General features: G+C 40.9%; 8 protein-coding genes across 9 annotated transcripts; 4 read left to right on the top strand and 4 right to left on the bottom strand.

Annotated features, from left to right (window-relative positions):
* Positions 1-215: 215 nt before the first annotated feature.
* LOC108112147 (RNA polymerase-associated protein CTR9 homolog) lies at positions 216-3,752 on the bottom strand. Its single transcript, XM_017221894.2, has 5 exons — positions 3,675-3,752; positions 2,058-3,616; positions 1,782-1,998; positions 1,272-1,729; positions 216-1,213 (listed from the first exon to the last, which is right to left on the bottom strand). Exons 1-5 carry the CDS (start codon positions 3,750-3,752, stop codon positions 364-366), a joined length of 3,162 nt encoding a protein of 1,053 aa, XP_017077383.2. The 3' UTR covers positions 216-363.
* A 1,548-nt stretch (positions 3,753-5,300) lies between these two features.
* LOC108112412 (cuticle protein 16.5) lies at positions 5,301-5,754 on the top strand. The gene is made up of 2 exons (XM_017222253.2): positions 5,301-5,363; positions 5,449-5,754. Exons 1-2 carry the CDS (start codon positions 5,358-5,360, stop codon positions 5,737-5,739), a joined length of 297 nt encoding a protein of 98 aa, XP_017077742.2. The 5' UTR covers positions 5,301-5,357; the 3' UTR covers positions 5,740-5,754.
* A 5,170-nt stretch (positions 5,755-10,924) lies between these two features.
* On the bottom strand, positions 10,925-11,380 carry LOC108112413. Its single transcript, XM_017222254.2, has 2 exons — positions 11,268-11,380; positions 10,925-11,202 (listed from the first exon to the last, which is right to left on the bottom strand). The coding sequence occupies exons 1-2, from the start codon at positions 11,365-11,367 to the stop codon at positions 11,093-11,095; spliced, it is 210 nt and encodes a 69-aa protein (XP_017077743.2). The 5' UTR covers positions 11,368-11,380; the 3' UTR covers positions 10,925-11,092.
* A 9,518-nt stretch (positions 11,381-20,898) lies between these two features.
* Positions 20,899-23,341, bottom strand: LOC108112240 (kinesin-like protein Klp59C). Its single transcript, XM_017222061.2, has one exon. The coding sequence runs from the start codon at positions 23,181-23,183 to the stop codon at positions 21,039-21,041; it is 2,145 nt and encodes a 714-aa protein (XP_017077550.2). The 5' UTR covers positions 23,184-23,341; the 3' UTR covers positions 20,899-21,038.
* A 1,525-nt stretch (positions 23,342-24,866) lies between these two features.
* Positions 24,867-26,448, top strand: LOC108112320 (abnormal spindle-like microcephaly-associated protein homolog). Of its 2 annotated transcripts, none has more exons than XM_017222150.2 (5): positions 24,867-25,020; positions 25,085-25,150; positions 25,283-25,681; positions 25,756-26,063; positions 26,130-26,448. In XM_017222150.2, exons 1-5 carry the CDS (start codon positions 24,950-24,952, stop codon positions 26,384-26,386), a joined length of 1,101 nt encoding a protein of 366 aa, XP_017077639.2. In that variant the 5' UTR covers positions 24,867-24,949; the 3' UTR covers positions 26,387-26,448. The 2 variants fall into 2 exon arrangements, with proteins under 2 accessions (XP_017077639.2, XP_017077638.2); XM_017222149.2 differs by having other exon boundaries at positions 25,082-25,150.
* On the bottom strand, positions 26,439-27,017 carry LOC108112321. The gene is made up of 3 exons (XM_017222151.2): positions 26,794-27,017; positions 26,642-26,722; positions 26,439-26,578 (listed from the first exon to the last, which is right to left on the bottom strand). Exons 1-3 carry the CDS (start codon positions 26,870-26,872, stop codon positions 26,550-26,552), a joined length of 189 nt encoding a protein of 62 aa, XP_017077640.1. The 5' UTR covers positions 26,873-27,017; the 3' UTR covers positions 26,439-26,549.
* Positions 27,018-37,230: 10,213 nt separating this feature from the next.
* LOC108112363 (glycerol-3-phosphate dehydrogenase [NAD(+)], cytoplasmic) lies at positions 37,231-38,797 on the top strand. Its single transcript, XM_017222193.2, has 7 exons — positions 37,231-37,496; positions 37,563-37,769; positions 37,843-38,031; positions 38,086-38,269; positions 38,351-38,504; positions 38,554-38,646; positions 38,708-38,797. The coding sequence occupies exons 1-7, from the start codon at positions 37,278-37,280 to the stop codon at positions 38,736-38,738; spliced, it is 1,077 nt and encodes a 358-aa protein (XP_017077682.1). The 5' UTR covers positions 37,231-37,277; the 3' UTR covers positions 38,739-38,797.
* Positions 38,798-41,987: 3,190 nt separating this feature from the next.
* LOC108112257 (kinesin-like protein Klp59C) lies at positions 41,988-44,108 on the top strand. Its single transcript, XM_017222079.2, has one exon. It carries the CDS (start codon positions 42,124-42,126, stop codon positions 43,981-43,983), a length of 1,860 nt encoding a protein of 619 aa, XP_017077568.2. The 5' UTR covers positions 41,988-42,123; the 3' UTR covers positions 43,984-44,108.
* The last annotated feature ends 9,712 nt before the right edge of the window (positions 44,109-53,820 follow it).

Genomic DNA, 53,820 nt, shown 5'->3' with positions numbered 1-53,820 from the left:
ACACCAATGTCCTGCGGCCACTTCGACATGAGTCGGCATTCAAATGAACATGTGTGGTGTTGCCTTCCATGGGAGCCAACTTTCTACTCAGCTCCCCAGAGGAAAACAGACACATTCCGTGTAGCAGCAAATTGAATGAATCATTTGTGTTTGCCACAGAAAAACTTGCTTGGAATTCCATGAAATGTGTAAGTTCATTAACAGCTTTTTGATTATTAATCAAACTGAAAAGGTAATAAGGCAACCAGGTAAGTTTAGATGGGTATATCAAACTTAAGCCCTGGTATGCTTAGTTTATTTATATTAAAGAGTAACTTCTTTCATTTTCTTATCTCTGAGGCTACCATTTTGGATGTTGTTCATCTACAAAGATAACTCAGAGTCCTCATCGGAACTGAGTTCCAAATCTGAGCCCAAATTCCCTGTCTTTTTCCCGGCGGCTGCAAGATCTCGTATCTTGTCATTTTCCTCATCGCTGTCATCACTGTCATCACTGTGATCACTGTCATCATCTGAATCTATAAAATCCTTTGCCTTGACATTTTTATACGAAGTATTCTCCACCGCTTTCTTGAGAGGATTTTGGGTCGTGCAGTCTGGCAGATCGCGCATCTTGTCATTTACCTCATCGCTGTCTGACGATTCTGTATCTATGAATTCCTTTGACGTGTACTTTTTAGACGTAACACTCTCGACCACCTTGGGCTCCGTTTTCTTGCGGGGTTTCTTGGGCTTCTTACGCTTTTTGCAGTCATCATCCGAGTCCGCAAAAGTAACTTTCTTACGCTTCAAGCCACGCTTTGGAACTTGAGCAGCTTCCTGGTCCGAATCATCATCAACGTCCTTCTGGTTCTTCTTACCACGTCCCTTGCCTTTACCCTTAGTTGGTGCCTTTTTGGATGGCTCAGACTTCAAGGGTTCCACTATGATTTTCTTAGTGCGTGCCAGGATTTCCTTCCGCTGGGCCATCTGGTTCTCGCGCATCACACGCTGCTGCTCCTGACTCTGCAAACGCTGCTCCTGGAGCTGGTGCTGGTGGGCCAGGAACTGCTGCTTCTGCAAACGGGCGCGGTCCTCGTTCGACAACATTAGATCCCGCACTAGGAGCAGCTGTTCTCCCAATTTGTTCGACAGTATTTTGCACTCATTGCCCCCCTTAAAAGCATAATGCGTTGGGATTGTAAGTTCTTCCTGAGGCAGCTGGTGAAAGATCCTGGAAAATGTAAACTTATAATCTGATTTCTTAATAGTACTGTCTTCATTAAACTCACTTGGCTGCCACCTTAAGTTCAAGATCGGCCTTAATGAGATCATTCAATTCGGGTCGGGGAAGAGCCAATACCCGCTTTGCATCCTCCTTAATAGCAAGTGCCAGATTGTAGACAACGAAAGGATCTTGGGGGGTCAAGTGACGGGCCTTAAGCAGCCACAGCTTCGCCTCATTGGTTTTTCCTTCGCCGTACAATGCCCTTGCTAAGTAATGCATGACGTCCACACTATTTTCCGGTAAGAACTCCTTCAGGCACTGCTTATAGGTCTGAATGGCCTGCTTGAATTGGCCCTGGGCCAGGGCTATGTGAGCCGAATTCAGAATAGCGGGTGGACACTCGTTACCCGCTTCGACGATTTGCCTAAAGATAGCTCCACCAGCTTCAAGATTACCGCAGCTGCTTAGGGCTGCTCCCAGTCCATTGGCTGCCCACAAGTTCCGCGGACTGCTAGCGAGAACCTGCAATTTTACGATCAAGTTTTAGTTTCGGAATTCATTATATTTACTTTACCTTCCCGTAGTAATTCATGGCTTTCTTCTGCTGGACTTTGACCAAAGTCTTCTCGCCTCTACTCAAGTAGTTATGTAATTTTTTCAGGCAGAAATTGCCCAAAGCCGTCAAGACGTAGTTATCCTGGCTTTTCTTAGACTCACGCAGAATCAAATTGTAGTTGGACAAAGTAAAGTTGTTGAGATTCATTTTCATATAGCAGTCGGCCAAGTAAGATCTGAAAAATTTGACAATTTGAAAGGCAAATCTTAAGCAATTAAGAAAGAAATCACTCACCTGACTGTCAAGTTATGTTCATCCGCCTTCAGGGCATTTTTGAAGTAATCGACGGCTAAATGCAGCTTATTCTGGCGCATGGCCATCACCCCCAGTCTCAGGAAGCAATCGCAATAGTCCGGAAACTCAATGAGTATTTTCTTGTAAAGAATCTCGGCCTGATCATACCTATGGAGATCTTCCATGATCCGACCATGGTTGAAACGTATGGTGAGCAAGTTTGTCAATTGGTGCTCGCCCGTCATGGCCCTACATTTTGAGTAGGCCAATTTAAGGGTTTCCAGGGCCTGGTCAGGCATTTTGGCTGACAATTCAGTGGCTGCCAGATTATTGAGCCACTCAATCGGGACCTCTTCTCCCAGACTCGAGTAAGCACTCATGGCCTGGCGGTATGCATTAACGGCCTCGGTCCATTCGCCCTTTTGCTCATAGGCAAAGGCCAGACTTAGCCTGCTATCGAAGTCCTGGCGACTTGAGGCTTTCTTTTTCACCACCTCGGACAGCATCTCAATGGCCTTATCGATTTGTCCCGGGGATCTTTCTATGAGATAAATTTTGGCCAACAGCCGCATTACACTCGGCTCGTTGGGCTGTACCTGGAGGAATTTTTCCAAAAGGTTCTTGGCTCTATCGAATTCTTCGTCTCTGACGAACAGTTGTGCCAGTCCCATCAGGGGCAGAACGTAGTCATCGGGGGCCAATTTGTTTGATATAATGTAGTAATTCATGGCCTGGCCGAGTTCGCCGGTTGCATGTAAAATCCTGGCCATATTGAAGGAATTCTGCGACATCACCAGCGGAATGTCGGAGAACCTATATGCATTTCCAGCCAACTCCATGACCTTATCGTGATTATTGGAAAAATAGCAATGGGTGGCCAGAATGCTCAGGACCACCGGATGGGATTGGTCTAATTCGTAGGCCGCATTCAACAGATTTATGCCATCCTGATAGGCCTGTTTATCGCCTTGGTTCAATTTCAATATGGCCATGTCGAGAATCGCATTTATGCACCGACTATTATTACCCAGAGCCATCTCAAACGAACGACGGGCACTGTCTAGTTCGCCCATCTTCAGGAAACAGTGGCCAATACCGACACGAACATCGGCGGGTCCTTGAGGCTGGGCCATCAAAACGCTCTTAAAGTAACCCAAGGCCGCAATGTAATCTCCTCGGTTGAAGGCCAAGCACCCGCGTCCAATCAGAGCCAAAATATTATTGGGCATCTGCCTGAGAACACTAACAAACTGGGCATCCGCGTCTTGTGCTCCGCCGCTGGATAACATCAAGGCGAATCCCTTCACTATCTGCAGTTGACGATCGCCAGACCGCTGATAGCCGTCCAGAGTTTTGAACAAGTTCATTACCTTGGCCTGTGCCGCCGCACGGCGTTTGCCCAATTCCCCGTAGGCCACTTTGGTGAAATACGCAGCCAGCAGGATATAAGCCCGGCCTATGTCATTTTCGTAGGCATTATACCTTCTTTGGCATTTTGTGATACCTGACTCCAGGAACCTGACGAATAAATCTTTGCGATTCTGCGAGTAGTAGCCCAGCTAAATATTAAAATTAATTAAATAAACCTTTGCATTACTTGTTACGGGAAAATCTTACAGCTCTTTCAATACAATCGCGTAATAGTAATCGCTCCAAAGCGGGAAAAGTCTCCGCCGATACACCAGCCACATCCATTTTTCTTTATGAACACCCGAAACTGTCGAAATAAAATAGTAATTCTCAGTGACAAGTAGGATTAGGATTGACTAACTCTAAGCAAATACTAAAAAAGAGTTGCCACGATAACGTTTTGGTTCTAAAAACTGCCAAGAAAAATGTACATTATCCCTGCAGGATAAAAATCAAATCGAAAAAGAACAAGAAGAAACGCTATAGTCGAGAGACAAATTATCTTTGGTAAATCGATAGATATTGACAAAAATATGTTATACAAGGTCAAACGAAGACATTCATTATAAAATTATGAACGGCACAGTTTTCAGCGGTTTGTCGGTGTTAGAGAGGGCGCACGGTGTTAGAGTAGAGCACAACTTTCTAGCTCTTATAGTTTCCGAGATTTTTGCATTTTTGATTTTCCGGGTTTTATGGGTTTTAGGGTGGGCGTGGATAGATAAAAACCTACATACTTAATCCGAACTTTCTATCACTTATAGTTACCGAGATTTCAGCTTTACAACAATATGCGAAAACCGTCTCTCGAGCTTGGTGGGCGTACGAGTGCGTGTGGCCGGATAATGGTACCACCATAAGATGCGCTGGCATCTCAAGATTATACAAAGATTTTTCTTCCGTTATTTGTGGGCGTTATACTGAGCTTGGCAGGATGCTGTAACAAACATGCGCTGCGTAGGGACCGAAAGAATCTGCCTGCTTAATCTCAACTTTTTATCTCTTATAGTTCCTGAGATCTCAGCGTTCAGACGGACGGACGGATGGACAGACGGACAGACGGGCATGGCTTATTCGACTTCGCTATTGATCCTGATCAAGAGTATATATACTTTCGGAACCACTTTCTTCTACCTTTTACATACTTTTTACTCTACGAGTAACGGGTATAAAAAGAAAGAATAAATCCAAAATTCCTTTTTGGAAATTTTGTTTTTTTAATTTTAAACATATTTATTAGAGCGCTGATACTGATACTAAATTAACAACAAATTTTATAAAAATAACAATATAAACTCACCAAAATTCGTTTATTAATCCACAAAGTTAAAAAATTACACCAATCACCTTTAATATTAACCTTACACCGTCAATAGCCTGTTTCAATGTCAATGGCAGGGCTTCGATATAAAATCACTTCGATGACGTAAATCACACTGATTGCTATCCACTTACGTTTTCAGTTTGAGCGCAATTATTTCATGACTCCGCTTCGACTCGATTATCAAAGGTTTTTACTCGCATTTTTTGCTTGTCACCAAACTTGACCCAAAAGGTGCAGGCAAACAATCGAGCTCTCATTACTGTCAGTCCGTCAGTTTGTCAGTTTGTCAGTCGACGTGTCCCTCTACTTTGGCCAATTGTCGGTTTGTTGACGGAGTGTAAAAATAAACAAACATTCTGCTGAACAATGCTAATCCATTCGATATGGTTTGCCCGGATTAGCTACCAATTCCACATCCGCATGTCGTTGTTTTGGCCAACTTGTTCTTCTCATCTGGTTCTCAGAGGGGTATAAATACTTGGCTTCGAGATGGGAATGGCATCAGTCAACGCACTTCCAGTCTCTGAGAACGTTCGTAGAACCCAAACACAAAACCAACAATCAACATGAAAGTAAGAGAACTTGGGACAAAAATATCCTGAAGTTTGTTTTGAAAAAAGTAATAATTTTCAAAATCATTTCTTGATTCCCCTCTAGTTCCTCATCTGCTTGGCTCTCTTCATCGCCGCTGCCCAGGCTCATGTTGTGGCACCCGCCGTGGCCACCTATGCCGCTGCTCCGGCCCTGACTTATGCCGCAGCCGCTCCTGTTGCCACTTACTCTGCTGCCATTCCTCGTTCCTACTCCGCTTACGCTGCTCCCTCCGTTTACGCCGCCCCGTCGGTCTACGCCGCCCCCTCCGTCTACTCCTCCTCCTATGTGGCCGCACCTTCCGTGTACTCCGCCTACGCCGCACCCGCCGTCGTCTCCACTCTGCTCAAGAAGTAAAGTGTTCAGATCGATCAAATGATATGTCTCTACTTTTGTCTACGATTTACCAAGAAATAAAGCTGTGAATTCATGAAAATCTATTTTGGGAATGTTTTGGGGAAACACAGGAAAAAGATAAGGAAATTTATTAAATATAAAAAGAATATAAGTTTAGTTTGCATTTAAAATAAGAAATGATGCGATTTAATAAGAAGAAATAATATTAAATCGATTTTAGGTACATTTTGTAAGAAAATAAATAACCGAAAATGAAACTGGAAAAGTGAAGAAGGCATTTAGAGAGGAAAGTAAGTAGTAAAGTAATTGTTACTCGTTTGGTTATTAATCAAAGAAAGAGGAATCATTTTCGCCTCACTTAACTTCGTACAAATATTCCCAAGTTCAGCCCCCAAACTTCCACTTAGTAATAGTTTAAACATACTAACTTAATGCAGAAAGGATAACGCCTGTTTTAGTGCCTAGATGAGCCAATGAAGTGGTCAGGACCTTCTGGATTCATGCTTCTGCTCAGCACCTGAATTCCCCCAAAGTGTTTAAGGTTAATTCGTCGGCATACATATTTTATTTAAACTTGCTTGCTGGCCCAGTTCGGAGCCTGGCATGTGGTTCATGTTATGGCATCCACCCGCCCGTTAATGTTATGCAAATGAATTACGACTTGACTCGGCTGGGATTGTGCCATGTTCAGGCACGTGGCTAACACACACACACACTCCTCAGGCAGTCAAGAATATATTTAGTTATAATCCCCAACATAGGCGACCCATAAACATGGACCACAGGCAGGACTTTGAGCCAACTCCTGGAGTTGAGTACTCCCATGTCCGGGCGGATTTATTGATTGTTTGGTAATGCACTTATAGCCCAGCGAAAACCTTATTTTTTGTCGGGAAAACTGCTCCCCTTTCTCGATACACTTCCGACAGACGATTATGCAGAACAACAAAAGTTTTCCCCGCTACATTTCCGGGGAAAAAGTTTAGCTTTAGCCTAAATCACTTAGACCTCAGACGAAAAACAAGTGTTGGCATGTCGAAAAATCAGAAGCCTGTGTGTGTGTGTGTGTGTGTGTGGTGGGTGGGAAAACTTTAGAAAGTTTTTGGCAAAAACAGCAACAAGCAGGAGTCGAAAGTTGCGAAATCTAGATACCATTTCATCTACGAACAGGGAAGCCGAGTGCTTTGACTTCCAGTTGAAAATTCTAAATAATTAATCAACAATTTACTACAGTTTGTCCTGGTAAATATTTAATTAACCATTTGCCAATGACATTTCGAAAATATACAAATACCCAGTATCTACCTCTTTAAACTGGATCTTTCAGCCATTGACTGGGCAAATAAATTATTTAAACGTCAACAGACAAATTAGAGATTTGTTTTGGATGGTCGGTGGACGGTGGGGAAAATGGGGAAAATATTGCATAAATTATGGATGGCAAGCATTGTCGGCAATTAAGTGACCAGGGTAAACGAGCTAAGGAGCGATTATTTGTTCTACTGTTATGGAAAACAAACAAACAAATTGCCTGGAATCAGTCGGATATAAAAGACGACGGATTTAATCTAGGTAATTTTGTGCATTGGCACTTCAGACGTCAGGCTCCGGCTTGTTTCTCTGTTGGCTGTTTTTATTTCCAGTTTTTTGTTCTTTTTACTTTAGACAAGGACGTGACAATCCTGGCACAAGTCGCCATTGTCAATGGCATTTTCAGCAAGACAAAGGGAAACCAGAAGCGCTCTCTCCCCGTCCAGATTCTCCCGTTTTCCTGCCACTTGAGACGCAGCCAAATGCCCCAGGACGTGTTTGATATGCACTCCATCCTGGCATGGGCTTAATTACAATGGGAAGGACAACAATACAACAATATTGTGAGCACACGAAATATATATAACAAACAACTTCCTTGCCGATGCAGAAAGGGGAAATGTATATCGGATTATAACCACTTGGTAAAAGCAGCTTTCTCCTTATTATTCTATTCGATTTCAGTTGCAGCATCCTCAAGTATCCTGCTGAATTCGAGGAAAAAACGAGGAAAGCGGAAAAGTGCTGAGAATATAACTCAGCTGCATTATTATTTTATATTTCTTGGCACGGAAATTATGTATATATTGCCACTGAAGAGGTATAAGTTGCCTTTTGATTCATAATTCCAGCAGCAGATTAGGTTACCTGCTGGAGTTATCGACTAATAAGTCAATTTTATATTAAATATTGAACATTATTATTCCCTACCCTAGAGGTAGTAAGTAACAAGGTTTAAAATTTCCAAGAAAATAAGAAAAGTGTGTAAAATCTCTAGAAATTTGTGCAGCTTCCTGATTATGAATGCTAATATAATACTCCACCCATGCACCTGTTTAAAATACTTACATATAAATTATTTCATAAGATGGCAAAAGTATTCCTTTTCATTCTAGTTTTCATCAACTCTTTAAACTTGCAATGCATAAAACATGCTTTGCAGTGACTTGGCATCCTTGTGCTCAAATGAACCGGAATTCCTATTTCATGTTAGAATCCATAAAATGAAAACTTTTGCTTTTCCGCCCAGCTTTGCGCTTAAATTAATAAAACATTTAGCCAACTTGAGTGTACGTACACTTTCCTGAGCAAACAAACTAAAATTAACTAAAAATGTTGAGAGTGGCTGAAAGCAGCAGTAGAAACATTAAGTAAACAGCCCAAAAGTATGCTTCAACTTTGGGCATTACATAAATTCCACACACACACACTACACTACAAGTTAAGGCAACAAAAGCACATTAAAGCTTAGATAGCGCGGGGAAAACGAGAAGGGGTGTCCGGAAAAGAAGCTAGCAAACAACCATAACATTTATCACGAACACTTAACTTGGCTAAAAGGGGGAAAACGCTGGTAAAGCGGGGGGAAATCGAGGCGAAAACAATGGTGCTGGTGGGCGGTTTGTTAAATCAATTTGATAAACTGTCAATAATGAGAAATAATTTAATGCGCAGCCTCCAAGTCAACCGGAGAGAAGGAAGGCTTGGGAAACAGATTTCCCTCGACTCATCGTCATAAGCAATTATGATGAACTTGAGCTGGATTTTGGCTCCTTTTCACCCGATTTTCCCCCATCATTCCGCTCCCTGTGTTTGCTATTAGCACTTGCTAAAGTTAAGACAAATTTTTGGTTACTTGGACAAGCAAAAGCCGAGATTTATCAAAGATATCACCGAGATGGACCAGTCAACAATAACGCAAAGTGTCAACTGAAGAGGCCAGAGAGAAGGGGAAGGAAACAAAGCCGGGAAGGGATTCGGAAAACTGGAGGAAAAGCGGATAGAGGAAAAGCAGATGAAGAAGCAACAGAACAGAAAGGCAGGCAGATAACAATGGCAAATATGGCAGCCGAAACACAGGGGAAAACTGTGCCCTCAAATAGGGGGTTACTTTAACAAAATATTTCAAATACCTTAGGAACTTTCGGAGGTATTTGCCTTGAAAAGGGTATGAAATGAAAAACTATTTAAGAGGATTCAGAACAATGCTTCCACTCAGCCTCTTTTACCCTCTTTGTACTCAAAAATATATTCTTAAACCAGATATTACAGACTGCTAGAGCCTTGAATGAATGAATATTTTACATTCATTTAGTAAGATAAAATCTTGAAATTTGTAATGCCTTCTCAACACTTCAAAGATATTTTTTTGAGTTTTTACCACGAATTGAAAACCTTTTTTTCTCAGTGAGCGTTGTCAGAAGCATTCAGAGATCTTTGGGTGCTGACGGCAGGTAGTCGGGGGAGGTAATAGAGCCGGGGACGGGTAGTGGGCCGAGGAATGGGGTGACGACACTGGCGATGTCTGTGCGTGCGTGGCCCGAATCCTTTTGTGCGGGCTGTTGGAAACGACCTTCATAAAACAAACACGCCGATAATGAGTGAACAGTCGTAGGTTTCCCGCAAAAGGAGAGGGTTGCCAAGCCAGGAGCAGGAGTGGCTGGGAGGGAACCACATTTGGTGCCAGGCCACGAATTGGAGCTACCATTCCGACTGTGACTACGGCTCTCAATTCAACGGATTCCCCGGTTTCCTTTGTGAGTGCAACTAACTGGGCGATAATCGGCATTTGATTTGGTGCCGGCAAAAACTTTTCTCAAGAGTCTACCTCTTCCCCACTCTCGCACATTTTCCGCATTTCCCCCTTGCGACAGCTGATTGTGAAGTCAACTCCAGTTCGGCTTTGGCCTGAGTTATGTGATAAAGGCTTTGTCGAGGCTCTCGGCAAATCGATTTCGGTCTGGCGAAATTTTAAAGGTTGAGACTTTGGGAAGAAGAAGGAGCTCTTTGGTGGTGAACGGTAATGATGTGTGCCACCGTAAACGGGTTACGGATAATTGTTGCGGTTTTCGTTTTCAGTTTTGTTGCCGGAAAATTGGTAGAACGCAGCGAACGGAAAAGTTTATAAATGAAGGCTTAACTTATTATCCCTTTTTAAATGGTGTTTTGAAGGCGAAGTTAGTTATTTATTAAATCGTAAGTAAGGATCAGAAAGACATAGGTGAAAGGCCTTTCATTAACTTTTTGTCTTTGTAAAAGTAAATTCTTTAACTCTTTAAGGTCATATCTGCTTTTTCCTGAAATTTAATAGCATTTCTCAACGTAAAATAAGATTTAAAGTACTTCAAAGGTATCTCATTACGTCTAACCCTCCTACGCTCTTGCTCAGCTTTAATCTAATAATTTTTTGCCATTTCTGAGTTTCCCTTTAGACTTTACCTTTTGTTGAACTCTTTTCTCTTTGCCGGAGCAACATTAAGCCAGTTAAGGAGCGGAAGTCATGTTAGCTCCGGCCTGCCATGCCTGCCACGCCCGTCAGCCAGAAACGCCCCCGCTTACTACCCACCTGCTAAAATTTGCATAAAAGATGCTTTTCACTTTTCCAGCCAAAGAAATGAAAACTCAGGCTGCAAATATCTCAGGACGGCTGCCTCCGCTCTTTGCTGGCCCGAGTTGCCTGGCAGCCAAGGGAAATAAAATATTTTTTGGCAAAGGAAAATGGCAGGAGCGAATAGAAACTAAACGGCAAGAAGCGCAGAAGGGAGATACGCGGATAAAAAAAGGGAGAAAGGAGGAGGAGGAAAATAGCAACACATGGAATTTTCCGTTTTTGTAGGGTTTCATTTTTGTTTTTCTGTTGTCGTGTGGAATTAACTTAGCGGAAACGGAAATGGGAAATGGGAAATGGAAAATGGAAATGAAAGCTGCTGCACAGAGGCATATGGCCAGTGTCAAGGCCCAAGGATGATCGCCGACAGCTGTTGGCCTTCGTCCTTCATCTCCTCCGGCTGCTTTGATATGAATTTTCCATGCATTTCCCCGGCTAATCATGCACTGTTAGCAGAACGCTCTCCTGCCGTTCGGACTCTTCTCTGTTTCTGTGGGAATGTGGTCTCAAAATTTGCCAGTAATTGCAGCAGTAAATCAAGAGAGCTGGCCAAGAATATTATTGGGGTTTTTTATATTTAAAAATATTTCCCTCTCATTGAATATCTCACTTAAACAGCTCAGCATCAGCCATGTCAAGGTGGCTATTACCATCATCAGATTGTTATGGGCCTGCTCCTCCTTGGACACTAAACGAGAATCACTTATCATCTATACCGCTGCAGTTTCTAGAGTGAATGCCCGTACCTCCTGGAGCTGTAAAGTTCTCACGGTCGGTCATTGTCTATAAAAACTTTACTGTTCCGTTGAATAGTTCGTCTGGCACTGGCTCCCATTCACTTTACTTTACTGTACCCAGCTCGAGTGGCTACTCTCAACAGCTGTTTTGCTATCCAAAGGGGTTTTATCACTAAGTGAATTGCTCATAGAACTTGCATTCAAAAAGCAGCTTGGCCATTTGGTAATGGACTGGACTTTACTTCTTTTATGGGATAGATATGGGGAATATTAAAATTTAAATGAAGAAAGCGTTTGCTGATAAGATTATTGACTTGGAATTAACTGGCAGTTGGAAAAATGATAAGAAGGCTTGTTGGGATTACAACTTTTTGATAGGAAATCTGATAGATATAGAAGTTTACATTCAGAATTTGTTTGTTTACTCTTTTATCAAGCCAATGTAGGAATCTTTAGTGTTAAGTTAAATTTTGTTAAGATACTAAATGTAGAAATTCAAAAAGGTTCTCTTTACTTTTTCACTCGGCCTACCTTGGGGTAATATAGATATCTCTAGAGCTATAACACAATGGAATCTTTATACGAGTATATCCTAAGAATTAATTTGAATTAATTTCTGAAAGAGTAATAGGTATCTGATAGTCGATAGACTCCACCATGCAGCTCCCGTCTTTCTTTTACCTCTTAACTCCTGTCTTAAATTTCACTTTCAATTTCATGAATCGATAGAATTTCATTGAGACATCTATTTATAGAAGCACTCACCTCATTCCCCCCCAAACTCCTAATTCCCATTCACCTGTCTTTCACCTGCCCCGCTGACACCCGCCCCTGTCTTTGGCAATTGTAACTGTTATTGAAGGCGTTGCTGTTTATCATTTGCCGCATTGCATGACTTTAGCTAGTATATCAATATCAGGGAAGCACCATTTCCCGATGCCCAAGACCCCTTCCTTTCCCTAATCCCTTAGCTGCCATTGACACGCCGGAATAAAGGAAACCGGCAGAGGCACTAATAAAAACCAAACTTGCATTTATGGCCAAAACAAACAAATATTATTGACAAAATTATTGCCGGCGCCCAAAGCAAAATACAAAGGATATAAAACGTTCGTTTTGTTGCACATTTCGTGACTTTTTTTAGGGTTAAAAGGGGAAAGGCTATGGGCAAATCAAGTGCAATCCTTGCCTTGAGCCCACGCAATCGATTTCCCCCAAAAAAACAGAGAGATGTATGCCACGACGGCGTATGAAATCCGCATTTTGGTGCAGTCCTCTGGATGTTTTTTTAGGTCTTCCGTTGACATGACAGCAATATCCGGCGGATACGATTTTTGGCTTCCTGTTGCGGCGAACTTAAACCTATTTATTCTAAAGGTAAAAATAGAAAACAGACTTATAAATCATAATTTAATATGTAGAAATATTTAGGAATTTCATTTTTAAGTCTCCAGTCAGTCATCTTATAAGATTGATTACGATATTCGGAATGTTATTCTTAGCCAACACGGTTTTTAATTACTTTTAAATCAAATTTGAACAGTGAGGAAACTCCCTCTCTTGAGAAACATCTAGAAAATAAGGCCAAATTAAAACAAGTGGCAGAAAACGACAGCCATTGAAAATGCTTACTCTATTACACATTAGATCAAATTTGTGTCACTCCTTTCAATGTCTGCAAGTCAGGAATCTCAAGAGCACGATGTCAAAGCATCATTCACTTGTTATTAGCAATTTCGTAATTGTAATTCAGGAATCTGCTCCCCTAGGAGCTTCCCACTGCTCTTCAGCTTGGCCAACAAGCTCTCAGGGCAAAATAAAGCGAAGCATTTCACGATGCAAAAGTCAAGTCAAAGGAGAAGGAGCAGAAGTGGGTTGCCATACTGCCATGTACTCGCATAAAGAAAGCCACATAAATGCTTCCTTTCTTCCAGTGCCTTCACATTTCCCGCTCCTTCAGCATTTTTCTTTCATTTTCAATGAATGATGAATGCTTGATATATCTCTCACTCTCCCGCCTCCGTTTCCACACATTTTCTTTGAGTGTGTGTGTGTGGGTGGGGTGGGGACGTAATGAAATTAAATATTTAAGCCCGCAATGCCTGAATGGGCAGGGGGAAATGAGTGGAAATGCGGAAAAGTACTGCAAAAAGGACACAAAGCTCGCCCATAACTTTGTGCCTTATGTTTCGAAACATTCTGAGGTTTTGGCCCCCTTTGAATTGCGTGGCTGGGGATTAGGATTTGGATTAGGGATGCGGACCACTTCAGACACTGCGAATGCAACTGCAACATTTGCAGCTGCCACTGCCGGATTAAGCCAACTACTGCGGCATTACAAAACGCTGCCAACGTCATCATAATCAACTTTTCCCTAGACTCATGGTTTTTTGTTTTTTGCTTTAAACCCTTTGGAACGTGCTGACACCTCGCAGAAGTTGCCAACTTTCCACTGTCGATTATTTGCTGTCAAATCAGAATTTATTTTGGCAATGCATTCGATTTGGCCGTTTCTAGCAGACCATTTCAAGGTGTTTGGCTGTAAAGTGGCGCCAACACGTCCAGGAATACAGTCGAAACGGGAAAGAAGTTTGTTCTACGGGAAGTTGAAAGTGTTTTATTGGAGGTAGCTAAGTTTTTCAAAATAAGTTTAGTGAAATAAGTGCAAAACTCCAAGAGAACTTAGGAATACTGCAGTACACTATATTTTATTTAGGTTTTTGACTGTGATTTTAAGGCTAAAACACTTTGTCACGCAGTAAGAATGAGATATAAAACACTTCATGATAGAGTGGCTAAGAAGACCTTAAAGACTAACTTACATTCCATGCAGAAACAAGAAAATCTTTAGAAGAGACTGTAAATTCTAAGTCATGCAAGGTCTTACTTCACCTTAAAGTCAAACTATGAAAGAAGCATTTCCCAAACCTACACAAACCAATCCACAAAAACAAGCACAAGGAAACACAGCCATAATATTTTAATCCATTGAACCTTAAATTCTGTGAAAGTCGGCGAGAAATTACGAAATGCCCCAAACTACATAAATAGCAGACGCATTCGAGCGGCAATGCAACAATTTTTAATTACCATTTAGGCGCTTCAACGAGCATTACAGAGAGGCGAAAAAATAAAGATAGATAGAGGAAATTGCCGGCAGCACTTTGGTCTCGACTTTTCCACCATTTTTTCCATTTGCCAGGCGTTTAACAAAAAATTAAAAGCAAAAAAGAAGCAAAAGATAAATACGGGGAAAAGCGAGGAAGAAGAAAAACAAACGCCTGGGAAATTAAGTCAATGTCCTGCGGGGTCAGTTGCGTTCTGGATGAATGTAATTAACCTTCAGGATAGCGGGCATTGAGTTGGGTCTTTCAGCCAAACGATGGGGGACAGCTGGAGCAAAAGGACAGCAGATGCGAAAAGCCAGATTATTTGGTGTAAATGATGGGTTAACATATTAGAGCCATATTCCAGAAATCGCTTGGCATGCAAAACGATGTGCTGGGAGATGAGAGGCTGAGGTGTACTCGCTAGTCGGAGACATTCATCACTTTAAATAGACCACCAACCACATCATTAGGGCAGTCGCCTTGCAAATTAATTACAATCGAAGCGAAAGGTGGAAAACTCGGGGTGGATGGGTGGTTCAGTGCTACACACATACACCCTCCAAGTATCGGTGGAGAGCAAACTGAGAGCCAAGAAAACCCCGAAATCCACAGGCGAAGTTCCCTGCCATTTCGGCCAACAATGGAGCCTTGCTGTAATTACCTTCTCGCACACAAACACACAGTGGAACACGGATAAAGACGGTCACACACACATAATTAACTCGATAATGAGGACAAAACCCGTAGCCACACGTACAATCAAAGCCAGAAAACCCAATCCCACCCAAGTTGTCGCAAATGTATGTAATGGCATGTCACAGTTGTTGTTCCTGCGGTTGGCCAGGGGGCAACAGGAGGGCTAAGAAACGGGGATATTGGCGAGAAGGGGGGTTAACCCCCTATCCCCTTTGCCCGCTATTTGGTTTTGTTTGCCACGATAATGACTTCCGCTTCGACAGAGCCGAGGATGACAGAACCGGAATTTGTAATTGCTCCTAAGCGTTTGCCATTCTCGATCTCAATTTCCAGCGTTTGCCTTTGATTTTGCTGCCCCAAAGGAAAAACTCTCCCCCTGTTGTTAGCACCCAGCCCCCTGCTTATTCACCATTTAGCCCCACACATCCAGGAATGTGCCAGTGTGTTTTCGGTTTGGAAATTTATACGCATTTGACCCGAATGTCGTTGTGCACGAGGAAAAGCCTCCGGAAAGCGCAAAAAAACAGGTGTGAAAAACTATGCAGGAAAATTGCTGCACCGAAGATTGGTTAGATGGGGATGGGGACACTACAAAGTGTTTGCTATGCTAATTCCTGCAAGGGCGGTATTATATTTAGTAGTTGCAGCAATTGTCGGAACCACTTGAAATTGCAAATTAGAAATGGGTTTGCTAAATATTTGTTAAGTTGTAATGCAAATTGAATTCGTTAAAAGGACAAGAAAAACAGAGCTAAAGAAGGAATTTGAATTTCAGATAAAACTTAACTTTGATTATCGTGTATTTTTAAGAAGGTATGCTAAATATAAGAAAAGTCCTTAAAAATGCTGCCTTGGCCTTAAAATGGCAAGTAAAACTTAACCATTTAATCTCTCTTAATTTATTTCCATTGAAAACCCAAAATAATAAGCAAAATCCCTTAGGTTGGACGGGAATATTTCATGATTAGAGGCAATTGAATTACACATTTGCATAGTCGAGTTAATTCCTCTGGAGATGGCCAAGATACTGAATGGCAAAACCCCTGGCATTTATCGCAGTTTACATTCCAATTGCCATTTCCCATTTGCCAGTGGTGGCCAAAAAGGGAAAGGCAGCGCTTTCCCCCCCATTTGATTGCGGTAAAATGCTAATTAACGGAGCAATGCTCCAGTTTGGTGAAAACTTTAACCCGCTGACAAATGACTAGCAGTCTGGGTTGCGGCAAGGAGTTAAGGCTCGAAACGAGTTAAGCCAACATTTCTTTAAAGTTTTTAACAGACTCTTTAACGTGGCCTAAATATTAATGGGCGCATTACGTATACGCCGCGAGTGGCCGCGATCTGAGCTGACCTGCCCAGGGAATTGTCGGTCTTAAATTCATATCAAAATATATATATTAAATATTCTCTTGCACTGGATTTGGTTCTGCTTTGCTTTAATATTTATAGCAAAGTCCCTCGAGGACCAAATGGCTTTTGTGCGCTCTCTCCTTCTCTATTTGTGAAATTTAAGCACGAAAAAGGTTCGCATATTAAATGCCATGGTCTGAGCATCGAGTTATCTGTCCGTCTGCCTTTCGAGGGGGGCGCCCGGCTATATGGCTCTAAACTTGTTGGTTCCACTGGGGGATTCGGGTTTTGTTTGGTAATTTGTGGAGTGCCGTTCTGCGGGGGAGAAACAAAACTGAACTGGGGAGCGATTTCAATTGGCTGCGGATGGATTTAATAAAAGGTTACGTGGGGGCAGATAAGGTGGCTTACCCTTCTCGATAAAGTTACCACTGTGCTAATGCAGAAAGCTTAGCTTGAACTTCATTGGATTTGGTTTAAATGCTTTGAGCTCTTACGCCATCGCTTATCGTTCATTAGTCAGGCGAATTTTGTATTATTGCCTTAATAATCCTTAAAGAATATTATTTAACTTTGGCTTTTAATATATATAGTGGAGTTATTCGATGTGAAAACTGGGTTTGGGCTAACAAAACCAATTAATCAAGTCATATTTACAGATATGCCTAAAACTATGCTACGATGTTTTAATATTCTTTCAGTCCACGTTAATATTTTCAAAGCATAGTTTTAGGCACTTGCGAAACTCAAACCTCTTGAATTTTCTGTAGCTTTTCTCAATAGCACTTCCTTTTATAAATGTTCAATAACTTTTTATGAATGTCAAGAAAAACATTTTTCGTTTACGTCAAACCCTCGAAAAAATGTTATATGTATTACGTTAAACTATGCTATTCCACCTCCCAATGTTTATTTGATAGTTCGTTCAAATTGCCATTGCCAAAGTCCTTCGGTGCAAATTAATTACATCCTTTTTCCAGGTCTCTATCCCTCTACCCCTCTCTCTCTCTCTCTCTCTCTTTCCCTCTGTCGGTGTGAATGTACGTGAGTGTGTGTGTCAGCACTCGATAAAGGCATTGATCACAGCACAGCTATATATATAGCTCATCCGCCCCGTATGTCCACCCCTTTTGCATTTGGCTCGATTGCAATTACAGCGCGTGGTAGAGAGGGGAATATAAAGGGAAAAGGGGGCTTGCATATTTCATAGTAGCTACGCATAAGTGACACTTGTCAAAACACATTTTCCACACCTCCCACCTCCCGCTTTTCCTTTTGGCCAGAGGCAAAAAAGCATATTTCAAGTGCGGCACTTCATGTGCGTCAAACAGAATGTCGGAGGGAGATGGCATGTGCATGTGCAAGGGAGAGAGAGCAGCACACACTAACACACTTACACACACACACACATCAAAAGCGAACCGAACAGTGAACACCGAACAGTGAACAGAACTGAAAAAGTGCTCAAGTCGAAAGCCCTCGAGTTGTTTTGCAACATTTGAACACGTCAAGTTTTTTAAGGTCAACATGTCGCTGGCAGGCAGGCCAGACATTAGACATCAGACATGGCTAACACCCCGCGGGGGCTTGCAAAGGGGTTTCTGGAGAAGGGGGCGTGTAAAGGGTTGACTAAAGGTGGCTAGCGGAAAATATTGGTTGGTCCAATGTGCGAAACGCCGTTTGCATTCGCAACGATTGTCAAAGGACTGGACTTGGTGGACCATTACTGACATCGCACAGTCCCCTGGTCCGAAGTCCTTTACAAAGCTTCAAATTAGATTATTCCCAACACTTTAACTTTTATTAAATATCCCAATCTATAAATTCCATGGAAATAAAAGGAGAATAAGTAATGCCTAAATGCTAAATACTTCTTCCATGATATGTTTCACTTTTCGGCAACAGAAATATAACCCTAAAATATTTTCGGTTCTTGGCCAAATAAAAGACAGTCCAAATCCCACGTAAGAACTGTTTCCTTCATTGATATCCCTAAAGTCCGCCCACTCTTTGAACAGCACTAGCTTTCGCCTCAAGAAAATCTTAAGAAAACCCCGCCATTTCCTCTTGGAAACCCCTCGCCTAAACAACGTTTATTGTTACTTAGCTTTGGGGGCAGATCCAAGGCTGGTCCTTAGCTCTTCGGATGCCTTGTTTACTCTTTGGATGTTCACGGCTTTATATGCGAAGACGTACGTGAAAACACATACGGGTGTGTGTTGTGTGCGTCTCGGTCTTGTTGGAAAACACTTTTTCACAAAATTTTCTCAAAAAGAATGTTAGACAAACCGCTTTGTTGGCAACAATTTGGGTTAAAACTTAAGTGTTTTGCTTCGAGTTGAAACCAAGCCACTGCCCCTACCCTCTTACCTCTTGCCAGCCGCAGTCCCCTTAAATTCTTTGGCATTGCAGTGCTTTTGGCCTGGCTTAAAACGAAACCCACAAGAAAAGGCGAGCAAGAAGGGCAACTAAGAAAAACCAACAAAGTTGAGGGAAAACGTGGAAATGTTTTTGTGCTTTTCCCTTTCATGCATTCCAAGCCAAGAAGCAGCACAGAAGCAAAGCACAAAATAAGGGAATGAGATTGCCACAAGGAGGAGGTAAATTGTCCTTTTAACTTCTTTCCCAGCTGCTGCTGTTCCATATAAATTTCGTTAAAATTCAGCGCTGCACTTTCGCTTTTCCCCTTAAAAAAACCGCTTAAACAGACAATGAGCAGAAAGTATCTCGGGGAGATGCTCCCGCGGAGGCTTCCTCATTAGACCAACTCAAAATAATTAACAGTCATTACCCAAATGGAAACTGCAAGAGATGCACTGGTGACTACATAACTTAACCAAGGGACCATTTACAAAAGTTAAAAATAAAGATTAAATTTCAATTCAGTATGTGTAATGAGCAATATTTGAATTTATTGATTTAATATTTTGTAAAACTGATCAATTCCCATTACGTAGACCAAATATAAATGAAATTTTTATTGATAGAGCTTAACCCTAGACCGCCTTACCAAACCCCAGGCAATGTGCGTTGCATTGGGCTAATTTGATTGAAAGTTTTCGGATCAAGTTTGTGAGGGTAGTCTTACATATGCCGCAAATTTGAGGCCACATCAAAGGAAAAGTTGATGCAAATATATGTGCGAGTATATGCCCCGAACTGAAACCGAAAAACCCCAAACCAGACCAGAGCCAAACTCCCAGGCCCAACCAATCCATTCAAATGTAAGCAAAGTGGAAAAGAGAGAGACTGCCGCCGGAGTCGCAGATGAATTTGTTTGTTCACATTTTGGGGCTGCATTATTGGATATCTCAGCTCGAACTTAACTAATTTTAAAGTTTTCCAAATGAGAGATCTCTCTCTATCTCTGTGTGTGTGGCAAGTTGTGTAAAAGTTTCCACAGCTCGTGGAATTAGTTGCAATTTTCAGCATCTGGGGGAAAATTTTACATTTTCCTGGGTAGAAGAAATCGGGCTGCTTGGCGGAGGGCAAAGGAAATTGTCTACAGCTGGTTGTGGTTGGCTTCATCATCGTTCCTCATCATCGTGTTTGTCGTCATCCACGTTGACACTTTAAAGTTTAACAAGAATTTAGCCAGCAAGTTCACGGCTCGGTAAACAATTTGCAAGCAATTTTTAATGAAATTTACCGTTGTTGTTATTTATTTACAATTTTATTTCAATAATTCATTCAATTCCTTTTGACATGACTAAACCTTAAACGTATGGGAAAAACTAAAACTAAGTACTTAGATGACTGAATTTATTACTCACCATAACGCTTTTATGTCTTTTTCTGGTAATAAAACTAGTAAATGAAATGAAGAAAAGTTCTTCGAAGCTTTAAAAGGTTAAACCATAATAAACTTAACATATATAACTCCTATTTAATCACTGGAAACCCTAACAAAAACTCAAAAAGAGCAATATAACTTCTTTTAACCAAAAAAACTGATACCTGATAACTCACTTGATACCTTTACTTTTTGCTTTATTGCAGTGAAAAGTTTAGCACTGTTTTTTTCTCACTTTTCTTGCGGAAACTTCTCTTCGACCTGTTACACATGATCCCCGGAATATTGCCAGTTAACCAAGTTAACAAATCCACCCCAAAGGTTCAGTTTCTTTTGTTCGCCACCGACTCGCTTGCCTCATGTTGTTGATTACACTTTGGACGGTCATAAATTTGTATCAGCGAGCAGTGGAAACTCATACAGCAAGTTGGGAAGCGCCATGGAAAAAGAAAAGTCCGCCGTGGGAGAGGGGAAAAGTTTTTATTTTACCTCGGCGAGTTCAAGTGAAACTTGAGAGCAGTGTGGGGCTGTGAAAAAGAAAAACTAGAATCGTGGTTGAATTTTCATTAACTGCTTGTTTATCGAATTGCAATTTGAACCGTTCGAGGGTCCCCCAAAACGCAAATGAAAAGATACAGAGAGGTACAAAATAAATGCAGATACTTTAGCTTTAGTGGATGATAGGACATTCAGATCTATGGATCGTCCTCATCTATACCATCAGTCTCGTTTCTTTTCATTATGTTCCCAATGGGTTCCTGAGTGTTGAAATGGTCAATGAGGCCCCTTAAGTCGTTCACCAAGTGGAAAGCTTCCTCCAATAAATTATCTGATGTCGGGAGGTATCTCAGGAATTCTTCTTCCGTTTTTATTTCCCGGAAACTGCGCGAAAAGTTCTCAAAGAAATCTACTAACGTTTCGTGTAGATCAATCACTTCTTTGACTTCCACAGGGCCCAATAAGCTTTGGACATATTCCGGATTATTGAGGTCTGGTTCGAGTAATGAGTTGTCCGGAACATATGAACTGGTTTCCGCAGAGGATATAGAATTCTGATTATTTTGTGCCTCCTCATCTGGCTCATCCCCGGCTAACATTTCTGGCTCGGATTCATTGTTGAGATCGATTGACTTGTCTTCAAACCCGCCTGCAGCCTGTCCAACATCACCCTCCTTGGCAACTAGCTCCTTAACCCTATCTGCATACCGCAGAGTGTTGAGGGTGTTCTCCACACAGCTCATGGTTGGCGATATCATGGCAATCATGCAGGTCTTGTTTTTCTTACTACCAACGAAAGAGTCCCTCAGCACTTGGGTTAGCTTGGAGCCACGGAAGGGAAGGTGACTTGACTGGAAGCTCAGCGCTCGAATGCACTCCTTGAGGGCCAGTAGGGATTTGTTGATCTCGGCTCCCTCGATGCGAGTTTGGCGATCGGCGGACTGAGTATCTGCTCCACGTTCATTACCCGCCAAATCCACAAAGGAGCACTTGCCATAGGGACCGAAGGTGTCGGGCATGTGGAGTGCTATTTGGAAGACAGCATGTGAACGCGATGACTTGGCGTTTGCTGAAGTCTGCCCAGAAATGCGCTCCTTGCTACCCTGCTCAATCAGTCTGAGAACGTCCTCCACTTTGGTCACCGGCATCTCTGTCAAACCGACCACCACAACCTGCTGTCTGCCATCCTCCAGGACACGTAGGAGTGCTTTTTTCGGAACAAGGAGATCGTATACCTTGGTGCCGTATATCTCAAAGAAGCTGCACTTGATCTCGACCCCCAATTCCTTGTAATCCGGATGCGAAATCTCGTTGAAGACATCCCGCGCTGCCATGGCATAGATGCCAGTTCCGCAATCTTGAATCTTCCCGAAGAACTCTCCGCCCATAGTGTGGGTCTTACCGCTGCCAGTTTGTCCGTAAGCAAAGCAAGTGGCATTACCGCCCTCGAACATGGTCCTGATCAGCGGACGAGCTGTATGGTCATAGACCAGAGTATTTGAGCACTTCTCATCGAAGGTGTAATCGAAACGGAAGGTGTGGTGTTCCAAGTACTTGGTGAGGTCCACCTTGAATCGCTGCTCATGGACTATCAAGGTATCGGGAGTGGGAACTGTGATGATGTCCATGTTCTTCTGGCTCTCTTCCTTCCGACTCAAGGGTCGTTTTCGCACACAAACTGTTATTTGCTGAACATCACCTAAGTTTGGATCCAAAGATCGCAGAGGAGCAAGTTTCAAAGTTTTTTGATACTGACGCAGCATCATCGCCACCTCCCAGTTGGGATTATTGGGGTCCTTGCGACGACATGCATCCTTTTCCTGCTGCTGCACCACTTGGCGAGCCCTTCTCTTCTCCCTTTCCTCCTTCATGCGATTCACCTCTTTCACGACATTGGAGCAGCTTTGATTCGTGCTGGCGATTAGGGACTTGCGAGCTTGGAGGAGACTAGATTTGCATGACAGTCTAGATGTACTTGATCCAGCCTGTTCACGATTTCCCGCCGTAGGAATGTCAGTCTTCCCCACAGCGGCTTGACTGATGGCTTTCATGCGCTCTATAAATGGATTTCCGGCACCGGATCTGCGGTTGGCAATTAATGATCCATCGGAGGGACTCGGAATCATCGAGGCCTTTGTAATCGGTTGATCCTCTGCAAATAAATGATGATTAATCCCCATTAGAACACTAAGGGGCACCTCTTTGCCCTTGACCACTGCGCCCTCGTGCCATTCGCAAGTTACGGATTCCTGTTCCGGATGCTTGGCTACGCAAGTCGCCGGATGGATACGTCCGTCACTTCTCTGGAAAAACAACTGCTCTCCAATCTTGAGTCGATCCATATTTCGGTGGCTTCGGCTGAGGCCTGCACTTCGAAGAATGTGTGTATAAAGTTTATAAAAATATTCCGGTTTAGGACTTCTTCTTGAGAAAACTTAACGAAATTTCCTGGCCACAAACGATTGATTATACAAAATTTCTCCGGCCGATGTAGCCTCCGTACTTTAATGTCGAGTGTGATGTTTGATAATCTAATAAATTCTGACTCTTATGCTTAACACACAGCCTCCTTGTTAGGATTTTCGGGTTTTATAAAAATAAAAGGGTAAGCCGAACCTTGAAGTACTTCGGGAAAGCTACTTTTCCGAGAACGGGTTGACAATCGGGGCAACAGAAAGTTAAAGGTCTTCCTTAAAGTAAATCTAGGTGGGTCTGCAGGCACTTCCCTTTCCATTCAGAGAACAATTTTATGGTTAACATGTTTGGGGTGTTGGCTCGTAAATTCCTTGCCTTGCCTGGTTTTGGGTTAGCAGCTTCTTTTGATATATGGCCCTTGCTCCGTTACGGGTTAGTACTTTTCAAATTAGATTTGCCCACCCTTCCCTATATATATATATATATATGTGTGTCATAAACCGAAAAGAGGACCTTTCTGTATTTACACAAGCGTGCACATTCCACAAATAAATAGCTCGGCTGAGGCAGCTCTCGTTTTGTTGTCTAGACTCGTGATTGGAGGACAATTAAAATACGAGCACTCAAGGGGAAACCCTTCGAGGGATCAAACAACATGCTGTTCCCCACTCAGTCAGGTGTAAAAACTAATTTACGGCAATGCCACTTGAATGGCCGCCCCAAAAACCGCAAACGAAACCTCAAGGTGAACAATTTTTTGGGACATGAGATGGGGGAAAGTATACTATCTGGTCTAGTTTCGTATCAGTTACTGGGTCAGCATGGGGTATATGGACCATAAATCTCATGGCTGCTGCAATCAGGCCCTGCAATAGCAATCTGCATCAGAAATCAGCGAACAGTGCCAACTTGTCAGGGCCATATAGATAGAGACCAAACTGGAAATGGCGTCAAGGGCGCCATAAATGAGAATTTCCGTTTCATTTCCGTCCGTTTGTTTGCGTTTGCCGGTGTGTGTGAGTGTACCGATGTGCTTGTGTGTGCTTGTGCGGTTCATTTGTGGCCCATAATGAGCAGGGAAAACGCCGTGGCTCTGTATCGATTTTCATTTAAAGTGCCAGCCGGACCACCTAATGGCATTTGGTGTCCCGAATTTATGGCAACTTGACCTCGGCCATTTGTCAGCATTAGAACACAATTGGATAACATGGCCTGGTTGGATGCAGTCAAGGACATCATAAATGCGAATATCCGCTGAAGTAAACCTAAACCCACACGGCAACCATACAATTCAATTAAATACAGCCTTAGAAAATTCCAAGCAGTCTTCGGGGAATATTTATGGGAACTCCGAGGTGGAGCCACAGAGACACATAAATTTGTTTGCTCCGGACGCGATAAGCGGCCAACATGTTGATACACAGGCGAAATAAAATATGTCGCCTGAATGGAGACCAGGATGCGAACCCCAAAGATTTATGCGGAAATAATCGCTGGCGGCCATAAATTATAGCCAGCAGCTAGAAGAAAATCTCCGATTCATCGATTTTCCATCGAGATGTCAGTCACAAACAATACTTTGTTTTATATCTACAATATGTTATAGAACACACACACACTCGGATCAGCCAACACTAACACACACACACGTTTAAATTGGGAACACAGGAAATAGCGCGGTAGATTCAGGAAAATGTTCATAGGCAATTTCCATATGATGCAGCACACTCGAAGGGGCACAGCTCCTGAGGGAGATGATCAACGGTAAGCTTGATTGTTCAGTTGGTAAATGCTATATGGGGTATATAACTCAAAGCCTACCCAGAAGTCTGAGATCCGGTTCATATAAAGGATCAATGAGGTGTTACGACTGCAGGATGCATTTCATGTCCCGGTGAGCACAAATTTTCTATACTAGCACGAACCCTTCTTCGATTGCTTAGTTCTGTTTTTTCTTTATAAATTTGAATATTATTATACCTTAATATCTTTCTAAACTCTGAATACATTCTGCTTTAACTTTCAGCACCAACATGCTCATCTTGGACTACAAACAGTACAAGGCAGCTCGACGTATTCAAAAAATATGGCGTCGATTCTACACCCGGAAAAACTTTGAGGACAGAAGGAAGGCGGCCATAACCATTCAGCGCTGGTGGCGCGGCTTCTCGGTTAGAAACAAGTACTATAGCTTTGTGGAAAATACTTTGCAGAAGCGGGTTGTGGAACACTACCACAAGTCAGCCACCAAGATCCAGGCCCTGTTCCGAGGATGGTGGAGCCGGCGCACGATTCACGACCACAGCAAGTTGCTCAGGATGCAGGTGTGCGCCGCCGAGGATCTTCTCAACTGTGTCGCCTTCAAGTTGCATCACCTACTTCGAACCTACTCGATTCCAGGAGTCTATTCGCTAAAGAACTCCAAGTGAGTTTGGTTTAGTTCCATAGATACACCTTGCTTAAAGAATTTTCCACATAAATATCGAATTTCACCCACAGCTGCTTATCGCGAATAGAGAAACTCTTGGCCAGCTTGCACTTTCGATTTCACAATGGTAAGGAGAAACAGCAAATCGCGAAAAATATCGCCGACAGAAATGGGGAACGTAAAAATTTTCAAAAAAGTGATAAGTACAGTAAAGTTCCCTTTGAGGGGGCACGCTATTGGAGCCAATGCAGGCCAAAGTGCGACTTGGCCTTGAAAATGTCCAAGGACATTGACAAACGCATGTACAGGATCATTGACATGTACGATGCTTCTCAGAGGGAGGCCCATAAGGCATTGGTAGAGAAGAATTTAAAGCATAGTAAGCTGAAAATATATATATTTATACTTATTATTTCGAATTAAAAACTTTAATTTTAATTTCCAGAAAAACAAAATAAGCTTTTGCGTAATATACAGAAGTCAGCAGAGCATAATAAACGAGACTTTTGCGGCGATGTGATTGCCAGTATGCGTCGTTGGAAAATTCTGGTGGATAACAATCTCCATGTAGACAAAAACATCTTTAGGAACCCGGAAAATCTGGAAAGATTCTTATCGGAAATATCACAGCTTGTGACGGAGTTTGAAAGCTGTACCTGCTATTGCCGTATTCCCGTGCTAACAGAAATCTATTGCGGCTAAGAACGTGAACGTGATTCGTAGTGAACAAAGTAACTGAAATAAAAAACTGTACTAATTTTAAACTAACATTTATTTTCTGCTATGGTGATGGCTATGGGTTCTGCAACATTGAGCTTCGATGTGTCATATAGACCGCGGGCTATCGATAGTTTTGGTTTCCTCCTCAGCTGAATATCGCACTGAACATATCGACTGCAAAGAAGAGGGAATTAGTTGGACATAAACATAGCTTAAGATGAAGACCTGTTTTCTCACCAAAAATATTGCCGAAAAAACGCATGAGAGTGGTGAAGAACGAAGGCCTGTGGATGTCGTCCAAGTTATCCGTCATCTGATCTGTTTTTTCACATTTTCCATTTATTTATTAATATATTGCTTGTTAGTAACATTCAGAGGCTATTTCTTACCCAAATTCTCGCAGTCCAAATGTTGGTTAAATGCACCTGGGCCTGGTGGAAAAATGACAGCAGGTGGATCCGGTTCCATGGCAAATATGAAATGACGGTCAAATTAAAATACTTTCGCAGTCGAATATTAGGACAAGAAATTTGGAAATAATTTGTTGTTTCTTTAATCTACACTTTAAAATGTGGTTTGTACAGCTTAGAATTTGGAAGTGCAGTCTGGCATGAAGGAAACTCAAAAGCATATGCCAGGCCTACTTGGTTTAGGGGAACTTTGAGATGAAATGGAGTATCATGAATTTAGATCAATGACTAGGCATTAAGACTAAAGATAACTTATTAATCGGGTCATTAATCCACAATTTTGAAATCTCCAGCACTTTTTAGAAAACAAGGCCATATCAGGTGTGCTCACATTGAATGTCACAAAACATGCAATTTGGCCCTCCAACTTTTACCTTCTGACACAGCTGCGAATTACGAGCCAAGTGTACGATTTATGTGGAAAACTTTTCAAGGCGAAAACATTAGGCATCCGAAGAGAAAACATGCAAATACTGAATGGATTTTCTCAGAACCTGTCCCTGAGTGAGCATAAATTAAGAGGCCAGTTGCTGTTGCTTTTAATTAGACACTAAAACTCGGCCTTGCCTGACCAGAGGGCCAATGCCCAGTGTCCAATGGCCAATGGTCGGGGGCTCTCTTTCTGGCCAGGACATCAAAACAGAGCTCGGCACAGCGGGAGAGTTTGGTAATTGTACGGCTGGCCCATCATCATCGCCATCTCCATAATAATCACCATCCTCAGATATGCAATTAGAGGACAAACGAAAAATGTGTCTTGGTCAGGCGCTGTCATCGTTGCCCAGGGACAAATACATATTTCCCAGACTCCCTGGCCCACATATATATATATATATATATACTGAAATTAACCATATTCATCAAGCCCACAACTAAATGCAACATTTTTGGCCGCTAATGACGAGCCGTTGTCGTCGTCTTGAATGGCAACTTGTATTGCCCCAGGGCCAGGTTCTTTATCACTCGGTTAATTACTTATGGGTGATACCCACCCCTCCCGACCTTTTTTGTGGTCACTTGCCACAGCTGCTAGTCCTTGGCTGCTGTTTCTCTCGTCCTGGCTAACGAATTTCGTTTATTTTGCGGTTGATATGTCAGGTCTCTTGACATGTTCCAGTGGCATTATTATAATGAACCTCAGGCTAACCAACAGGTAAGAGTCTGCTTTTGCTTTGGTATTTAAGAAAGATTTTATTTATAAGATTGAAATTTAAGCCCAAATTCCTTATGATCCCTAACTTGTAATGAAATCAATGCAAAAAAAAACACAAAAAACAGCTTAAATATAGAAAAAAAAATTAAAAACAAAAATGAACTAATCTAAGCTTATTAAAACTTTCCGACAAAATGGTAAAAACATTTGCCCAAGCTAACGAAACTTTTCCATTTGTTGTTTTTCCTCTCTTGTTTGCCAGCTGTGGGGAAGCTTTTGGGAAAAATCTCAAGCCGCTTTTTCCAGCAACATTGGGAAAGCGGGCGAGCGAATGGGGTTAAGCCTTCGAAATGATGTAACCAAACCGAAATGGATTCCTAAAAATAAAAGTTGCATTGCCAACAATTTCACTTTCAGTGCAGTTTTAATGCATTGTGTGTGGCTCGTGGGCCGCAAAAATTTCGGGGTTTTTCCGCTTCTTAATTAAATGTGTTAAGAGCCCAAAGTTGGCCAACTTGCAGCTGGCCAAGATAGTTTTTTGACAGTTTCTCGATCACAATATGCCAGCCAGCCTTGCATAAAGTGTGCATATATTTTTTTTAAGGATTGAAAATGTTAAAATAATATCCTTTAATCAAGTTAGAGCCCATTTGGCTGGCTATTTAATGGCCTAGTTCCTAATGAGCTTACAAGGAAAACTCCCAGGCGTTTCCATATGCTGTCTGTGACCCTTTTCATGGGCTGGTTTCCAGTGGGTGGGGTGGGGCTACTGTAACCGCAACACAAGGCGTTTCAAATGTTTCCTTTCAAATTAATTAGAAGTTTGCGGTAAGCAAAGCAAAGCGAAGCCAAGTTGCCGGCTTGGCCTTTCGGCGATGGCAGTCGTTCATGGACATCATCATCATCCTCATTGATGGCAACCGACTAGGCCACAAAATGGTTTTTGGCCAACAATGAAATCTGAGTTCTAATTGCCGGCACACAAACATATAATTAACTAAATAATGAGATGAGTAGGAGGGCGATGGGCGGTTGCCTCTTGTATCTTAGCCATTTGGCTGCTGTTAACGGCATCCGTAATTACCTTTGATATGCTCAGCCACACTTCTCTAAGAGTTGGGGTTTTTCAATTAATGTTTGGCAAATGTCTTTCCAGGTACTACGCACACTTTCCCGCTTTGTTTCGCTTTGTAAAAGTTTTTTAATTTATTGGCCATAAATTCAACAGCATTTTGCCATCATTGGCACCTGCCCGAAACAGTTAAGCCAAATGAACAAATGCTCGAACAGGAAGTTCAACATATTCATTTTGTTTTTCCTTAGGTTTGAGTTGGCTGACATTTATCTTAATTGCCAGAAAAATAGTAGAAAATAGAACAAAAATGCTGAATGTTCGATTTTATTTACTAATGTTTTAGATTTATTTGAAAACTAATAAATTGAAATGGAAATAGTATGTGAAGTTTTTTAATTACGCTTAGGCTTATATTATATTATTTAACACAATGTTCAAATTTATTTCGATCTGATCGTCGTCACGTCGTTTTTGCTTCGCTTGGGCACGTCTTCACTTCGTCACAGCTTTTTGGATTCCCTTCTTCTTCTTCCTTCCTTCAGTTCTCGTTGCTTCTCTCGTCGTTTTCTACTTCTCCCGTTGCTTCCCTCGTCGTTTTCTACTTCTCTCGTTGCTTCCCTCGTCGTTTTCTACTTCTCTCGTTTTCTACTTCTCTCGTCTTCGGCTTAATCTTCTTCGTGGTTTCTACTTCTTTCGCCAGATGGCCACTCGTCGTTCTTGGTATTTCTCTAATATAAAAAAAAATATATGCAAAAATAAATCATGTAAAAATGTTGTAAGTAATAGGAAAATGTCTTGTATAATCTTTAACAATAATTTCTCAATTAAATAAATTATGAATCTATATTAAATATTTGATTTATTACAATTTTTACCAAGAAATAATCTAAAATAGAAATAGAAAAATAGTATTCCATTGATGCTTTAACAAATTATTTTATATTAATTTTAAAAATTGCAAGACATTAAATTAATTTACCGTAATTAAATTAAACTTAAACTTTCTTAAAAATAAAATAAAAACATCCCTTAAACTAATTTTATTAAAAGGGGTTAACCCTAGGGTTAGCCAAGTGATCTAAAAATCCTAGCAAAGCAAGGCCAAGACTGAGGTGAGGCTGAAGCGAAAAAGACAAAGAGCAACCGATTAACATTTATTGGGCCTGAACTTTAATTTGCCTTGTTGGCCATGTTGGCTTACCGTTCGCTGGCCTTTTGGCCATTTGACATTCGAACCGTGGCTGGATTTATGGGATTGCCTGTGTCGATTAGTTAGCCATAAATCTTTGGTGTTTGCTTATGGTCAGCAGTTCAGCTGATTGGCTCTGTGACCTCGAACTAAATGTTTCACGCATTGTTTTGGATTTGCCACTTTCCCCAGATATCTAAGACCTTCTTTCTCTCTGACAGCGAAACAAATTTACGAGTCATGGTTGGAATACGTTTTCCTACTTTCTCCATCATTGCAACATTAACAGGTTAACTCAGTTTAAATGAAATCTGCGCTGAGCGAAATATAAATATGTGAACAGCGGGAAAGAAAGGAGATGGAAACAGCGCAGGACTACTTACTAATTTGCAAAGTTTTTACGCTGAACTGAACTTTAACCCTGGCGCAGGTGCTAAAAATGATTTGCAAAATGCAAAACTTTCCGTTATAAATTCATAGCCATATATAACTAACCGAAGAGGTGAAAAGGAAAGCCAAACGATTCGCAAAGAAGTTAAAATTGCTTAAGTTTTATATACATTTCTCGTTGACTACCATAAAATATGCAAAAAGTTTAATCAAATTTTAGCAAATCGCCATGGTCGAAATTGTATTTTTTTAGGTTTTTTCAGAAGTTTTTGCGGCGGGTTAATACTTAAAGTTTACAACTAAAAGGTGAGGAAATAATTTAAGGATCTAAACAATAATTTATTTTTAAGATTTACGTTTGTAAATGATTAAACCTAATTTAAATAAATTTATACATATTTTAAAATCCCCCAAAAAGTATGCTACTAAAAACTGATTTTGCTTACAAAAGGCAATCCAAATTGACCGAAAAAGAAAACAACGTCTAAAACCCAATAAGAACGTGCCAAAAATAGCCCTTCATGTGACAGGCAAATGGATAATTTTGGAAACTCCCACGCAAATAAAAAAGGAAGAAGGATAACTATAAAACGGAATATTTACATTTCCCCTTCCACTGGATGTCATAAATCTCATACACCTGGCTGTGAATGTGTAAACGCCCACACACTGGCACAGATAAATTCAGTGCCAAAATATTTAAAGTCTATTTGTTAAGGCCAAGAACCAAAGGTAAATTGCGGCGAAAAAAGCACGAAAACCTCACCGGAAAAACCGCGAGAACCACCTGAAAAATGAGAAAGAGAGCGCTATAGCGGTGGTGAAAGAGACGGCAGATGAAAGCCCCAGAGAAGGCCCCAACAATTTAACAACTGACTTCATGTGAACTAAGCATACATGCAAGTGTGTGTGTGTGTGTGTTAGTACTCACCCACACATGCACAAACCAATGCATAAGCTTGGGTGTAAAAAAGAAAAATGACAGGAAAATTGCAAGGAAAGAGCAAACGCTTAGTCTCCCTTTTTTCTTTGTTCTACGACTGCTCATGCTAGTTTCCCTTAGCTCCTGTTATTTTCCTTTTGCTCCTGTGTGTGCTTTTCTTTATTTTCCGAGTCCTTTCGAATAAAATTCGAGCTTTTTCATTTAAACCCAATTTGGGTTTTCATCTTTGAAAAGGTAGGATTTTAATAAAGGAAAATGGTAACTTGAGGAATATCGATTTAAAGATTGATAACAAAAAATGTTAAGCCGGAAAAGTGTATGTTTTTCCAAGTTAAAAGATAAGCAATTACGATCAATTGGGCTAGACTACTAGAGATCTTTTTTGAAAAATACTTTTAGACTACACAAATACTGAGATATTTAGGCACTAAAAGTTAAAAATTAAAACTTAAAAATGTCTTAAAATCTGATTGAAATATGTGAATTGTACGTAAAATAACTATATAATATAACCAGTTTTCAGTTCCATAATATTTAAAGAAAACTTAAAAGATGTAGATTTGTGTTGTCAATACCGTCGAATACAAATTTCACTGTACTTACAGTTCCACCAAAAACAGAGTTGCCAAAAGCCCTTTCCGGTTTTTAACCAAAGAGTTTTTCAGGTTTTTCGCAAACCAGTTTTTCACAAAAGAGCGGATCAAATATTATGCTCTGCCAAAAAATGCGTCAGCCATGGTCTCACGAAAAATATTGACAGGCGCAGAGGGCTTAAGCGAAGATTAACTGCAGTCAGTGTGTGTGCAAGCCATTTTCAGAGCATATGCGCGGCACGTATTTGAATTATGTGTGCCAGTGAGTCCGGAAAATACACACATGCCAATGTCAGGCAAGAGGGGTGAAGTATTCGTGGGAATAAATAAATATAAAACCCGGCAGTCTGAATATCTTTCCTCGTTTCACTCCGAACTCGCCGCTGAGGAATCCGCTTTGAGGGATCTTCACTTTTTGCACTGATACACAAATTAGACACGGCCACGCCCACTAATCATGGCGCCAAGGCGGAAAATTGCTAGCCGATTAAATTGGCAATCAAGTGAAAAGACATCAACAGTCTCCCTCCCTGGAGGATGAATTTCATGGAAAAAGGAATCCTCTCTCATCTTTGCTGCCAGTAAAATGGCATAATTACATGTAACTAGCCGAAAAAGTTTACATTTATGAGCGACTGGCGGCTGTTACCTGTTACCAGTTACCTGGGGGATATGGCCAACATTCGCGCTGAAGGAAAATGGGAAGTTTTCCCGAGGGGTGGTAGAAGAGGGACTAAGCCATCAACCAAGCGGTGCTATTTATGTCGCCATCAGCGTGGCGGAAAAATGGAGACACAGGAAAAAAGTGGCAAAGGAAAAGTGGGGAGTTTTCGGGCTGCCAAATGGCTGCGTTGACACAGTTTCCCTTGTCGCCCAGCTGCGGCTGATGCTTTTCCCTCCTGTCGCCATTTTCCGTCTCCTCTGTGCTTGTGTGAGTGTGAGTGTGGAAAATCCGCGGCAAAAAGGGGTCTAGCAAATTATGAATGAAAGATGGCGGTAAAGTTCGCTAAATGGTTACTACAAAATGTAAAAGAAAGGCTTCAGAGTTGCAGGAAAAAGATGAAAGTGTAGCGGGATAATAATTCCTGGGGATAATAAATGAAGAAAATTTAAGAAAACAAGACATTCTAACAAATATGTTGATAGGACTGTGTAAAGAAAGTATGTCTAACTTTAAATACATAACTTTCCCAGAAAACATATTCCAAAAACCTTTCGTTGACAGCTTTTTGTAACAGAATATTAAATATTTTACAATTTTATAAATATTTTTAGAAAATGTGTTCAAAGTCCATTCTTAATGCAGAGATTTAAGTAAATTTCTGACTTAATTTCATTGGATGAGTAGATCCGAATGCAATTAAAATCTAACAGCAAAGCAGAGTTAAAAAGTAGCATCTGCGAACAACCTTTTTGCACTTTGACCGTGTTTGCTTGACGAAAGAGAGGCGGCTAAAGAACTCTCTGATTGCAGTTGACCTCGAGACTGGGAGCTGCCCACTCACTGGTCCCTCGTCTCATCGCTGATGGACATCCAGACACCATCTGGGCATATTTTAATTACCATTTAGGCAAACGTAGAAAAAAATGACCAAAAACGAAGAAAAACAAATACAGAACATTAAAAGCCAACTGCAGACGTCTCTGGCGCGCCCCCTTGACCCTGCCACGGCCCCTGACCCGACTGCTTTGAACTTCTGGCTCAACTTTCTGGCTGGCTGTCAAATGAGAGCGAGCGGAATGGCAACAGAATGCGGCAAATGTTGTTTGGAATATTAATTCCAGTTTGGGCCGCATTTAAGGAGCTTAATGAACTTGAATCGCGGGATTAAAGCCAAGGCTGCACAGGAAAATAGAAGCATAACGATAGACTGTTAATAATTAATAATGCCTCTCTTTAATTTAAACCTGAAAGAAAAAAGATTTTTGATAGTAAACAATATATGATAAGGTATTAAGGCTCATTTCCTAAGATCTGAGTAAGAGTCTTAGCATTTTCCAATTAAGTTAATTCAAAAGTATATAAGACTATACACTTTTCTCCCCGTGTACATAGCAATGTGTTTCATTTTACCCATCGATGTGGTGGAGTGGGTAAAAAGGTGGCAAAAGGACGAAGAACAAAAAACTTTTAATGCCGCATCGCTCTATCCCACGGTCCCTTGATATTTGTTTATTCTTTGAACTTCTCCAATTAAAAGTAAATATTGTGAGTAGTTTATCTCGATTTCATTCGGTGCCGGGCAGTTTGCATAGTTGGCAGTTTTCCACCCCTTCTCTTCGCCCGCTAGCAGGCCAACTTTGCTTGCATTTCACACGCAATCTAAGACTGCGGCTCGTCATTTCCACTCCAGAGCTTTTGCTTTGTATCCGCATCTGAGGGAGAGAGAGCTGTAGCTGTATCTGTATTTGTATCTGTATCTGATTTCTACTCGAATCCAGCTCAACTTTGGGGCCAGAAACTTTTCTTTGCGCGTAATTTAATGCCTTTTAAAGCGGCAACGTGGCTAAAAACAACTTTTCGTCGGACAGAGTGCTATCTAATGGCAACGAAAATGTCTAAAATGAAAGCAAAGTACTGAGTTTTTACTCTTGGTAACCGTATAACATTTTTCAAACTCTCTTAATTTTAGATATCAGTTGTTTCCGAGAAATTTCGACTATATTTGTCGCATTTCCTCATTTCCGTCCTTGATTATAATTTTTGGCTCAACAGCATTGGGATGAGCATGTAAGGGCATTATTTACTCTTTCAACTTGAAATTCATTTAAAAACATTTCAATTTTCAGCTTTCCTTTGATTCCATTCCATTTACCTTTTAAGCACACATTGATTTCTTGGAAATACACAACATAGCATCACCAGACTGTAGCACATAGCTGGCTAATTAGTTTATCTCAAGATTGCAAAGTTCGCTCAAAGTTGGAGCGAAGAGAAAGCGAAAGTTTACTTACTACTCCTGGGCACATTCGTCCCCATCAGATTCCCCCAAACTCCCGGTAAAGGTACTCGAAATCACGTTGCAGCTAACAAAAACATGGAATAATTTTATTTACGATTCAACTTTGTAGTCACAAAATCATATGAGTAACTGCCACGAAGAGGCATGAACAGAGCGGGAGGGAAGATATCTAAGGTGCAAAGCATAAAAAAGCGTGGTAAAACTTTATGTGCGTATCCCTGAGATGATTTCAGTCAACCGCCCAAGTTAAGTTTACTTTATGGTGGAAGAAAAAAAGGAAAGCAGAGCGGAAAGCTCAGAGAATAAAATAATAAAAACGGAAATTAATGTCGGACGAGGGGGCTAGAGGACATGTGTGCGAATAATTTATACAGTCCCAGGACGGAATAAAAAACGAATTATGTTCAGGATACTTCGGGAGTGTTTCATTAAGTTACCTGAATGGTTTAAATAGGACTCCGTCTTGATTTAGATACGGTTTGTGTTTAATTTGGAATTTAATTCAGCTTTTGAGAAAGGCTTTTATCTGGGACTTAAGCTGATTACTAACTTTAATTAAAGGAATCCGAGTGAAAGGGCTTTAATTAATGAATCAGCCATTGACAAAGTTATGGCATTAACGTGCTTGTTTAAGTGGAAATAATTTAATTGGCTACAACTATAAATAAATGGCATACAAGTCATTAAAATGTGGAATTTAAATTATTGGCAATGCTATTTAAATAATATATAGTTGACTTGTATCAAAGGTTATATCAATACTTGATGAATATAGGGATAAAAATCCCTTCAAGGACCAACAAAATGTGCCAAGAGGACATTTTGTCCAGCGACTTGGTAACCTTTTTCTTTTATATAACACACTCGTCCCTTTAAAGTGTGTTGGCCAGCGATTTTGTGGGCCTTCCTACTTGACTGCCATGGCCTTGGACCGCTACCATCGACAGCCGCATCCTGACCCTTCCACTTCTGCCGTCTCATTTCCATCGTTTTGTCTCCGCTCCATTGTTCGGGGCAGCAGCTCGTTTGGCCTTTGCCTCGGCAGCAACTCATTAAAAATTCCATTTTCATTTCGCCCATCATCCATTTTGATTTCATAGTCGAGTGGATGGCGCTGGGCGGCGGCTGGGATGCAGTTGGATTCTGGTCGGGATTCGTCCTAGCAATTGGATGAGATGGGGTTGCCAACTGTTCGTCGCCGCACAATTTCAAAGTGTTTACTTTCTTGCACATTGATTTCGATGGGACTTTCACTTTGGCTTTCGCCCTTTGCATTTTAACGCTGGCAATTTGATATTTTATTTAAATAACCGCCGTCGTTTTTTCCATCTCCACTGAGTTTTTCACAGAATTTTTTAACGCCAGCGTAATTAAAAAATAAATATAAGAATTATGAAATTTTTGCAGCATCAGCTTAAACTTTGGTCTGCAAACATGAATGTGAATCCATATGCAGCCTTATTGGAAATTGAAGGGGAAAACGGCTGCCGCAGTTAATTATTTGCCCAGCCAGTTTGGCGAACGTGACGTATACGTAATTTTTATCCCGCCTGCTTCACTGATGAATTGTTTGCCCAGCACTCAATCAATATATGTACATGGAACTTATATGCATGTAAATATGGATTGTATATACACATTTGGCCTCTCGCATTCTTTAATTTATTTGGGCATTAATTTTTAAGGTTAACAACCGAATTGATACAGCGGAACTTTGATGTTTTCCCTTTACAGGGTGAACTATCGTAATTTATGTCCTGAAAATGGTTGTTAAATATTATTATTTATTGCAAATATGAATGTCAAAGATACTGACGTGCAGTTGCTGAAACATATAATTAATGTTATCAATTACTAATCCACATAAATGTGTTTTATAAAAATTGAAATTAAATCAGATAAAATGCCATCAGCCTAATTTAGCAGCTTATTTATGAGGTTCATAACCATAATCGTTAAGTCAAATCATTTATTAGAATAAATAATTTGTTCACCAAACGGAGTTTCTAGTACTAGATTTCAGTGTCATAGTGAAGGTCAAACAACACACAAAAATACAAAACTTTAACTTACAAACATATTGCTAAACTAACCAAGATGGACAAGATAATTATCTGCATCATTGGCTCCGGGAACTGGGCAACGACTATTGCCCGAAATGTCGGCAGGAATGTGATGAATTCGCAGACACTCGAGGAAAAGATTCCCATGTATGTTTACGAAGAAATTTTCGAAGGTCGCAAGCTCACGGAGATCATCAACACCACCCACATAAACTCAAAGTACATGCCAAACTTCGAACTGCCGCCAAATATTGTGGGTGTTCTTTGATTGATAATTTACATATTAAATTCTTTTAATATTTCTTTTTTATATTTTTAGGTGGCTGTGGATGACATTGTGACCACAGCGAGGGATGCTGACATCATAATATTCGCCATTCCCCCGACTTTCGTCAGTAGCTGCTGTAAAACTCTGCTCGGAAAAGTCAAGCCCACGGCTCATGCAGTTTCCCTCATCAAGGGATTCGAGCGCGGAGATGATGGGCAATTCGTTCTGATTTCACAGATTATTATGAGGCAGCTTAAGGTTTTATTCTAAGCTGTTAAAACCTCTTTAATCCTCTTAATTTATTAATTATTATTATTATCTTAACCTACAGATTCCCTGCTCCGTCTTGGTTGGCTGCAATTTGGCCTACGAACTGGCCCATGACCACTTCGCCGAGGGAACAGTTGGCTGTCGGGATCAGAAGTATTTTCGAGTGCTCCATGATATCTTCAAGTCACCCACTTTCCGTGTGGTGGTCACTGAGGATGCAGACTGCGTGGAGATCTGTTCCACTTTGAGGGTAATCTCTAGTATCAATAATGTATATTAAATATCTATACTTTTCCTCTTACAGAACATAATTGCCTTTGCTGCTGGCTGCTCTGATGGAATGGAGCTTAATGAGAATACCAAAGGAGGAATCATTAGAAGAGGATTCTTGGAGATGCTCCAATTTGTGGATGTCTTCTATCCTGGCTGCCGCATGGGAACCTTTTTCGAGTCGTGTGGGATTTCCGATTTGGTTACCAGTTGTTATGGTAGTTAGAAAAGTGTTACGATTTGGATTTCTATTTACATTTATATATCATCAAAATAATATTGAAACTTCCTCCCCTCAGCCAATCGAAATCGCAAGCTGGCCGAAGCTTTTGTGAAGACAGGCAAGCCTCTGAGTGAGCTGGAGCACATTATCATACCAGGACACGAGCCTCTGGGTCCCGTGACAGCTGAGCTAGTGCATCATATGCTTAAAAAGAAGGGCTTGGAGGATAAGTAAGTACTAAATGGGAACGTACATATGCCTAATCTTGTTTCCCTGCAGATTTCCGCTCTTCACAGCTGTGTATAGGATCTGCACTGGAGATTATCCGCTGCAGCGCCTGGTGGAAACTCTAATTAAGGCACGCGAGGACATGTAAGCAGGATCTCCATGGCATCCTTAGCTGATCTAGTAATAATAATAACTTTCCCTGCAGCTTCCACCCACTGCACACTTTCCAACTGTGAGGGAATTCATTAAATGTGTGTAATAAAATTTAAATAAAAACCAGAATAATGCAACCAAACAACACAGAAATTTGCTTTCTTACTGTTTAGCCGGCAGAATGGAGCACATGAGTCGCGTCTTTGTCTCGGATTTATATATAAGTGCATACTATATACGAATATATATAGAGTATTTGCCAGCAAATGCGGCAGGAGGAACGGCTCGATGCTCGAACAAAGCCCCTCAACATTTGTATTGTGCGTCTTTTCTTGGTTGCAGTTCAAGTGTTCCTTTGCGGAGAGAGAGAGTGCACTCCATTGAATGCACCAACGCTCCCAGCACAACGAAAAACAACGGAAATCACTTCAGTCGGGGATCCGGATCCGGATGAATGGAAAAGAAAGCCGTCCGCTTTTCCATCTCATTGTTTTCCAAGGCTCAACTATAAATTTATGTGTGTTTCTCAGTGTCCGGTGGGTTTTTATTCTATTTTTTTGTGCCTTTTGTATTGAGGCTGAAGTACTTTCCAATCGGAATTGAGGAAATGGGAGCAACCACTGGAGGACTCCTAGAGATCTCCACAACAGTTCACTGAACTATACGTCACACGGCTCTTTATATGTCAAACCGATTCATTCAGTCATTCAACGAAAGTACCTACAACGGAATCAACCGGATCTAAATCAGTGCTATCTAAACTACTCTTTTAAAATATATTTACCACAAAAATGGGCGTCAAAAAAGAGTCTGTCCAAGTGGACAAAAAGCAAACGGTGAACAAAAAACAACTACTAATTTTTGTAGCATTGCTTTTGGCCTTCTTAGTAGCAGTTTTTATGGTATACACCAAAGAAGTTAATCCGGTTATGAAAAATCGAGAATTATCAGCTTACCAGCAAATTAAAAGGAAGGTTGTTTTGTATTTATGTAAAAAGAAAAGGGCATCAAACTATATGGGAAAAGCTTTGAAGTTTTTGAGTTCTTAAGTGTCTTCATTTCAAAAATCAGTTGCAAGTAATTTTTCAGTTCGTTGTTTTACTAAGATTCCGTCATTCAAATTTGATTTTTGTATACAGAAACAAGAATTTTATTCAAATCTAACAAGAACTTTTAAGAAACTGCCAAACTTCATTTTGGAAACTAAAAAAGCTGAAGCAACCTAAGGATCTGGGCTTCAAAAATCAGTTTGCAACTTCTCAGGTAAAACAAAGTATTAACAAGCTAACTTTTAATACATTATAGTTTTTTAGATTGAAGAAGTATATATCCTAATGAGGTCCATCAAACTTTCTAAAAAGATGAAGCATAACGAATGAGATTTATCTGGAAATCACTAGTGCCCAGCCCATATTCCTTCTGGAAAGCCAAAAAACTTATTCCAAATATCAAATACGATCTTTGCCCACAAAGCCCTTAATTTGTTATAGTTCCTCAACACCAAGATGCTGGCGTTCTAAACAAGATTTGTAAATATTCCAAATACGTAGAATTTACTTTTCTGATGCCATTATCGTGCCATCAAAACTAAGTTGCAACTCCACCAATGTTACACGCACATGTTTATGTTAACTGACAAAACTGATAATCTGTTCAGTGTCCGTAAAAGTCAATTTTGAAATTGTTATTTAATAAATGATTTATGTAATTCATTTAGTTTTGGGCTTTGCGGATTCGTGTGCATTTTTTCAGGCGTAATTAAATGAAAGCGTCAAAGGCGGTAATCAGGAGGCGGGAGTGGGGATGCGGTGGTTTGATTGCATCCGGATTATGTAAACGGATTAGTTCAAATGTCGAAATTGTCCAATTTGATTACATTAGCGAACAGCATTTAATCCGTGCCGAATGACAATTATTGTGTTTGATTGCGTTTTGTGATATCAATTTTTTTTGTAATGCCAAACAATATGTATTATTATTTATTAATATATTTTTAAAATGATTGAAACTGGTCGAGGAAAACAGATTAGTAGGAAAGGAAGAGATAGGAAAGTGAAAACAATACATCAGAAGATTATATTCATGAAATGATTTTCTTCATTACGCATGCATTTGATTATTTTTCCGTTTTTCCCTCGGGAGTCCGAAAAATTAATGCAGGCCACATTACGCACATTCAGTCCAATGGCTTTTCGATTTATTTCATATTATTATTTTCAGTTTTTTGTAAAACAAAATGCCAAATGTTTTCCATTTCAATTGGTTTATTAGTTCATTTCAGATTTGCAGTTTACGCAAGCATATAGCAAATATTCAGCTTACGTGCTGCCAGCGAGCAGCTGCAAAAGTTGTTGCCAGAAATGGAAATGGAAAACCCCGGGAACGAAATCAAACTGTCCGGCTCGGTCTGACTACGGTTAAACAAATATGCCCGGGGTCCGTCGGGCAAATAGAACAAAAAGCTATGCGAAATTTGCATATCAACTGGGGGAGCAGCAGGAGTGCCCTGCTTTTTTGCCCATTTCTTGTTGCATTTTTCAAATGGCGTTGAGGGGATTGAAATAAGGGTTGGGTTTCGGTTGTTCTCCTTTGCCGATAATTACACGGTAAATTTGGCAAATTGTGACGTCAAATCGCAAATAAGACGAAACTGAAGTCCCGAAACAAGTTGCACGTATCTATGGGCAATGTATCTATGTATCTATCTATGCATCCCCACACCCAGCAAAAACACACACAAAGTTACACCTGTACTTTAACACAGAGGCAGTAGCGCAAGCACTTCAAAAAATAAATAACAATTTGGTACGTTACACACGTCTCGGCTTATGCAAACGTATCTGCAACTTGTTCCCGTCTCTTTCTCTTTATATACACCCTCTCTCTTCCTCGTAAAAGAATGCTTCATTTCATGACCACCCACTTGGCAAATAGAATACACGCAGGACATGCAGGAGGACGACGACTGCCGACGAGAGAGGCTCTCTCGGAATGGTGTTGTTTGTTGATTCGGTTATTGTTGCTGCATCTTGTTTGCCCTCAAATTGAACAAATAGCTAAAACAATCCTTCCCAGAGTAGACATCGCTGGAATGGTACAGGAAAACCTGATATATCAGATAATAAAGAGCATTCAAAACTGTAAAATATAACTTTTTAACTTAACTTATTGTCATTTCTTAAATTCTTTGGTAAACATTTTCTAACTTCTTGAATAAATTCTACAAAAATTAAAATTCGATTATTATTATTAAATCTGAATGGTTGTTAACTATTCATCGCCTTTCCTGTCATTTTACTCCCTTATAGCCCAAACACAAAACTATCTTTCGACTGGGCATACATACCCATTGATTCGGTAAAAATTTACAGTTCTAGAAACCCATTTGTTGCAGAAATCGGAGGAAAGTCCTGTTAAGCAGCGGAAGGACAGGTTTCGGGATTGTGGGATTTGGATTGCTTTTGGGCCATGGATCGACTGACGATCAATCAGAAGGTGTTTATCCGTCGTTCGGATGGCCGAATCCACTTGGCAGCGGTTGTCAAACTGCAGGGCGGTAGCAGTAATATAGTGACAGTGGAATGGACCGAGGGACACGGAATGCAGGCTAAGGACCTGCCTCTGGAGCTGGTCGTCCTGATGAATCCCCAGATCTTTGACACGCCCCGATGCAGTGGAACATCGTCCAATCAAACGGCCTCCATACCTCCGCGTTCCAAGACAGAACGAATTGCTGCTGGGAGTTTAACACCACGATTGGCCACTGCAACTCCCCGCCAGCTGCCACTTCCAAATCGAGAGGACAATGTGGTTGACCAAATCGAAAGGATGCGTAGGCAAAGAGAACAAAGGCGGGAGTGTCAAGCGCAGGCTCGTCAAATACGGGAGAAGGAGAAGAGCGAAGATCCAGGAAATCCCAACTGGGAGATAGCCAGGATGATCCGCTTGCAACGTCTCCAGATGGCAAGTCAACCTGTCAAGCCGTGTAACACTAATAAACCCCACAGGGAACATCAAATTGTGGTTTGTGTGAGGAAGAGACCACTCAGACGCTGTGAGCTAGCACAACGGGAAGTGGATGTGGTCAGTATAGCATCAAAGGATACTCTGGTGGTGCACGAGCCTCGGAAGCATGTGAACCTGGTCAAGTTCTTGGATAACCATAGCTTCCGTTTCGATTACGTCTTTAACGAGGATTGCTCTAATGCCTCGGTCTACGAATTCACAGCCCAGCCCTTGATACGACACATTTTTGAAGGGGGAATGGCCACGTGTTTTGCCTATGGACAAACCGGAAGTGGAAAGACACATACGATGGGTGGACAGTTTTCTGGCAAGCTGCAGAACTGCATGGATGGCATCTATGCGATGGCCGCCAGAGATGTTTTCAGCAATTTAAGCTCACCAGATTACGTTAACTTAAAGTTGAAGACCTTCTGCAGTTTCTTTGAGATCTATGGCTCGCGGGTCTACGATCTCCTAATGCCTGGTAAACCGCAACTACGTGTCCTGGAAGATGGCAACCAGCAGGTGCAAGTGGTGGGCCTAACAGAGAATGCGGTGAAGAGCGTTGGAGATGTCTTGGCCCTACTCGAGTTGGGAAATAGTGTTCGCACCTCGGGACAAACCTCAGCCAATTCCAAGTCCTCTCGTTCCCATGCCGTGTTCCAAATCGTACTGAAATCCTCGGCGAATGACCGTTTGCATGGAAAGTTCTCGCTTATAGATCTGGCCGGAAATGAAAGAGGAGCGGATAATAGTACAGCAGATCGCTTAACACGCCAGGAAGGATCGGATATCAACAAGTCCCTGTTGGTCTTAAAGGAGTGCATTCGTGCTCTTGGTCGTCAGTCGTGTCATTTGCCCTTCCGAGGCTCCAAGCTCACTCAGGTCCTGCGCGACTCATTTATTGGTGGAAAGAAGGTAAAAACCTGCATGATAGCCATGATTTCACCGGGTTTACATTCAGTCGAACACACTCTGAATACCCTACGTTATGCGGACAGGGTAAAAGAGTTGACGGTGGAGACTGCATCTCTCAAACCCGTTATCACAGGTTCTAGTTTGGAAACCTCCATAGAGAGCAGTTCCATGCCAGATATATTCGGACAGAATCGCTATTCATCAGCCTCAACCCCATCAGTGGCAGGTGGAAGAAACCAGTCAGACGGAGTCAATCATTTAAATGAAATCCATGGACCAGAATCAGAATCCACTTATCCCGCATCTGGTCGCCAGTTGACAGAACGGATATGTCGCTCCGTCCAGGAAGCTTCTGTGATGTTAGCCAAGTCATTGGCGGAATTCAGAGGACGGAACTTTCCCTGAAACTTAAGGGTGAAACTCTACAATCAATCTCTACAATCTATCAATTTCTACAGCAATTATTTAAGCTCAAAAGGTTGTCAAAATTATCTGTTGAGATCTAAATAAAAGGTACATTATAATAATAATTATAAGATTGTTTTTGTGAGCTTGCAGACTTTTTTATACTCCATCGGAAATCATAAAAACTAAGTCTAACCCTCAACAATCTATAATCACTCGTTATAACATCTGTATCTCTAACCCCAAAATACATTAAGTACCCTTAAATTTAAGTGAATTAAGTACATGTTATCAGCACGCTTAAATGTAAATAAAAATGCAAATTCCGAACGCTCAAAATACATTCATTTAATAAATTAAATGAAACCTAGCAACGCGGCTCTATTGTAGGAGGACTTCATTTGAATTTCGCCCGGAATAATCTCCGCTCCGATTGAAGACTGTTCACCGCACTTATTCCGGCGTCTTAAAGTTGTCACCTCCTTTTTTCTTTGCCTTCTGGCCCAGTTCATTTGTGTGCCAACCTGTTTTCTGGGCTTAGGGTCCTTCTAGCCATGTCCTTCAGCTAACACACACGTACCTGTTCATAGGTTCATGTGTGTGTGTAACTACATTTTCCCATGCTGAACTCAAACTAAGCGCAAATATTTTCCGCATAGTTGCGCATTAAGCCAAAAACTTACTTTCGCCTCAGAGCCACACAGTTTTTCTGTGGTTTTTTTGCCGTGCGCTTGGAACTGAACGGAAGTGGGGGAAGTGGAGAAGTGGCTCCTTTGACAGCTGTCAATATACAATATTGGGGATTATGATGGTGCCAAGACACGTCTTACGACAAAGCTTTGTGTCAATATATTAAATTATGGCTTAGGGCGGCTTTTCCTTAACTCCCCGCCCACTCGCTTAACTTTTTGGCATTTTTTCGCGCAAATCCGCACATAAATGCTTAAGGCCGGATGAATATGGATGAAGCAGCAAATTTCGTTATTTCTGCGCAGTTGACACTAATTGAAATCGGGGAAAAGAAAATGTTCCTAAAAAGCTGTCATGGTGTATGTACGGTATCTACATAATGTAAAAGCCAATTATTTAAATTAGCTTATTTTTCTAGGTATGTCAGTCTAGTTCTAACTTTGCTTTCTTGAACGCTAGGTTGGCCTGTTTACTATTTGTTAAACTAAATACAAATTTGTCCGCTTTCTCACCTTTCAAACTGCTTCCTTAAGTAAGCTTTTTAAGAATAGTTTACTTTAACTGATATTTAAGACTTATAATTTGTTTATTTATTTATTTATTTATATATATACAGTGAGTTGGAAGTTTATTCCTTAATATCTCGAGAAATACATAACGGAAATTAAAATGTAATATCTCAAATGAAAGATACACATTTCGAGAATATATTTTAAACATAAAATTAACAAGTTTTAACTTTAATACTACATAATTTCCTTAATAACACAAAAAAGTCATTTTTTCACGCACAAAAATTATTCGTACACTTCTCATTCTTCACTTCTATTTCTAAATCCAACGGTAATCCGCGATTCTTTTTTGAACTGTACTGTAATATTCAGTTTTCGTCTTTCGCTTTCCACCTTTTTTCTGTCGCCAACTGCAATATATGTATGTTGTTTTCGTTCTTCCCTTGATCATCCTCGAACACTTTCACTGGAATTCATTCCTCATAACTTCTGTATTGCTCTTTGGAGTTTATTTCCCTGGAAACTCTTTGGCGAGTCAGTAAAATGAGGGATGAATTGCTTAGTAAGAAACAATGTTTTTCTTTCTCTCAGTGTACATCTGCAAACCTCTATCTATTTATGTTAGTAAATGCTCTGCCTTGATGTAAATACCTATTGTCGTCCCTGGTGTGGAAGTTGCCTACAATAAACGCGGAAGCGTAATTGACAACACTGCCCCAGAGTCACGTAAACATAAAATAACACTCAACAAGCTTAATTTACAAGACTCTTACTGCAGCATAACCTTACACACCGCACGACAAAAACTCACCACGATCAACATCTTATAAGTTCCGAGAGTGACCATACTCCATCAGGGCACAACACCAAACTGAGATACAAAATATACTAAACTCAAATTATCGGTATCGCTATCGACCCACGGCACCAGTTACTTCATACCTTCAAGAAAAAGTACGCCATAAAAGGGTCAAGACGCTTTCTGACATTTTATAAACTTAGCTTCAAGATTTCCTATTTGATAGCTTAAATAAGAAATAATTTCCCAATTGCAAATATAATGCAAATACATAAACATATACCACATAAGCTTGTGACGACACCTTTGAAGGCTTCCATCGCTGCCTGTCAACAATTTAATGTTTGCAATTTAATTTTAAGTCCCTGCTGTCTCTCGCATCGTTAATCAAAAGCGTCTTTAATCTTATGTCAAGTTATGTAAATAAACAATTACGAGCATTTATGTATGCACACCCACACAGGCGTACAAGCACACACACAAACACACGCAAGAGCACAAATTTTGCGGCTTAAAGTTAATTCATTTCGCAAGTGTTTACCTAACCTGGCATTAAAACGGCTAGAGAGACATACGCCCACGGGATGATGATGGGTATCCCGAAGTGCCCACCCTCGTGGCTGCCTTCTAATATGCCATTAACATAGCTACCTAAATAAGTAAGTAAATTCGATAAGCACATAGATACTCACACACACACACGCATGGTGAGAGTAAACAAAACCGGAAGGAACCTCGTGCAGATTCAGCGGAGTGCAAACATTTCAATTTAGGGAAACTGATAAGTCCTATAAATGTAAACTTAACGTTGGCTAAACAAATTTCCCAAAATCCCCGCCCACACACACCTACCCGTAAGATCCCGAAATAGCGGGGCGATAACTCAAACACATCTACAGATTGAAGGCTTAAAGCATTTCGGCAGAGTTGGTCCTCCATTGAGTATCGATTACTTTGTGTCTAATGCACTTTTGCAACTGAAGAACTCGCAGCATTTTCCGCCCTTTTTCCCTTACCGCTGCGAACTGTTGCCGAAACTGTTGTTGGCCAGGAAAACTTTGCTCGCGGCAGTCGGAAAAGTGAGAGGCACTAATGGCTTCAGCTGAAGGATATCGGAAAATTGAGAGATTTATAAAATGGCAATCTATGATTGAAACTCATGATAGGAAAAATAAAGAGACTAACAAATTTTATTGGTTTTTAGCCATTATCGAGTGAGACTCCAAATTAAACCTTTGGTTAAAGATAACAATTCCGAGTTTGTAACGCATAAAAAGCTACTTAAAGATCTCAATGATTCAAAACCTTAATAATAATTCCATAATAATTAAATTCTTTCCATGACTTCTCTTGAAATTTTAAATTTAAAAAACGTTGTAGCTGCCTGAAAGTTTCAAATTCCAAACAACAGAAGTCCTTGAGAGTTGGACAGACAAATATAAGTAAACTTTTGGCAAGGCACACATATGGGGAAGCTGGAAAAAAAGCTGGTAGAGTGGCAGGTTTAAGCCATTTCGGCCCCTTCAGTTGTCCATTCCTCATTTTGCTGAAGTCATGGCAAAATGTTTACAATGATAATTGTCCTGCTCGGTCCTTGTCGTTGTCATTGTCCAGCCAATAAATTCTTGGCAGCTGCATGTTTGTTAAGCTCAGGGCTCAATCCTTTCGCCCGTCCACCTCTCTTCCCCCGATCACGCCACTACCACTGTTGTTTGTCCTGTTTTGGCCACTGGCTATTGGTCCAATGGGTGGTTTTGAGTCCTTGTTTCATTCGAATCCTCTTCCGTACTTTCCCTCATGTCGTCGCTTCAACCGCTTGGCCCGAATGCTCGGGGCGAATTATTTATGTCTCGAATTACAATTGCAGTTAAAACAATTTTCCGGGAAATGAGATTTTCATCTTTCGGAAAGTGCATTCTGCTGCCGAAATTGATTACTCGAATGAATTTAAATGCTTAGAGTAAGTCGACATTTGGTGAGACTCGCACTCTCTTAAAGGCCTCTTGCCATAATTGAAATGTCCCTATTTAAGCTCTCTTTCTTCTGACATGGCCAACTACATCCTTTAATCCGGGCCAGTCCTTTCGAACAGTCGAGTCCAGTGAGGGGCGTTGCCTCTTGTCTTAACCCAAATTGTTCGCCATTAAGCCGTCAAGTGCTAAACATGCAAGCGATTCCCAATCCCGCCCTGCTTTTTCTCTCGGTCTGTCTCTTACTTTCCCACTTTCCCAGCTTTACCCAACTTTCTCTACGTCCTGTGCCCCCAACCATTTTTCTTTCATTCGCGTGCCGGTATATGGAAAACGTTGCAGAGAAATGTGCCAAGATAAAAACCAACTTTGCATATTTACTAACCCTGTCAGATGTCGGTGGAAGTCTATTAAAAATGGTGTGAGATCAACACGGAAATGTGCTGGATTGCTGGTTTAGTTTCAATTTTCACAGGATCATTATTTAGCACTTCCAAAACTATAGATTTAAAAAGGAAGTAAATTACCTCGTAAGTTAATTAGTTTGAACGCCAGTGAGAGGATAAACCTCTCTTCTTGTCAGGCCAAAGAAAACTCAAAAACCAAATTTAAGCATAACTCCCATAGAACTTAACAAACATCAATTTGGTTGCACTGGCATGTCCTTGCAGCTGCATATGTGGTGGTAAGTGTGTTTATGTGGCAGTGTTTGTTTGTCACGCTAACCTCAAAATTGCCGCCAACAATTTAACAAGCAGACGTTGTGTGAAAAATATGTCAAACAGAAGGCGAAGGCGGTGACATTTTGTTCGCTTTTTTCCTGAATACGAAAATTGCGTTAGCCCACACAGAACGTACATTTATGTACGAGTATGTATATGTATGTGTCCCCACAGTCGAGTTACCGACATAAAAAGTGGCAACACACACACACACACACAGGCCAGCACACGGGGCAGGACAAACAGTTTCCCAGCCACGTTTTGAATTATGCATGTCTGCCACACATGACTCGAATTTTCCCACCCAAAAAAGCCCAACAACAACAGCTCGCCTTCTAACGCGAAGAAAAATATACATATTCAGAAAAAATGAAAATGACAAAAAGAAGCCAACGGCCCGAAACTATTCGTGGCCGCTTTTCCTTGCACTACATGACAGTTAGAGGGGCGAAGAGAGGAAAAGCCAGCCAAGCAGGAAGGATGTGTTCGGATATTATGGCTCCCCAACCTCATAATGACTGAATTCTGTGTCTGGCTGCCTGCAACCACTCCAAGCCAAAATGTTGCCGGCTTCGACCCGCAGGCAGGCACCTTTGATTGCCCCAAAATGTCCAAGGGTAAGTGGATTATGCATCTGGCTTAGAAGTTCCAGCCAAAAGGAGAAGCTCATTTCAAAGTCAATTACCTTCACATGTGGAGGCGACTTTACTCTTCTTAAAAATACTTTTATGACATAGTTTTTGAAGCCAGGGAAATTATAGTTCGGTGTACTAATAAAAACTAACAGATTAATAAACTTAGATTCTCTGACAGAGTAGAGATTGTAAGAAAAGGGGCTTAACCTTAAGGTAAAAGTTCATGATATTTGCAATACCTTTGCATACCTCTAAATAGACTTCTCTTTACAACTTTTAAATTTTAAAAAATAAATACAAAAAGAGAAAAGGATTTAACTTGATAAGGTTTTTATATTCTATTCAAATCACACAATCCCAAATTATTATTTTTAAATAAAAAGTACTTTAACTCCAAAGTCAGAATCGCAATCTCAAGGACCACTTTAATGGCCCTCTTACCTAGCAAAAGAAAATGTTTTTAGAAATAAACAAAATTATTAAAACAAAAAGTAATAAAAGACTTTAATTGGAAACCAATCAATATCACAAAAAAATAACTTTTGCCCATTACATCACAGCCGACTGATTGGGCCAAGTTGCAAATATAATTACTGGTAAAAGGCCAGAAGGAGCGAGTGGAAAAGAGGCCGGCACAAAACAGTAATTAAATGGAAAATGGAAAACGCACTCGAAGAGTCAGGCGAGCTGAGCTGAGCTGTGCTGAGCTGGCTGAGCAAAGTGAAACCAACTTGTGCAAGGCACTTGACTTTGGGCCACAATCGCGTGACTTTGAGCCAGGCCCTCGAAAATACGCTCACAAAAACACAAATGCGGCCACAAGTGCCGCTCGAGTATGAATTTATTTATACGTAATGCGTATACATGATTTCTTTTTATAATTTTAATTTGCCGCAACCTTGGCCCGAACATTGATGGCCTTGAGTGTGGGATAAATACGAGTATACAAAAGGAAAATAGTCTTCGGGGATTGGGGGGTTCTTGGCTTGAGTTGATTTTGAGTTTCTTGTTTGCTGTTGAATAATAAATACCGCTATTGATTTCCACCATTCCCAAAAGAAGGAAAACACAAAAATAAACCAGAAAATTAAACTCCGGCCGGAAACGGAAGATGGCGATGGCAGCGACAGCGGCAGTGGCGATGGTGAAACTTTATTGACTCGCTTCGGAGCCACAAATTTAGTTACTCATCTGAGGGGAGCCTAGAGGAATGTTGCCAGCTTAACTTTACGATCTTGGCACTTGTTGTTACCCCTCAAACAACATAATTTGGCCAAACAGCAATCAACTCCCTCCTTCCCCAGCATATTCATATGTCAGTTGGCCAAAAAAAAAGGAGAAAATGTAATAAAGTGCAAACAGCAGCAGAAAATAATGTGAACACATAAAAATAAGCAAAAAGTTTCCGTCTTTATTTTTCTATATATATATATATAGATTGGTGTCGGGCCAAGCCTCACACTTCCCCTCTCCGTTTCTATTGTTTTATATTGTTTACCCTTTTCCGAGGAGGGGAAAACTTGAACTTGGCATTGACAGGGCGTGGACAGAGTTGGCCAGTGGGGGATTCCTATCTTATCAACGGGAAAAGAGAAAACTTTCCTCTCACCCTTCGGCTTTTGTTGGACACTTCCGCTGACAGGCCCCCCTAAAGAAATATAAGCTGTTATTATATGTTTAATTAGGCCAAAAACTTTTCTAGCCGAATGAATCCTGAAGACGGAAATTAAGTTCAGGGATTTATTTTTCATTCGAAACTTTAAGTTAGTGAGCTGTGAGTTCTTTAAGGAATTTAGTTTACAATTTTTATTATATAGTTTTTTTCATTCTATCCAATTTGAGACTTTCAAAGCCCCCAACCGAAATTGTATTGATTTATATTGGAAACTTGTGCTTGTCTTTGGGGAAACTTCAAATGCTAAAACATCTTTCAACTTTACTGTATTGGTGTGGATATGCAAACGCCGAAAACTAAATATTTTTCCACTGAAAAAGTTTGCCATTTTATTCCATTCGCCTCTGACGATTTAATTTGCGGCCACCGTTTTTTCGCCACAATTGCGAAAACAAAAATTTTGAGTTGGGCAAAAAGTTGGAGGTTGGGTTTAGGTTAACAGCAACTTATGCAAATGCCTTATGCGGCGAAAGGATCTTCCCAATTGAGAACACCCACCGCCCCATCTTTATAGTTTTCTCTTTTTAGCTAGCTGAGGCGAAGTCAAATAGAAGGCAAAAATAAAGCGAACTTTTTGTTAGTTCGGTTTAAGTACCGTGGAAAAGGTTGAATGGGTCTTTTTTTGTGCAATTGCCGAAGGGCGGAGGAGGGGGGGGCTTAAGTTGGGGTCAGTAGTGCTTGACTCTGCAGCGAATGCCTTTTGTTTCCCAGAGAAATACCCACAAAATGGCATTTTGGTTTGCTCAAATAACTCAGATGGCCGGAGACGAGAAAAGAGAGAAAATATTTCCCTCATTTGCATTTTACAAGAAGCTTTTCTGCTTCTCGCGGGAGTTGGGGCAGTTGGGGTAGTTAGAGTGGGAGTTAAATTTGCCAAGATTGCTAACAGTTAACCACACATTCCTTAATCTTCTGCCGGCTGCAATGAATCTTTGCCCTCGGCTCGCATTTTGGTTCTTTTCAGCCGAAGTCAGGCCAATTTGTGGCCACTAATTCGGCACTTGAATAGTCACTTCAGAGCGAAAGAGAGAGAGGGAGTGAAAAACTGAGCGAAATTGGGAAAACTCGGAGGGGCAAATTTTAGTGGGGGGGACGGAGTACTCCATGAGAAGTGTACTTTGGTAGACTTTTAACGATGTCATCGCTATAAACTTGAGTCATCTCATGCTCCTACTTATTTTTCTCCATCTGCCAGCCCGCATTCCCTTTATCAATTACGCTTTCATTTTTTTAATGATTTCGACTGCAGTTTTGTTTGGTTTCGGTTCGAGTTGAAGTCTCTTTGGCTTTCCTTGATTTCCTCGCTACTTTCTTCCTTCATTCCTCGGCGCTTTTCTTCTGCTGACAAGTGCACATTTTTCTTGGCCCTTCCCTGCTTACCATATTCCCTGCTTTATGGCCCAAGAAAAGCGCAAACTTTGTGCCCAGGCACGGGACTTCGAAAAAAGTTTTCAAGGAGTAAATACTTACTTGCCTTTTTTTTTTCTTATTGACTAAGTTTGAAGAATGCATTTTTTCAGTCGCCTCTTATTCCTGCGCTTTGCTCCTCTTTGTTAGCTTTGCAAATTAGTCAGCCGTGAATGCCCCGGCAAAGTTTGGAATTTTTCTATTAATTAGTTGGTAAAAATTATTAATTATCTTCGTTATGCTTGTATTCATCTCGGTAATTAAACGCATACATCATTGTTGGCAAGACATTACTCAAGGATCTTAAAGTTATTTTCGAAATTTCTAGCTTAAAAGGCTATTTAAAGGTTGTCATTTTTTGTTAAGGCCCGTTTTAGTTTCTCATTTCAGCTTTTTAAAACCTTAAATTCCACTTGCTTTGATGTAGCTCTTCTGAAGCCCTTACCCTTTCTAGGCTTCCTCAGATTTTCCAGCACTTTCCCTTTCAGCTTGTGCTCTAGATTTCTACAAAGTCCTCATGGGCCTTATCTCGTTGCGATGATCTGATATGATAAATCCTACCTCAAATATGAAACGAATTCGGGAGAACGACTTTTCACTCGCATGCATTGGATTTAAGCTGTGTGCGTGAGCTGGTGTTTGCTTATGTGTCTGTGCAACTTGTTGCAAATGCTTATCAATTAATAAAAATCATTGCCTACTTTTCTGCGATTTGCTTCGCTTGGCCTTCCTCGAGGGAATTTTTCGCCTTGGGTTTTTGAAATACTCTTCTCCGTTAAAGGTACATCTGTTTAGTATGTTAAGCCTCTTAATATTCCAATATTTTGGTAATATTCTGACTTTACTATTTCTGTAATGTATGAAAGCAAAAGCGATTATTATTATTATTTCAAAATTAATCCTCCGCCTATATAAAACTTCCTTTAATATGTATTTTGGCTCTTTTAAATTACAAAAACTATATTTCTTTCTGAACAATTCAATTCTTAAGATTTTAATCATCAACAAACTTTAAAAACAATCTTATTTAAAACACAAAAATTGCTTAAATTCTTAGAAAGAGTACTCCAAACTTCGTTTGAGTTCACAATCCCCCATTTCCCATTCCTTTTACATCCGGAATTCTTATTTATGGTGAGCATTTGGCTTAATCCACCATCATTTATACCAATTTGCGGGAAAATAGTTGCCATATGTGGACAGGCTGGTGGGCATTTAGTCGGCAGAGAGCAAAGTTGGACCCGGGGGGCCTAAACCAGAGCTTAGGCAACAGTCGGTGGTCTTTGATGCGCTGGCGCCTCTGAAGTACAGTTGTCAGTGATTTATGCGGATTTATTTGAGCCTTCGAAGTGGCTGAACAACACTTTCAACAGCCCTGTTGAAAAGCTGCCCACAAGGCTGATAGTAATTTACTTATTTATATTTAT

This window comes from Drosophila eugracilis, unplaced genomic scaffold, assembly GCF_018153835.1.
Source record: "Drosophila eugracilis isolate 14026-0451.02 unplaced genomic scaffold, ASM1815383v1 contig_90, whole genome shotgun sequence".
In the NCBI taxonomy this organism is placed as follows: domain Eukaryota; kingdom Metazoa; phylum Arthropoda; class Insecta; order Diptera; family Drosophilidae; genus Drosophila; species Drosophila eugracilis.
Note: the sequence above shows the minus strand (reverse complement) of the source record. Positions and strands in the feature narration are given on the sequence as shown.

Excerpts from the sequence above, each read along its gene's own strand:
- LOC108112147 (XM_017221894.2), bottom strand. The coding sequence starts at position 3,752 with ATGGATGTGGCTGGTGTATCGGCGGAGACTTTTCCCGCTTTGGAGCGA. Across the intron at positions 3,617-3,674 it reads GCGATTGTATTGAAAGAGCT|CTGGGCTACTACTCGCAGAA; the intron begins GTAAGATTTTCC and ends TTTAATATTTAG. Across the intron at positions 1,214-1,271 it reads GAACTTAAGGTGGCAGCCAA|GATCTTTCACCAGCTGCCTC; the intron begins GTGAGTTTAATG and ends TACATTTTCCAG.
- LOC108112413 (XM_017222254.2), bottom strand. The coding sequence starts at position 11,367 with ATGATAAGTGATTCTCGTTTAGTGTCCAAGGAGGAGCAGGCCCATAAC. Across the intron at positions 11,203-11,267 it reads GCTGATGCTGAGCTGTTTAA|CTCTCTTGATTTACTGCTGC; the intron begins GTGAGATATTCA and ends ATTCTTGGCCAG.
- LOC108112240 (XM_017222061.2), bottom strand. The coding sequence starts at position 23,183 with ATGGATCGACTCAAGATTGGAGAGCAGTTGTTTTTCCAGAGAAGTGAC.
- LOC108112320 (XM_017222149.2), top strand. The coding sequence starts at position 24,950 with ATGTTCATAGGCAATTTCCATATGATGCAGCACACTCGAAGGGGCACA. Across the intron at positions 25,021-25,081 it reads CCTGAGGGAGATGATCAACG|AAGTCTGAGATCCGGTTCAT; the intron begins GTAAGCTTGATT and ends AAGCCTACCCAG. Across the intron at positions 25,151-25,282 it reads AGGATGCATTTCATGTCCCG|CACCAACATGCTCATCTTGG; the intron begins GTGAGCACAAAT and ends TTTAACTTTCAG.
- LOC108112321 (XM_017222151.2), bottom strand. The coding sequence starts at position 26,872 with ATGGAACCGGATCCACCTGCTGTCATTTTTCCACCAGGCCCAGGTGCA. Across the intron at positions 26,723-26,793 it reads TTTGGACTGCGAGAATTTGG|ATCAGATGACGGATAACTTG; the intron begins GTAAGAAATAGC and ends GTGAAAAAACAG. Across the intron at positions 26,579-26,641 it reads TTTTTTCGGCAATATTTTTG|TCGATATGTTCAGTGCGATA; the intron begins GTGAGAAAACAG and ends TCTTCTTTGCAG.
- LOC108112363 (XM_017222193.2), top strand. The coding sequence starts at position 37,278 with ATGGACAAGATAATTATCTGCATCATTGGCTCCGGGAACTGGGCAACG. Across the intron at positions 37,497-37,562 it reads TCGAACTGCCGCCAAATATT|GTGGCTGTGGATGACATTGT; the intron begins GTGGGTGTTCTT and ends TTATATTTTTAG. Across the intron at positions 38,647-38,707 it reads ATTAAGGCACGCGAGGACAT|CTTCCACCCACTGCACACTT; the intron begins GTAAGCAGGATC and ends CTTTCCCTGCAG.
- LOC108112257 (XM_017222079.2), top strand. The coding sequence starts at position 42,124 with ATGGATCGACTGACGATCAATCAGAAGGTGTTTATCCGTCGTTCGGAT.